Source organism: Megalops cyprinoides, chromosome 11 (assembly GCF_013368585.1).
Source record: "Megalops cyprinoides isolate fMegCyp1 chromosome 11, fMegCyp1.pri, whole genome shotgun sequence".
Taxonomy (NCBI): Eukaryota; Metazoa; Chordata; class Actinopteri; order Elopiformes; family Megalopidae; genus Megalops; species Megalops cyprinoides.
In genome coordinates this window covers 22,311,714-22,377,791 of record NC_050593.1, presented here as the reverse complement: position 1 = coordinate 22,377,791, position 66,078 = coordinate 22,311,714, and the positions used below count along the sequence as shown (strand labels likewise).

The window sequence follows — 66,078 nt, the reverse complement described above, 5'->3', positions numbered from 1 at the left end:
AGTACACTTCTAATGGGGTAATTGCATCAGCAGGTTTTCTGCACGCAAATGTGTGCATATGTGGTATGCATGGTGTGCGTGCATGCAAACGAGCGTGTTGCTTTATCGCTGTTGCGGTCAGGGCTCTGTTGAATCTCCCCTCCCCTGGAGCTGCCTCTATTTTCAGCTCGTTCGCTAGCTCTGAGTGCCAGGGGGGGTTTCGCAGGAGGGCCCACACTCCGCTGCACCCTCTCCGCTGGGAATGCGTCCATTCAGAGGCGAGAAAAACGCGAAAGAGAAAAACGGAGAGGGATTTGCACTGTGTTGCGCAGGTTGCGTGAGTCCCAGTGTAATCACACAAGCACTCTCCATGGTTCGGGCCTGGTTCGCATTTTGCATGTATTACAAAGAGTTTGGACAAAGTCTCAGAAAAAAAGAAATGTCTGAAGATTGCCTAAAGAGCTTCAATTGTCACCAGGCACTGGCCCTCTTTACAATTCATTCCATTACATTATTGTCATTTAGCAGACGTTCTTATCCAGAGCAACTTATATTAGTTATAATTGTTACATGTTAGCTGTTTATACCACTGGATATTTACGCAGGCAATTTTGGGTTAAGTACCTTGCCCAAGGGTACAGCAGCAGTGCCCCAGCAGGGAATCAAACGAGAAACCTTTTGGTTATGATGCCTACTCCTTACCACTATACTACACTTAAGAAAAGTGCTTAAGAGAAGTGTTTCCCAGCTTTGGCGTAGGTCAGTCCCAGGTCGCCTGCTGAGGGTGTGTTGTATTTGGGTCAGTGAGGTGTGTGAGGAGGACACCCAGAAGGGTGTAAACGTGGGAACAGCCGGACTCCTCCTCATCAGGCTGCGATCCATGCAGCCAAACGGGGCTTTGAAGCGAGTCTAAGGCTCACCCAGGCCCAGCGGCTGCCCTCAGACAGTCTGTTCCTCATCATCTCCGCACCGTGAGCAATGGCACACGGCCGTCCTGGCGATGGTCACCACATGTCTCCCCAGAGCCAGCCTCTTTGAAATCCTCGCTCGTTGGCCATTTTTTTGTGCAGCAAACTCGTAATATAATGCATACCTTATGGAGGAATAACAACCCGCTTGATTTAATGTATCCTGACTGCCAGTGACTGGGGAAAGAATGCATAGTTGAATAGCGTGATTCGGAATGGAATGGGAAACAGGAAGAGTCCTGTTGGAAGCCACGGAGTCGTGGCACAGAGAGGACAGTTACACACAGCACACTCTTTAGTGTTGGTTCGTGTAGCTGTTTTGCAAAAGAGGCAAATGTTTTCAATATCTGAGGGGCTGCCTAATGTCACTCCCGTGTGGAAAATGAATATTTTATGTGATGTCTGGGTTAGCTTGCTGTATGGTCATCAGATGATGAGTCTGAGAGCTTCATAATGGTCGCAGTCTGTGAGTGATTACATAGTTGGTGTCATTTTGTGGCATTGTTTAAAAAACATGTATGCAATGTATATTCTTGATATGCACCTTTCTTCCCCAGTAAGAGCTAAACAATTGAAATATTTTGTTTGTGTTGTACACACATTTAGTACCAGTATCACAGGCATAGTGCAGCAATTCTCTATCATAAGGTGTATAAATGTGTTTCAGAGGATGTGACCTCACTTAGCTACTGGTGTGAAATGACAGCTTGTGGGTAAGAGGCTGAACTTTAACAGTAGAACACTACACACCCCTCAACGCACATGTCTGACGTGAAGTAAATTGAATGTGTATTTTTTTTATGATGAAAAAATCTGAAATTTTATTGTGTATGTGAAGATATTTTTCTTTGTTTACAGTGTTGACAACAAAAGCAAGAAGAGAGCTGATTTCAGAACAGGGGTCACTAGAGACTTGTTGCTTAGCAACAGTTATGTACAGTTGTTTTTTAAAGTAATGCAATGTTAAAATTCACTTTGACTCCGAGTGTGCTTCAGTCAATGGCTGGCTGGTACAACCTGTCAAGTATACGTCAAAGACCTTATCTATAAAATTGCTGTCTAGTACTACTACATTACTGGAGTATATCATACTATATTGTGGTAATTCATGTATTGGTGCAGAGCACAAACAATAAATGCAACCACCTAAAAGGTAACTTAGCCATTGTAATCAATCAGAGCACAATGAAAAAAATCCCTAATCCTTACTAGATAATACTAGCAATAAACATAGGCATTTTAGCTCAGGAAACAGATGTCTTTCATTAAACTTTATTTAAGTAAACGGTTATGAGCATTTTCTCTGCTTGTTTTATTCAGTCTGTCAAGCCATGCTTTGATAGCTCTATCGCTTAGTTCACATATTACACTGCAGCAGAACTGCCAAAGAAGTTACAGGATCGCCCTTTTTAAGGTGTCACTCTAAACTTGTGCTGCGAGGATGTTTTGACAGGTATCTTTGTTTTTGGAAAAGGAGCCACATCAGTGAGGTGGGTGGATGTGAGGTACCCGTGGGAAGTGGGACGTGTAAATGGGTGAGCATTTTGTGTCTCCTTGAGCCTCTGCCCACAGAAACAGTGCAACCGTTAGGTCAAAGGTCAAACGTGCCTTTCTACGACACTAGGAAAAACCACTGGCGTCACTCTTGTCTGCTTTCAGGTTCAAAGTGGGAAATAAAAATAATCTTGCCGCGTGAAGTCGTCCTTGAACAGCCCCAGCCAAAATACCAGTAATCCATTGTTAAAAATCTCTCTGAAAAAAATCACTTTGGATGTATCATCTACTCAACTGGTGCAACAGCATTTGTAAAAATATTTTAAGAATTTGTTATTTTAAAAATATGCAAATGCTAAGGAAAGTGAGAATGGTAAGAAAATGGTAAAATAGAGAGCTTAATACATTGTTGATAATGATAATAGTAACAGCATTATAATGTACACAATTATAGAAGCCATGGCCCGTACAATAGAGTTGCAAGGTGGCAGGGAAAAAAAAAAAACAATCATTCTCCTCTGAAAATATCTGACATTGGAGTGGCTGCGAAATATAGAACTGAGTTCCTCATCCCAATAAACAAAGCTCACAAAGGCTAATTAACTGCTGTCAAGTTGCTTCATTAGGAGAATGTGCAGAGCTAATGCTTCTCTATTCCCACTCCTACTCGTTTTATTTATAGAGGCAATTTCAGTAGCCCTCATTTGCAGACTGCAGACCGGAGTCCCTTACACTCCGGATTTGCACCAGATGCACGTCTTCAATGTTGTCGGCCAGAAAAAGTATGTCACAATTGACGAGCACCGTTCTGTCTGTTCACACGCGCTCCGACGGGATCAAACTGCGCAGGCTCCTGTTGTTCGATTATAATGAAGACAAAATAGCTGTCAGAACCTGTGCCAGAGTATCTTGTTCTGTATGTGAACTAGCTGTATATGAGCCGCTGAGGATCATGCGAATGAATAATGATGTTGGGAGCCCATACTGTGAAACAGCTATAGCTCTAGCTCGGTGCTTGAGTGTTAAGAAGAAGCAGCCCTAAAAACAGAATTGCTTCTCTCTCACTTTTTTCCCTGACTTAATGACTGAGTGGCTACTGCATTAGCTATGTTTTACCACTAGAGGGCAAAACGGTCTACAGTGGAGTCGCAACCGATATGAGCAGTGATTGTTCAGTTGTTTTTTTCCATCTGTGTTTCCCCTGACCAATCATTAAGAGGCTGCCTCAGTCACTTTACACAGATCCCCTCCATGCTGCAGTAATGGGCAAGTGCTAATCACCTGTCGGACAATATCCACCTTTCTCTCTACACGGGCACAATGTCCCGGCAGGCAGAGAAAAATAGGGGGAGAATTGGCAAACCAGGCAGGGAGCGATCCAAAATTAGGACAATTAGAAGGACTCTCAATTCGCCTGTGTAAACAGCCCATTGTGTCTTTAACAATAGCAACTGCTCCTGTCATTTTAACCCAGATGGTAAAGAAAGAACTGAACCAGCAGTGTTCATGTTGGCTTTGACTCTACTATGAACTTGTCTACCCTCTAGTGTCTCTAGTGGTAAAAAAGCATTACTGTGGTGTCAGTCAGTTAGATTGTGTGAGAGATACTACGCTTTCTAGGGCTGCATCTTCTGTTTCTGGAAAAAATAACAGAAGATAATGAACTGTGCTGAGGTTCACCTGCTGTTAAGAATAAATTACACAGTGCACAGTGTTCATGGACACAGAATGAATTATTCAAGACTGCATTCAGATCAATATGCAGTAATGCTGAATCGGTATAAATCGGAAACCATAAACGCAACAAATTAGATGAAGTCATACTGTGGGATATGTACTGTTGTAGGAGCAGCACTGTATGGATGGTAGTATTGCATTTACAGTGGAGCTACAACTATGGATCACCAGCGGACCTAACAAGAATTTCAAATTGAAAAATCTGGGTGAAAATCTGCATTTCAAAACATTTATGCCACGGTAGGCCACTATCAGAGTTTGAATTAAAGAAGTTAACATTTGTACCAGGAAGGGATTTATAGTTAAAGTTCTATGTTTTATTTTTCATTCTGGAAAGTGGTATCAGGGCTCTAACAACAAGGCCCTCATTAGCAAGAACGAGCCTCTGTCTACACTGCAGATGTGTGCTTCTGTTGACTGATTTCTCAGTGGCAGAGGTACAGTGGAGTGCAATAAACAGGGCAAAATTTCTTACAATATAATTAGGGAATGTACTCATGTAACTGTCACACATCGGAAGAGGTGTAATTATTCAAAACTGAAATGGGCTTTGTACCATCTTGTTAATCAGTCCTTGTTTGATATCTGTATCCTTATGGAGAGACAGTGTGAAAGAGTTCATCCAAAATAAAATTTATTGATTTACTCTGCAGAATACTAAAACAATTTTCCAGTTGCCGTTCTAAATAGCTGAATGAACCCAGTGAAGCGTGAGATCTTGGAATTAAGCTTTTGACTCTGGGGCCTAGAGACATGAACACCATGGAATTAAGAAGGTAAGTAACTATAGCAACTGAGGAATGAATCGAGATGGAAGAGTACAAAAACACAACAAAGCTCCTCACCCCTAGACCCGTGAACTACACTGAGTGTCCAAACCTGAAGGACATCTCACGCCACACATGCTAAATCTTTTGGATCTAATCCCAACCATATGCTAAACACATGCCTGTCACAGAGCTACAAGTGCTACTCCCATAAACCATTTCTCCATAAAGGACACACAAGAACTCGTCTGTTGTCCGTACAGTAGAACCAGACATAGGAGACAGACTACCTGTCTTGGAGTGCTGGCATGGCAAGGATGAGCTGAATGGCTGTTCTCATTATTAAGTTGACTTGAAAAAGCCACATCACTGCTCTTCTTACTACTTACTTACTTCTTATTCTTCTTCTTCGTTTTACACAGGAAAACTAACATGGATAGTGTGTTCAGAATCTGAACATTTTAACATATGCAGCTGATGTCACAAACGGCCTGCTACAGTAACCACAGATAAAGACCATCTCTTGAGCAAAGCTACGCATAGCTACTTCCATGCTTAACTTTTTTTAAGCTAATTTAAAGTTTGCTCTCAAACTTTCCTCCCTAGTTGAACTTATGTCAGCAGTAAATTTGAAACATTTATGCTAAGAACTGGCAGTGCTGGTTTTATTCATCAATAAAATAGAATGTCTGATTAAACTTACCATCTAAATATACTGAAATAATTAAACATGGTAGTGATTCAATAGGTTCTCTATATCTATTAGCAAAACTACACCAACTATAGTACACTGCACTTTACGACAGAAGAAAAAATTATTACACTAATTATGTTATTTTGGTACGTTTCTTTGTTTTTTGACATTGCAAACCAGAATATACTCTGAGAATCAGGTTTGAGGCCAATGTTGTCCGTTCTCACACAATATCTTATTTCCATTTATTTGTTTTACTAATTTTACACTATTTTATGAAAGAAAGTAAATTCAGCACTAAAAGGTTACCTATGCTTTCCATTGAGTTGGGACTCCTGCTGCCATTTTCCCAACCCTTGCATGGGAGCTCATTCATTTATTGGTGCTTGGTACATTCTACCAAACACTTCACATTATTTTCTTTATAAAAACCACCTTACCATAGATGCCATTTAAGCAGTTCATACATGTGTCACTGCAGCACACGGAGTCACACCTCCTGCAGCTTCATTTTATCATCATTCCCCTGATAGTTGAGATCAGGATGTTGAGTCTCAAGCTGTGGATGGACCTACAAGAAAAAAATCCTGCTCTCTCGCTCTCTCTCTCTCTCTCTCGCTCTCTCTCTCTCTCTCTCTCTCTCTCTCTCTCTCTCTCTCTCTCTCTCTCTCTCTCGCTCTCTCTCTCTCTAACCATGTGTGCACAGATCAGACCCACTGCCGCTGCAGGAGCCACAATCGGGATGCAGCAGGCATGCTTAAACCACAGGCGGAACATCCCTCTCCTCCCTCCTCCCAATCCACAATTAGCAACGTCTAACATTCTTGGCAGTGTCCTTGAGAAACTCATAACATCCGCCACAAGCAGTGCCCAGTAATTAATTCTGCATCAGACGTATCCACAAGTCACCGCGAGGCTGTGAAGTATTGTCAGATGAGAGATTCAGAAGAGCGGTTCTCAGGGGCTTTGATCACAAGGAGCGACGTCATGGCTTCAGTGGAATGAGTTTGGATAAAAACTTTTATTTGAGAAAAAAATAATTTACACAAGTAGATGATGCTTAACAATGATGTGTGTGGACCACAAACAGAATGTACGATATACATTTGGTACACAACACTAGGATGGCAAGAACAAAAAAAGTCATTATATTCATATTCATCCTCACTGAAAAGGAGAAGCAAATCATCTGATATGAACATATGTATTCTCAGCGTGTTCTCACTAGCTGCAGTAGTTTGATAATTGAAGCACATCTTGGAAAAGCATGGTTCTTTGAAGAGTGGCTTCTCCTTCCATGAACATCCTTTTAAGAGCACAGATTTTATGTCTTGATCAGGAGTGCAAACATGTCCTGAAATCTGTGTAGCCTTACCCCTGTCTATAGTCATATTCGAGCAGCACTGTGCTCTTGTAAATCTCCTTCCAGCCTTGGCTGACTCTCCTGTAGACAGTAAGAGGAAATCAGCCAGAAGTCTGTTGAAAACTCTTACACATCGAATACATCGATCCTGGCTTCATGCGATGCTTTCCGTTCAGTATTCCTGCAGACAGCAGTCAGTGTCTGTAAAGAGGTCAGCGCGGCCTTTCTTACGGTCCCCGTGAGCATTCCGCTCCTACCGGGGACACAGTGAGTGGGCCCCGCCCCTCCCCGGAGTCCGCACGGACGCACCGCCCTGCTCAGGTCACACAGACTGGATGCCCTCGAAGCCGCAGAACTTCCAGCGCTTCTCCAGGGTGGCTCCCACGCCGCTGAACTCCTGCTTGAACATGCGCGGCAGCCTCACCATGAGCCGCTCCAGCTCGCCCGCCGACACCTGAGGAGAGGATCATGGGATTGGGTCGCGAGGATACGCAGCACTGCAGCTGGTGTTCTTCTTTTGTCCCATTCACCCTCCCCTATGGGTTACATGTGAGGCAGCCCACCCAGTTTTAGGAAAGTACCCATTTGAAAATTAGCCATCATTCATATTGTTTGCTTTAGTCCTTTCCAATATTTAAAAAAATCCATGATAATATCTTTACCGCTTGCTCACTCTTATCACTTATCACTATACCTCAGGCATCAGGTTACATCACTGCTTTTATGACCCTCTTGCTTAGAGAGAGAAAATTGTGATTAAACCATGAACTCATACAGGAAAATATAACACCTAGAGTAAAGGCCAAGAAATAACATTTGATTTGTAGCGATGGCAGTTTGCTATATTTCTTTGAACTCACAAACAAATAAACTCCACTCATTGTGTTTCTCTGAGACTCGCTGGTAATTAAACTGAGCTCAGGATGGCCCATAGCCATCCTTCATACTCTCTGACTGAGGTTAAAGATCAGGTCCCTCTGGATTGCAGACTAACTGATGCCACCTGCGCTCTCTCTGAAGTCATGGATATGAAAGCAGCATGGAGACAGCTGGGAAAGTCGAACAATGAAATGAAAGCACACACATCTTGAGCCCACACACTGATATGCACAGAAAATACCATTTTATTATTGCAGCCATTCTAAATAACTTTTGCTAACAAATCAGTTTTTTTTCTCATTAAATTGCATTGTTGAGATATGGAAGAGATTGAATATTTGAAGAGATTACTGTAACTATAGAATAATATTCATAACAAGCATAATGAGATTTTTTTTAACTTGGTATTTAGAGGGCATTCAAGCTGTGTAGGTTTACCTTCGTATCCAGCCTCTGGATATAGGACCACAGATACTCAATGTTGGCTCCGAAGGGGTGGACATGAAGAAAAGTGGATATGATCCCTGCGGGACAACACACAGGGCTTGAGTGAGCACATCTCAGACCACATTTACATGTCAGCTGCAGACCACACCATAAGGGGCCGTGCAACTGTGAAACTGCTGGGTAGGCAGAAACCACTACTTAAGTTGATTACTCTGGAGAAGTCGTGCAAAGGTAACGCACTGGTGCAGAGGAGGAGAATATAGCAACGGTCTCTGGAGAGCCAGGAGCCAATATCTATTTCCTTGATTTATATGGCGTAACACTGCCAATTACAGGGGAACCTAATTCAATTCCCTTTGAAAGGCCTGCTGTCACAGAGTAGGAGATGGGGGGAGGGGTGAGGGGAGGTGCCTAAAGATGCCAGTGTCTGATTTTTAAACAAAATGCACAACAGCTGTGGTGTAGTAGAAAACCTGCCCTGAAACCAACTTTCTGTTTTGCCTTGTGATGTGTGCTGCCATTATTGCTCTTGTACAAACCATCAATGGGGGATGTAATTCTATTAATTCAAGTAATTCAGTGCTAGTTTTGCATGCTTGCTTGCTTTGTTCGACCACTGGTGCCTGAAATTAAATATATTTTCATGCACCATTGAGAGGCCTGTTCTGATACAATCACATTTATCTTTTTATGGTGTACAACCCCCTTTAGAATGTAATGTTGTTTTTTTTTCACAAGCCAGTCAGGGAATAAATATTTAATACAAATAAACAAACACAACACAAAACCACATTGGAAAAAATAATCCGAATGAATGGATTTGTATGGAGGATGTTTCTCTTGATTTATAATGCCAGTCCTGGGAACTGGGGCAGCGGCTTGAGGATTGAACAATTTGTGCTTTACTATGTCTGTCCCCGCTCGCCTTCTTCTGGCAACAAGTTCAGCCTTTTCTGCTGTTCTGGCTGAAGGCACCCTGGTCTGTCTCTCCCTCCCCAGGTCCCACAAATGGAGTGTGTCTCTGTCTGTGAACAGGGCGATATCAGCGGAGTGCGCAGCCATGGGAACTGATCACGTGCACGTGCGTGAGAGTGTGGTGGGATTAGGCAGGGGAGGACGCAGCCTTTCATGGACCGGGGCCAGTGGAGCTGCCTGGCAGAGGGACCAATGAGTCTCTCATGCCCACTGTGTTCCACGGGATTGTCATCCAAAAACATGACAGGCCGAGGCCCAGGAGGGCAGGCTAACTGCCATGTATTTCTCTACCATACAGTGCCATGTTTTTATATCCTTGGACACCAACAAGCCGTTCAGGTGTTCTTCAAATCATAGCACTGAAATTAGGAGGGCTTATTTTAAAAGACAACACAACACAACACAAGATCCTCTGTCCGCCTATTGAACAACAGCTGTAGGTCTGGGACTTGTGATTTATCAGAGCGTACATGTTGCCCATCCAGTCCTCCGCCCGGGATTGTCAACACTAGAGGTTTTCACAGATCAAGCGGTGTGGTGCTGAGAAGGCGCACAATTACCAAGTAACAAAGCCTCTTTCTCTGACTTCAGAGGGCCACGGACGACTGCCTCTCTGCTCTTTTCTTGATTGTGATGGAGGATAGCCGCATATCCATTCACTCCCTGTTGACACACAAAGAGGCATCACACATGACATGGCTGCAGCGGATACTGCAGTGGAAGCTGCAGTAGATGGGTATGAAAGAGAAGCAACAGAAAAGCTTTATACATCCCCCTAAACCAAACCAAGCCAAACCTTAACCAGAGCCTCTTAAAGACATGCTCAGACCATGGACATTGAACAATGCTAGACTGTTGGTATATTTGTTGACATTCTTACATAAAATTCTGTTTGTACCTATTTAACTATATACACCAAACAGTGCCTTTTCTATGTTTTAATCACATGTTTAGGTTGATATGTGTGGTTTCAGTCATTACTTTTTGCATTGACTCTTTTTTTTTCTTTCTTGGCTGGCTGCTTCATGCCCTGTATCCTCTTATCCTCTGAACAAAGGCACAATTCTTCTACCTTCCTTCTCTTTTCCTTTCCTCATTTCTTTGCACTACAGAATTACACAGTTCCTCAACTAAACATTGCAGTAACTGTTCTGCACCTCATTATCTCAACACAATAATCTCACACACCCGTGCATCCCCTGGGATCATGATCTAATCATAGACTTTAACCTCTTGCTTCTTCTGTTTCACCTATATGGAAGCACATTTATAAAACACACATTAAGGCTGTAGGCTGCATTATTGTACAAAACCACAATATATGCACTATTTGGCCAGTACTACAGTATGTTTGTTTTGCTACAGATGTCTAGCTAATTTGTAAATCAAATGGAAAATGAATGTCAGGTAACCTGGACACTGTGTTGTTTTCTCCTGAAGGTAGCTGTTTCACTAAATAAATCAAAATCCCAGTCCATTGCTAATAAATGCTAATGTTACCAACAATGTTTCATTCAAATTGATACATCAATGGATTGATATTCAGGTTATAGTCCAACTAAAAAATTGATTAAAATGTCCCTGTATTGTCATTTTAATCAATATTTTGCATTTTTAGTCACAGGAAATGCACAGGATAAAGGCATCTGTGCATTTCCACCACAGTAGCACACATCCCTTCCCTGTTTCCACCAGTCAGCTCAACCCCTCACTGAAAATTATAAAGGAAACTATACATTTAGAGTGAAATGTAGATTGCACGCTTGCTCTGAAATTGCTTGCTCTGAAATTGCGACGGTTATTTCCACCACATATAAAACATAAAACAGCTATTCCACACTCTTTATAGCGCACACCACTCTTAAATGAAAATCCACTCTCCACAGCCATGAATATTACACATGGAAAATTGAGAAGTACGCAGCATCATCATGTGCCTGCATTTATGTTTCACGTTCAGGTGTTTCATTTAACAGCTGTGTAAAATGGGAAACTGGATTTGTGATCATGCAGAGGGAATTATCAGGTCGTTTTAACGTTGAACATTGGATGGAAACCTCAGGCAGACACAGTGTGCTGTGATACAGTGTGAGATGGAGGGAAAGGAGGGGACATGCTGACTGATATCAGTGGTCCCCAGACCCTCAGACCCCCAGGGCACAGCTGAGACTTCAGCCTCCAATCTCATCTCCACAGATGTAGCCTCCTTCAGGGCCACCTCCCTCCCTCCCGACGGACTGATGACGTGTGACAGCGTGGCTGTGCCCTACCTTCTCGGGTGCCTCCGTGCTGTTCATCTCTGCACTGTCCACACAGTTCAGCAGCTACCAGCAGGGACACAAACGACAGAAACCCCACTAAGCAAGCCACAAGATGGATCTGATTCTAAATTTTACAGACTGATACCAAAAGATCACAAAGTGATTATTCTGAATCATAGTTAAAGACTAAAACATCCCATACTGCCCTCAGCACTAATGGTTAAAAGACCTTGAGGTTACACAAGATCCAGTCCAAGATGTCTTGCTCACCCTGCTGTTTGCACTTCAGCCGAGAAATAAAAACACTGTGATCTCCACAGGACTTATGTTTCAGTGGGTGTTATCTTCATTCAATTACAAAATCGTGAATAATTGTTGTTTGTGTAATGGGTGGACTAGAGACATGGGGATTACTTAATAGTCAAGTGCAAAAAGCTCATTTGCCTCATCAAAATACACGCTCTGTCCAAAATATCCAATCAGCCAGGCAGTCTGCTCACACGATAGTGTTGGTGAGATTCCTACTCCGTGAGAGCTTTTTCAACATTTGTGAATTTTCATATGAAATATTGGAGCAGGGAAAGGGTGGCATGTTCAGACTGAGGGTCCAGTGAGAGGCTCAGTGGATGTAGAGAAAAATGGAGCACGAGCCTACATCTCCAAGTGCAGGAGTCCCTCCCCTCGAGCACTTCCATTTCTGACTAATCACGTCAGGAAGGATTGCTGGACTGACTCTCCGCAGGCCCCTTTGAGCCACATGTGGGTTTGAATCCCGCTGCTCTGACAGCCATATTTGCCTGTTATTTCTCACAGTTCGCTGACAGAACATGTGAAGATGGAGACTGGCCACCCACAGTGACACACCACTGCACCACAGAGGCTTGCCTTGGCCTAGAAAACTAGTTTGAAAATCCAAGTACTAAGAGACTGCAGTAATAACCAATCAGTCGTGGTACATTGTGTAACTGCCACTTATACAAATAATATCAATACATTTACATTACATTTATTAATTTGGAAGATGCTTCTATCCAAAGTGACTTAGAATAATTTAGGAATTAGCATGTGAGATAATGATGGAAAAGGAAGAGTAAGAAAACAAAGAATTACAATATGGTTCCAGCACCTTCAGCTCTTAGCCCCCAGTAAGAATATATCTTTTTTATTTCTGCATATTGAATGCACTGAACAATTCAAAAATGCTGTATGGACATAACTAGGACAGTCCCGTGGAGGTGCATTTTACTCCACCATGTTGTGGTGATTAATGAGCACTCACTGGATCCTCTTTGTCTCGTATTCTGCCGGCTTGGCTCACCTTCTCCTTCAGGGCAGTGAGCTCCCCCTCCAGGCTCCTATGTTCATCCCTGGCCCGCTCCAGCTCCAGCTCTTTGCTCTTTAGCTCTGCCTGGAGGCCCTGCAGTTGCTGTTGAGACAAGGCCCAGCGTAGCCGCGGGTGAGAGAGAGACCAGCCGTGAACAAAGGCACAAAATCTCCACAGTGCCAACCCACCCTCAGAATCTGTGACACAACACTGGGGCCTGCCAGGGGACAGCTCATGAAATTGAGAACACAGAGTACTAACAGTCCATATAGCTGAAGCACCAGCGGCTGAAACAAACAAAAAAAATGGACTGAGAAATTTTATGGACTGAGGAATGGAGAAAAAACCCACAAGAGAGCAATGAATCTGCTCAGACTGTGAGGGGAGAGCAGCAAATGCTGGCAGTGCTCAGCAGCATTAGTAACGTCTGCCAGACAAGTTGGTCTTGAAGCGTACGGCAGGTGGTCAGTACCTGCTGCATGTTTTGCAGGGCCTGCTGCAGGAAGTGCTGCTGTTGCTCTTGGGTGTGCTCCTCCTCGCTCCGGCAGGCCTTGCCCTGCTCCTGCTTCAGCAGCTCCACTTCGTTCCTGTAGGCATCCAGCTGCCATCGCAGGCTGTCGTTCTCCTCCCGCAGGGCATAGGTCTGCACAGCCAGGGCTGCACAGCAAGGAAGGGGAGGAGTCACTGTCAGTCACACAAATGCAGCCCCACCCCTCACACACATGCACATGCAGATACATATAAAGTACTCTCTAACAAAACATACAGTACACATAGAACACATACACACACACACACACGTTCACATTCACACACAGATGGTGTTGCTATCACAAGAGCAACACACACTGAAGTGCGACAGAATTTAATCAAACCTAGCCCTCCTAAAATGGAGGTATTAAGCATTAATAATGTTACAGCCCCATTTTCATTTGGATCTGTAAAATGTGACTGCAGCAGTGACTGTTGGAAATATGGACATGTAATAACCTTTAAAAATGGCTATTATATACCTCCAATATATTTTCCTGCAATTTCACTAAAAGAAGAGATAGCTGTTGTCACCTCCATTCCTAAAACCCAAGAGCACTGTGAGAAAAACTGTCAAAATGAGGGCGAAGAGCTGTCATTTTAACAGGCACTAAAATAAATTGCAGTTTTTGGTTTGGAGCCATAATTGATTTGGACGTTTGCTGTGTTGCTCTATTGGCTGTAGCAGTGGTGACTAGACTCACAACTCAATTCATGGAAAAATTCTTTCTTTCCTTCTCCAATTCTTTCTTAAGTAGTCCACACTTGTACGCTATCATGGGTCAGGAAATACTAAGAAGTCTCTGTACAACAGTGCTCAGCAGCAAAATCAAAAGTTACATTTACTGGTGAAATAATGTACTAATTTTACATCATGGATTTAGATGTTTTGAATTGCCATCTGGAGAACAAATGTTATTCACCTATGTTAATCTAAACAAGGGTTAATTCTTATTTTAAATCATATAGTATACTGTACAAAATATTCTAAGGCAGCCACAAAGTGAAAAAATATGCATGTATACAGTAGTACCTTCTTATTTTATTTAACAATTTGACAATTGTCTCTTTCCCCACCATATTCCGCCTTCTGGGTTGTTGGCCCAGTCAAGTTCAAAGTGAGGCCAAAGGCATCAGTCCATTGAGTACATCATGAAAGGAAATGTATTCCGGCTCAAGGTCAGTGAATACCTGACTCATCCAGACGCATTTTCTTACAGGGGTTTTCATCCGAGTCATCGTCAGACATCTCCATCTCCTCCTCCCTGCGTATCCCCATGATTTCCTCACTGTGCGCATTTCGCAGCTCCTGCAACACCACAAACACAGCCAGCACCCCTTTCAGTTACACAGCGGTAAGAGACTGAAACACTTCTAAGTATAGAAACTGTCTTCAACTGTAACCGCTTTATTGACAAAAACTAAAGAATAAAGGACAGACAGAAGGAGTGTGGTACTGTACACAGGTAAGCACATTGTATGTTGTCAGTAGCCCCAGAAGCAGGTACAACTTCATGGAAGACAGAGGGACAGAGTCACTCTGTACTCTCATCACCACAAAATGACAGAAAGTTCCATAGCACCATTTGTCAGGGGTGTAGGAAAAAATCACATTACAGTAACTTCAAACCCCAGTGATACTTTGATAGCACTTATAGGATCAGCTCAGGAGAAATTTAAAGCGACTGCTGTGAAATCTCTCAGCTCTAATAATATAAATAGGCCTAGGAATGCCACAGCCAAGGCAGGAAGCGAAAGCACACAGTGGCTTTGCTATCTGTGGAAGAAAAAATGTTCTTTTCCTCTCCATTTGGCATTGATTTATCATCCATAGCTCTTTATTGAAAGTAAGCATAACAATTCAGCTTCTGGAGTGCTCTTCTGGATCTTACGGTCACCTCAGCCTCCATTTTTTGTTCAGATTTTAAATGCCATTTCAGTCTATTTCTCTGGTGGCAGCCATGTCATATAATACAGTTTATTTGACTTTCATTTTTCATCAGTAAGTGACAGCAGATTTGAATGGTCTTGGATCATTGGTCACTCACCCTGAGGGCACACTCGTTCTGTAATAACCTTGTTTCCCTTTTTTCAATATTTTGCCATGAGGGCAGAACAAAAAATATGATTGAAGTAGCATGTATCTCTGCACGAGTCTTCCTGACAGCAACGAGGCCTTACCTGGTTGAACTGAGATTTTGAAATGGAAACTTTCTGTTTACAGACTTGACTTGGACAAGGTTCTTTAAGTTCAACAGATCTCTTTGTCTCCAAGTTGTGTCCCTCACAGATTAGGATTGTGCCCAGTGCCATACATACCTCATTGCTAATGTATCAAAACCACTGTGAAAAGCTGGCATTCTATTGTTTCCATGATTTGCTGTCATTGATAAGGAAATAGACAGTATCTGTACGAGCTAGTAATAAATATATTGCTGTCTGTTTCAGAGCTGCAAACTAGATACTTGATGCATACAAATAGTGCCTTAAAAATAACAGCAACAGGCAAAAGTTGCTCCATTTTCAAGAACTGCTTGTTAAAAACTGTAATCAAAACAACCAGGCCAGCTTCAGACAATGGGGAGAGTTAGAGAGCTGTGCATGATCCATTCTAGACATAAAGGGAGAGTCGACAAATTCAGGCACATGCAATGTGAGAAGCAACGCTCAGCCACTTTAAAGTGACATAAATGCGCTTCCCAATTTTAGCATACATCCTTTCCAAATAAATTGTTTCCAAATAAAACTGTTTATGACCATCCATCTGTCAATCACAGTATGGGCCCAATCCCTCATCTTCTGGCGAAGTGCAGTGTGGATGCCCACATGTGTGTGTACACACACACACAGACACACACATACACACAAATATTGTATAACAGAATAGAATACTTGACTTTACAGGATAGATGACACAAATACTGCAAGTGGAAGAGTGGACTGATTTTTCACTTGAGCATTCAACACTCATTTGTAAACAAGATCATACTCTCAAGTGCACTGTACAGGGTAATTCTGCCTTTAATATCTCTTGTACACGAGTACATGGACCAGCGAGCTGGGAATAGCATGAAGCTGGATGCGCAGATGCATGTTGCGTTCCAATCCATCAAATTAAAATTTGCCTTTCAGAAGATGAAGCACTGCTTTAAGTCTACTATCAAAGAGACAAATTGTAACATTGAGCCCTTTTTTTAGAATCTTGACAAATTTCCAGTGATGAATAATTAATTAATAATTAAGCTCATCATGGAAGACTCTGATCTTCATTCTGCAAGCCGCTGTTGCTATGGCAGCTGCTGATACTTTCCAGGACAGAGTAGCGTGAGGGAACATCTGGCTTTGACACAAGTGCCTTCAGGAGGGGTTTGAATGTGACACCAGAAACTAGATTATGAGCCACTCCAGTGTAATTTCTGTCCATGACAACGACGTCAAGATCATCTTTCCAGCCCCCAGTGCTAACCCTTTCAAATTAGTGTCAAGTTTTTAATATAACCAGGGAGCAGCTGCTCAGCGCAAAAAAAAGCTCATACATTGTTTGTGCCACTGATCTCCATTTACCCCCTAGATTAAGGGTCATGGGTGATGCCACAGGTCGCCATCTTTGAGGCTCAAAAACACTGACAACCCACACTGTCCTAAGCATGCTGACTCATGTATTCTACAAGCCTGCCCAAATATTGCAGCAAATTACAAAGGATTAGCAGCTAGCGGCTATATGGATGTGCAACGAGACTTCCACACAGTTTATTGGCTGAAGTCCTTCTGGCCAGTACGGTGATGTTGATCACTGGTGACCCTCAATCCAGAAGAGCAAAGTACTGTAGATTAGTGGCACTGGCACTGATGCCTTGTAACTATTTATCTGTGATGGTAATAACACACCCCTGTGCCGACATAAAAAGGTAAAACCTTTCTGTGTCAACATCTACCGTGTGTGCCTGGCCTGTAGAGTCACATGAGAGGAAGTGAAGAGGAAATGACAGGAAGTACCAACCTCGCATTGCTTTCGCCACATGTCTATGTTCTTGCGCTGCGCTTTTGAGAAATGGTCCCATGCCTTTTGCCTGGTGGCGGCGGTGAAAACGGCCGTAATCTGCTCAACTTTGGTGAATAGGGAAGTCAGACAAGACAAGCCATTTATGTAGCGCTCGGAACCACCGGCAACTGAAAAGCCAAAGACGGCAGAAACCTCAGCGCAAGCTGGTGTCGCTAAAGTTTCCTGCGGAGTCTTGACTGTACAGTACTTACATTTCATCATCTGCAGATTCAGTTCCTTCAGGACTGAGAGAGGCAACATTTTACTTTGAGTGTAACATTCAGATATACAAGCAGTGCTGGGCATTTCAGCATAATGGGCCAATGGAGGTGACTAAAATATTTGCTGAAGTTAGCCTGTGTAAAAACATATCATTTGCTTAGCAGGTGACATTAAGCAGAGTAACAGAGTTACAATTTCCCCTTATGTACATGCGATAACCCACTTATAAGTTTGAATATTGACAGAATCAATTGAAAAAGTCAGAGGTATGGCAATGTTGGCCTCAGGATTCACATACATAACTCTGAGGTCATAGATCTAGCATCCTCAAAATTACCCCACATTCTGCTTTAAAAGAACCTCCTTTAGTAAAATGTTGCCTTAGAAAAACATTACTGTCTTGCCTGTCTTCAAAAATTGGTATGAGCTGAGAGACACAAGTCATCTCTGCTATACTAGTACACTGTATCCAATTTAAATTCAAACCTGTGCTTCCCCATTAGACAACCTTTACCTATCCTGGGTATTTTGCCTGTGGATCAGTACATTTTTGCCCATATAGTTTCTAAAAGAATTCAAATAGGTTTTTAAAAACGTGTCAAGTGTACATCAAACTGATCTCACTGCTACTTTTACACTGCTCATGATCATGTGAGTCAGTTTTAAATTGGCGACTAATTTCATACCCACTTGCAGCCAAATTCAAATGCTGCTTTCTTCTCATTTCCAGCTCAGTCAGATAAAGCTAAAGTGTATACTTTTACATGTTAGCCTCACTCTCACTTCAGTATGGTAATTACTGAGAAAATGTCAGTGACATGCTCTCACTTCCACTATAATTATATTTGTTGTACAAAGTAGCTTGGCTCAGAATAGTGCGGAACATAATGTGTATTTATAAACTAGGTAATTCTACAGAGTAAAACATGTTGATATTGAAATGTTATGGTTTAGAGAGGAGGGGAATTAGAATGTCATCCTACCTGTATGAACTGAAGTTACGAGGGCATATCCTTCCATGTTATACAGATCCCAGTCTTACTTTACTTACCCCATCAGTGCCTCTCAGGACTATTGCCACAGGTATGTCTACACAGTGTTGAAGTCCAAACCTCATGGCAGAGTATTATATTATACCCCATCACCATTTCAACTCTTAAAGCAATGACTTCTTTCAGATCATCACCAATACACATGCATTGTATGAACTGTATGTCTCCAAAATGCAAAAGTTGCTTTGTAGTGGGCCAAGCATTAAGCTTGAAAAATGATGGTATGCTGTGAAGTGGAACAACCCTACATGATTTACATCTTATCATGGAAACTTTTTAAGCAAATGCATGTGCGTGCAATGAAATGGGATATGGTTTACCTTTTGTGACGTTCGTAGCTGAAATAGGTTGCAGACATTTTCTTGGCATTACTACTTTTAAAAGTATTTGAACATTATACAAATGCTGACTGGACTGTAGAGCAAAGTAAGTGGAATGTTCTGGAATGCTGGGATGGAAATGACATCATGGCCACTAACGCGGATACTGTCAGCGCTCGGCCACAGTGAGATTGCAGGGGGGCTTACATTGTGTGAGGATGGACAGCAGGGCATTCTTGAAGTGCTCTTTGGCCAGCTCCATCTCCTCCTCGTGCAGGGCCTTCTCATTCATCAGGCGACGTACGTGGCTGTTGGCCGACTGGATCATGGAGTAGAAGTGATTGGCCGAGCGGCGGTTGACCTCGCCGCGGTCAATCCAGGTCAGAAGCACTGCCGTGGCTTCACTGAACTTGTTGTCATCTGTGGGGGCAGGATGTGTCAGCATCACAGAGTGAGGCGTCACACGTACAACATGCAACGCTCTGACAGTGGGGCCCACTTCTAGAACAAAGACACTGTGTTTTTATCTGCTCTGTTCCTCACAGATCGTCAGCATATACAGTAACAAACAACTTTGTAGGGTGACTCTAGCCTTGTCTAATGTTATAAAAATGTAACTCAGTTGAACTCAGTTTGCTTTCAAAGTTTTTATTGGCCCTCAGTTAGTTATGCCTATATATCACCCAGACCATAACCTACAGTATCTGGATGACAAAACTAGAAATGAAGTTTAAGGAGAGAGCAACAGAAATGTGAGTTCTTCTGTTTAGCTTCTATAATGATCCAGTCCCCATGAGCTGTGGACAGTGTATTCTACAATCTGCTGCAATGTGAGAGCTAACATTCTCCCCTGCAGTAATTTAACACCCACACACTTTGAATTCCCACAACACCGACTACAAGACATATTTGTCAGCTCTGCTGAGACACCTATGCCTTGCTCCAAAGATATTTTCAGGTAACTTTGTCTCCTGCTGGTAAGGGGAGAGTCTTTCAACTCCAGGTGACTTTGCCCTATAGAAATCAGTCCCAGGGCTTCCAGATAGCAGAGCACAGAGCTCTGAGCAGGCCTTTATGGATTACCACCAGTCTACTCTGAAAATACTCTGCTGACATAACAAAGTCTAAAAAACATGTCTTACCAGCACCGATGCATCATCTATATTAAAGTGACTGAAGCATTATTGATTTAAATATTGCAGTGCACATGACATATGTCAGAAAGAGAAAAAAGTTCAAAGGTTTCCATGGTCACTTACATGGGTCTGTGTGAAGGACACCATGGCTGTCCTTGAGCTACTGCTGAGACTTCAATGATTATTAGGGGAAAAACCATTTTACTAACCCTGGAGCAAGAATGCCATTTGACATGTGTAAGAGGACTTTCAGCAGCCAAATGAGCTACCCCCGCACCCACAGTGTCATGAAGAGAATGTAAATGTGCACATCTTAATCCCAACCCCCACCCTGCTGTGCTACTGTCTCTATAGCATCTGCTATGTCCTCGCCCCAATTATACAATTAGTCTGTGTGTGTGCGCATGTCTTTATGTGTGTGTGTGTTGTGTGTGTTGTGTTGTGTGTATGTGTGTGTGTGTGTGTGTTTGGTTGTGGGTAAGGGGCTCTGGGAGTGGGAATGATTAACTTACAAGAAAAATTACCGCATTTATTTTCCTAATGCATTAACATAGACGATTAATGTATTTACTTGCCCAAACTGAAAAAGTGTTAACCAGAGGCTGTTTGAATGAATATGATTAACAAAAGGAAGATTATTACAAATATTCCAAGAGGTGCAGTGAATGGAGAGTACAAGGATGAGGATGTGGAAGGAAACACATGTAGTGAGTGAGAGGGATCCAGGGACAACAGCGACAGAGCGAGACAGATCTCTACGTATAAATCTGGCCTGTATTTCTGACCAGACTGAAATAATGGGACTCATGATTAGTGATTAGTGATCAGTCAGTACTCATCTGGACTCATCACACAGGTATTGTACTGAACCTATGAGTAATCAGCTGGACCTATAGATTCTCAACTCAACCTACAGAGTTTTCTACTGAGCTAAACCTATGCGTGCTTTGTGGAAATTTATAAAGAACTCCATTTCAGTGCTTTGTGGTGGGTCACAGCGCAGAGCATTGTACCATTATACAGTCAAACTGCCATATCCAACGCCATGCACATTTTCTTGCACATTATAAATGCGGTCTATTCTGATTGAGGCAGTTCTGTATCTGCAGGCTAAGGTAGCAGTGCACAATGACGGCTTGGATCTTGTATGTGGAGAATGAGAGGTAAAGGGCTGCCTGTTTAACATCACAGTTCTCCCTTTCCGCTGATTGAGTTCTATCAGTCTGCCACTCTCCAATGCCCTTTGGGCTCAATTAACCCACAGGAGCACATAGCAGCCAGGACGCATCACACGGTGAGAGAGAGAGAGAGAGAGAGAGAGAGAGAGAGAGAGAATCACTTAACGAATGTGGTTTGATTGCTGATGAGGAAAGGGAGGGTGAATCTATTCATTCATAATCCATTAAAAAGGGCTTGTAGTTAAGTTGTAGTTAGGATAATTCATTTTCCAAATATGAATCACAATGCTGAATATGCACTCATAGGTGACTGCGTGTAAAAATGCCGTCTAAACATCCATAATCTTCTTCAGTGAACTAAACTGTTTAAAGGGGTATTAAAGAATTCAGGTTCTTTCATTTTGTTTTGTTTCGTAAATTATGCCAAAGCTTTTAAGGACACTGATTGTTTTCGTGACTCAGAGAAAATGCATATGCAATACAAATTGGATCTACATGGACATTTTTCAATAGGAAGGTACAGATCAATAACAAATTACAGGAGAGCATTACAGTACATCTTTAGTGCTGTGCTATCTTTTGATATGACATCAGCGTGTTGGGAAAAAATGAGCCATAAAGTCCACACTGTAGCATTGGACATTTTAATGTCTGATTATTTACAATCATTTAAAACTGAGAAACTGCATGACATAAAATGAGAATCTGTTGGAAAACAAGAGCGTGCCAAGAAAGTTGAAACACATTTGTAAGGCCACTATTGATTAAATCCAACAGCTCGTGTCTTTCAACTGACTGCTTTCAGGCAGCGTTATGTCATTAGAAAAGATCTTGTGCAGCCACACATACACATTGGTTTAAGCTTTGTGTTTGCAGTTGTGTTGTGTGTATATCACAATGATGCTGCCGTGGATAGGAAGGGAACGCTCACCCTCTTCACATAATGAGACCACTGCACATTGCCACAAAAGCCTCCCATATTTTCTGGGTGATTCCCTCATGAATTCATGCTGGCTGTAATCCTTGAAGCATCTGTCCCTAAAGTGTACGGAATCTGTGCCACTTCTAAATTAGCAACAGCTGACCGGGTCTACAGGGCCCCTCCAGATCTACTGATATGAAACTGCTACTCTCTGGGAGACACAGTGAGCCATGACCTGGGGATATAATGCTTAGCATGCCCTGGTTGGGTTAGATAGCAGGGGGCAGATAGAAGGCTCAAGGTCTTGACTTTGCTAGCAGCCTATCAGCCTCACACGGGCAGGATTTGCTGATTGAATAAACACAGCAGCTCTGCAAAATAAACAACAGCTGGAGATGTCTCTCTGACAGCTGCAGGGTGGGGAGAGGGCTGGGCCACGGGGCCGGGGAGCCGCAGCTGGGACGGGCGTGTTGAGTGTGCCATATAATCACACTGTCGCTGACAGAGGCCTCACGGAAACATCTGGACAGCACCAGCAAACAAACTGGACAGGTCCATAAGCCTCCCTCTTTACTACCTGCCGGAAAACTAGCATAAACATGCTCTAGCTCTGGCCAATTCAATATTCCACGCATCTGCTGGTTCCCAATTAATTGTGTCATTCTTAAATAATAAGCTGTTTTCTCACCTGAATTTTTTATGTCAAAAAGCGCAGTTAAGTGATTGCAGTTTGTGTGGTGTGAGTTCCAAGAGGCCTACCTTTCAGTCTCTCAGCCAGCAGTCCTGCCTCGTGTTCGGAGTAGTGCATTATGGGAGGGGGTGAGGGAGGCCGCAGGCGATCCTCGTGGATTTTGCGTCGATGGCGCTCCTCACGGGCCAGCAGCCTCTGCTTGCACTCCCACTCGTACAGATCATCCCGTGCCTGGGCAAAGTCCACATGTATGCGCCCCGAGTCCTTCTTGTCAGTGCTTGAACCAATGCGCATCCGGTACCCTGGAGATATAACATACAGTATAGCATACAGTCACTCAATGACCTCACACACACACATATGCACACACATGGAATTGCACACATGCAGACACAGATTCAGTGCCAAACATTTCTACATGCATTTCTATTGCAAAATTCTATTTTTTTTTACATTCTTACAGCTCAATTTTGCATTGTTGTGGCTGTGATTTTTACTGAATTTTGTGCCGCCTAGAGAGTTGTTTTCCACGACTCTTCCTCAGACAGGAGTGGAAAGATGGTGTACATGTGTAGCAGATGCCCACCAGACAGGTAGATGGCCTTGTCTACCATGAACTCCTCGCTGAAACGGATGTGGCAGAAGTTCTTCTTGCTCTTGCGTATGGCGACGATGTCACCACACTGGTCGAACACCTCCCGGATGATCTCCTCACTGGCGTTTTCGGGCAGCCCCCCCACAAACACGGTCTTGCACCCTGGGGGTCTCTCCCTGGTAGAGGGAGGGGGCAGATCTGGGGGGGAGGAGGGGGGTAGTAAGTGCCCTTTTCAGCAGATGCTTGCATAACAATAAGCTGAGATCTCTAATTAGAAGAGAAGATAACACTTCCACTCTAACAACGCAAAGCGAAATGGTATAAATACAGACTGTGTCAGACTTAAATACCCATCTCATTTTTCATCTGCTCACGCTGTGGGAATCAAATGCTGTAATCATCTCTGTTTGGATACTGCATGTGATTCAGAGATGACCTGAAATGATGGGGCCAGTAAAAAGCAGATGGTTTGGGGTTTCACCTCTGCCAATGACAGGAGGTAGGACAACTCCACAGTTGACCACACTGCAATGACAGTGTGCGCTGCAGCAAAAATAAAAGTAACAGCGGACCCACCAAACAGGACCGTTCATCCCTCTGTGTGGTTCCCTCCACTCTGTACTCCAGCACAGCTCACCACTCCTCAGTCACCTCACAGCCAGCTTGGCCAAACAATCTCTGAAATTTATGCAAGTGCTTCAGCCAGCAACTACAATCCAATTGTATTGTCTCTGAACTTAATTCAACTCTAAATCAAAAAGAGGCCAACTGCCTGGAAAAAAAAGCTCCTGCTCTTTTTTTTTTGCCTGGAAAAAAAGATCCTCCTCCGTTTTGCTCTTTGTTGATAGCATGCAAAATTTAAACAATGGCAGAGGAAGCCCACGCTCATTTGTGGCTTATAAGCCTCCAATTAACCTGTACAGTATGTGTTGCCTCTGCTTTTCTCACTCTTTCACACTGGCACATCACTGGCTCCCAGAGGTCTGGGTGACAGGCTGAACTGAGAACACCCCTGGTGCACCAAAGGAAAGAGGAACACCAAGGAGCTCAGGAAATAGAAGCGCATATCCCCAGGCTGTTATGACCTTTGGAACGCCTTTCTGAATTTTGATGACATAGTTATTTTGTGCTGCTCTCTGTTGTCATATCCCCTTTACCAGCAGCTGCAGAAAAATACTGTGTCTCAGTAAACAGGGTCACAAAATGAAACCACTCCTGAAAAACAGTGGAAGGACTTTCAGAACAAACAAAATTTGGGCCTATTGCAACAGATCATGACTTCAATCATTGCTTGTGATGAGCCTGTATGATGATGAACCAGCTCTGCAACACTGAAGCTGAGTAAAATCTGAACCTGAAAATTTAACACCTGAAAAGATGTTACTGTACCACATTTTCACCCCTCAGCACAGTTCTCACGTCAACATACTGTGACAGCAGGGTCCTAGGGAGGGGGGAAACCTGTGGTTTCAGGCTCATCTATATGACCTTCCTGCTCATATGGAGCTCTCGGCTGTCTCTCAGTGAAGGACCCTTACTGGGGTTCTGTGGAAACAGCGTGCAGCTCTTGCAGTGGATAATCTCCTTGATGACGGGGATTTCCGGAGCCACTGGAGGGGGGGGCACCAGGCTGATTCCTGCCATCATGGGGTTGATGGGGGTGATGATGCCCAGACTGGGGTCGAATCCTGGGATACAGATGGGATCTGGGGAAGACAAACACGAGGAAAATGTAATTTTTCAAGCAGCTGTTGAAATGCCAACAATACCCTTTCAAATCAGGAAACAGAGCAACCCTTGTGTCAATCTGCAAGGAGATGTGTCAGTGTTGGAGAAAGGCAGGAGCACAGAACAGCTGTTTTAACAGTTTAACAAAATCACCATGGATTTCCAATGAAGATCAAAAAACTGGAATAATAAGACCTTCAGCTTTATTCTGCTAACCTGCATGGGCCGCCTAACACCATTAATGGTTTATAGTCTGAACTCTGAAATCTCAGTGGTATATTAGACAAATGTACTGACAATGTCCCACCGAAAGAAAACAATCGATCCATTAGGAAATCTACCAATACAGCCATGAATTAGTCTGTGCAAGGAGCCATTATCCCTGCCTGCTCTGACAGAGGGCTACTGTACTTTATGCAGGGTGCAGTGCACCACTCTGAAAGAGGCAAGATAAGCACACCAGCTGCTAATTTGAGCGACTGCAGAGTTCAAGGTAAGGATTTTGCTGCAGTCTGATGGCTAAGTTACATTCTGTCTACACAATTTATCTCGCACCTCATGAAATTAAAAATAAATCTGGAGATATTCAGCGAGATATGTAACTGGTTATTTTCGAAGAACACTTCATGAGCCACTGCAGCTCCAACATTCTGCTCTTTCTGTGACAAAAAAATGGGGATTACCCTTAATGAACCCCACCTGTCGGAGCCATCAGAAATCTGAGACACTGTGGGTCCTTGCAAAACTCATTATAATTGAAGAATAATGGTAATAACAGGTAATTTACACTCTCGGGCTCTTCGCATTCATCATTTCCTAATGTTTTTTTTATTTTTTTCACTGAAAATGGACAGGGGCCCTGTTCATTTCTCTGGCTGCAGGCAGTGCTGCCTATGCCAGCAATGTTTAAGTCCTTCTTTTGCTTTTAGTCATTATGTATTTCTCTCTCTCTCTCCCTCTCCCTCTCTCTCTCTCTCTCTTGCAGAAATGAAATCTGCCGTGAAACCTTGCGGACTATAAGAGCCGGAGTTCTCCACCAGGAAACAGCTGGCCATAATTACCACAGATGCGAGATGTCATCAATCAGGATTCCGCAACCCCCATCATCGCTGGTATGCCACTGTCGGTCCTCTCCAGAGCCCTCCCCCAAAACGCGTAATCCACGAGGAAACGTTACGTTTCCCCGGCTTTTTCGGAACGTGGACGAGATCCAGCCCTCCATTCCACACATTATACTCGGAAGGTATAATTACACACGGCAGCTGTGATGATGTGTGACCCAGACACAGAACACACAGAACTGATCTGACCCCAGCTGCCTCAGCAATGAAGAACTACTGTGTAGAACCCCCTGCTTTCCCTCCATAGTTCGCCTGCAATCAGAGAGGGCCTCTGGTGCTTATTAGAGCACTCTATCTGCGCCATGGATGGGTGATTCTAGGCCTCTAGGGCCCACAGTGGATTCTGGCTTTCATTCACTCGCCATCTCTTAATTATTTGATGAGGGGCATTGTGTGCACAATCAAATCACCAGTTATTCAAGACCTGAATCAGTGGCTGATTGTATGTTAATGATAGGTTTTCCAGCTAAGACCAGGCAAAATCAAAATGTTGACCCTTCCATTAAAAAAATGCCAATTGCTAGAAAAATGTCAGACAATAATGTTAATCACTGTGTATCATCTACAAGGTTTTGTTTCTTACTTTGATTTTTGAGTTCATTGTGATTCTTATTGACTGACAACATTAGACTCCTTTGACCTCTCAGACACAATACAGAAGCACAAAATACGAAAGATGAATGAAAGTAGTCTTAGCAGTACCTCATTAAAATCAAGAATGGGAAATTGCTGTGTCATCATCCTTCAACAACATAAATAGATGCACACAATGACATACAGCATGCAGGGACGATAAATGCTGTGGCTACTGTACAGAGGTGCACGGATGTCATGTGTCACCAGTAACAAATGAGGCAATATTTTTGTTAAAAACCTTAGTGCTGATGCTAGAAATGAACACCTAAATGTTGCAGTTGTACAACATCAAAAAGACAGGTATGCACAGGTACAGGTATGTCCCCTGACTATTAGGCATAATTTATACATGTCTAATGGTGAGTTCTGACCATATTCACGAATAATTCTGGCTTCACATTCCATACTGGACCATAAAAATTACTCAACTGTCTCCTGAATAATTCAATTTTTTGTTTTTTCTCTTGTTCTACTTACAGCTTTCCTGAATATTCTGCTAAATCCATGCTCACAGTAATTCAAGGCTTACACAATTTCTTACACTAAATCTCCTTCAGTGTTCACTTATTAAATCTCACAATGCAGCTTTGACAATGGAAACTCCAATAGCAGGAAAATCCACGGTATTTAGAGAAAAAATCATTCTGACGCTCTATAAATCCTTAAGGATAAATACAGGCTTAAAAAAAATAAATTACACAGTTGAAACCTTCAGAAATGTAAAAAAGAACATGAACAGAGGCTGGGTGCTTTCAACATCAAGTAGATTCGTGCTTCTAAATAAAATGAATACATCAATTACATAAATAATACATGCTATGAATACAGAACCAGTCCTGTGAAGAATGATATTTCTCTCATTCGAGGATAAATCTTTAATTTTTTCATTTATTTATTTATAAATATGTTATTGAAAAACCAAAGAAATTAATCTGATTTGATCTTTAAATTGCAGCACAGAAGACTAAAGGACAGAGAAGGAAACAATGGTGAGGCTTCTGTAAATGGTGGGTCACGGACCACACCAAGCAACCAGTGGACCTTTTAATGGCTACTACTTGGATTATTTGTGTGAAGATATCTCGCAAATGGAGGTCCAGCTGTAATTACCATTAACCACTCACAAAACATCTGTGTTTTTGAGGTAAAACCTTTAAAAAGGTGGACCTTTAACAGACCATGCATTCAGATTGTTATTCACATTCTATGGCATGATTTGAGTGTCAAACAGTAGATCAATTAGAATTCTAGGTGTTTGTTGGCAACATTATGTTAAAAAAGTAATGTTTCCATCATTATTTAATGTCATCTGATTTGAATAACACCAAGGGGAGACCAGAACAAAGACTTTGTGGTCGTCATTTCATTCCACTAAATATTTGATGGAAACAGATGTTCATGAAATGTTCAAGTGGAGTCATTTTCCTGCTTTGTCATACTTTAAATGCTGTGATAGTCTTACGGGCCTGTGAGAATCCCCTCTGTTTGTTCTCATCCCCTTTTCCCTGCTTAAGGGCTGGAGACTCTTTTGTTAGGTGTCTGCATGTATAATCAGCCTAAAAACCCTGTCAGGTCCATGGCGGGTCTGTGGCGGGTCTGTGCGAAATGGCAAAAGGCGTTTCTTGGGAACAAAGCAAAATCTATGCATAATCACTTCATCACCAAAAAAAGGCTAATCATTCTACAAACTCATCCACAGCGAAAATGTAAAGCAAAGGCAGCCTTCCTAATGCCACGTGAATATTACAATGGCATAAATATGCATGATCTGACAATCTGCTCATGCATTTTAATCTGAGCCTAATTTTACCCAAAGCACCGCCCCTTCCTTGTCTTGCACAATGGTAATTACAATAGAGTGCATCTCTAGTTAAGACTCCATCTGCATGAGCACGGAGACAGAATGCAATCACAGTGGTCAGACCAAACGCGCACTGCTCTGTACCAGGCCTCTCTTGTTGTTTGTATCTGCATTTCAATCTTCACCACAGCACTCGTCTCCTATTTTATGGTCAGAAACGTAACAGAATGGCAAATGGTGTCATTTGGTGGATTGAATGAATCTGGCATTATAGTGGCAGCAGTCTTGAAACTGCTGTTTGCCATTGGTGGATGTGTTGCCATGGCATGCCCTTGGATCACTCTAGTGTGTCATTGAGACACAGAAATAGAAAGCTGTAGAAAATGTGCGATACTTTTGCTTGATGTCAAGTTTATTACATTTCAAACTATTGGGGCAGTAGGTCAGCCTTGTTCTTAGATGGTGTAGAGCTTAATGCAGCACAAGCCAGCTTCCTGGCTCATGATGAATTAATACATGTACCTTTGTTCCATTTACCTGGCACTTTACAGAATATAAAAAAGACAGCATATTCAAAATGTTATCAGGTGTGATGTCACAGAGCAGACTGTGTATGAAATGTGTGAGATATGGAGGAGGACCTCAAAAGACAGCCACATTTCCCTGAATAGCGAAGTCAAAATACTAAGGCCCTGTTCTGTGGGAAGCACTGAAAAAAACATTTCACAGAAGCTATTATTGGAAGTGAATTCTAGATCTTGAAGCTGCACACTTTGTTTAACAAGCTCTGAACTCCCGTAAGATCCCATGGTGCTGTGATTATTGAACACTGCACTACTTAATACCCAACAAAAAGTATCAGGAAACACTATTAGAAAACACTTAGGATTCAATGCAACATCCAGAGAAGGCCTTTTAAAAAATCTTACACTGCACAAAACTTGCACACAATTTGGAACAGAATGGCATTGCTAGGATTATCAAAACTTTGTAATGAAAGGTGAAAAAAAATCAATGTGGCCCTGATCATGGGTACTTCCTTTATTCCCAAGAGGTATACATAGGGCTATACACCTTAATGTGTGTACACCTGGATGTGTGACATGTAGGGAGGTCCAGTGAGGGTAACTGTGGTACTGGGGACAGGGGCATACCTGATACTAGCTGCTGGCCACTGAGGTTCATGGGTACGATGCCCAGGTTGTTCATGGCAGTGGCCCAGGCACCAGGGTCTGCCACAGGCACGCTGAGGTGGGCCTGCTCCGTTCCCAGACTCCCTAAACCGTCCGCTGCTGAGAGAAAAGAACCAGAGCACTAACATCAAACACTAGCACCAGAGGCACTGAAAAATCTGGGAGGCACTACTGAATACTCAGATCTGTCTCTGAGGCCGTGATGGCTGTGGCATTCTGGGATATGATTTCTCCTTGACAGCTGCTGAAAGCTACGTTGAGAACAGCCGGGCCAGGATTTTGCCAACTCTCTCTTCTCTTCATGTTGTGTTTGTAATCAAGCCCACAGTTGAATGCTGCGGAAAACAGACCCTAAAAGTGTACCCCATTTCCTACGTCAGCATCCTGCTACACTACACTCAGTGGAGTTGCACGATGAAAGAGTGGGTTGAATTTCCAGGGCATAGACAGAATACTGTACATAATGTGATAGTACTCAACATGTCAACTTCTCTACACTGGGCCTGCAGTTAGCGGTGTGCTACTTTAACAAGCCTTACACCCCACAGGGTTGTACTGAAGAGAAAACAGACACATCATTCCTCTATATACATATATATATATATATATAGTGTATGGTTATATATTTTATTTTCAGATTGATATACCATGTGTAACATACATAGTTGTAAAATTAGCAGGCTTAACGCTTAACTCTTGATTGATGCTTGCTCAGCTCCTTTTCCATTGACATATTGTCAGGTTGCTCCCCAATCTGTGCAAATAAATGTGCTTTGCTAGTAACCTTGAGCAATAAATGTAAGTGATAGTAAGTGTTTGGTGCTTATGAAATGAACACGATAAGTACAAAAAAGGAAAAAACATGCAGTGCTGGTTTCATTTGAGATCTCAGATTTACATACAAGCAGTTTTCTGTCGCATTGAATGAAAGCCTTAGTGTCTATCCACGCATTCAAAGCTCACTTCTCACCGAACACCAATGATGCTATTCACAATGCTTAATCAATGGCAATATGGACTCAGTTGGAGAAAACCATTTTATCATGCGTGGAATGCATGAATTTTGCAGCCAGCACTGCGTATGGGGCCGTCATGCAATGACTGCACTCTACACAATAGCGCTCTTTTGACATTAGGAACTACTTGGCTGCACCGTGCTCCATCATATCATTTTCATTTTTACTAAGTGGTGAATTTCTCTGCCTCGTTTTCTGCATTATCATTTAAATAGATGTTGCTTTTTGAGTGCTGATTATAAGAGCACAGCACACAATCACATTGTGATTGACCTCCTGTAGCTCTGTGAGTCATGGCAAGAGTACTTTTATTCACTCATCTATTTGCTGCTATCCTTCACAACAGAGTAGGAATATTTTTTTAAATCAATATGAAGACACAGAGAAATCATATCATAATGATTTCTCTTCTACTTGACCTTTCTTTTTCAAGAAAGCTCCCTCCACTTCAAAACAGAAATTACAAAATCATTCCAAAAAAAAAAAGAAAAGATGTGGTTAAATATAACTATTTTAGTAAAATGACGTCAATCATAAATAACATCTTCTAATTGCACCTGTTTTGTCTGTGGTCTATTATTCAAAATATTTAAAGAAATATTTGTATCTCATGCAAATAAAAACATAGCAAAAATGCCATTTTGGCTCCTCTAATACATTACAAAAAAATTTAGATTGGAGGTACAGTTGCGCTAATTCACATGCAAATCAGAAGTAACACAAATGTGGCACAACAAAATCTGCAACTAATACTGGCCTGAGCAGACATATGAAAGGCTGATGCCTTTCCCCTGCTTGAAGGAAAAGCAGCGTTCAGGCACACTGCGAAATGAGCATCCATCAGGCGTAAGGGCTACACTTTGAGGTGATAATGGCGGAGATACATTACCGCTGGCCATGGCAGGTCTAGTGCGTTCCTCACTGCTGTCATCAGAGCCCCGGCTCTCTCAGGGCCACAGGCGAGGGTGGGGGTGGGGGTGGGAGGCAGAGGATACTCGCTGTTAGAGGCAGGATCCCACCATGGCACACCCAGCCCTAAGAATTCCACAACAGAAACAGATCAGGGCCTCTCTCCGTTCAGCTGGCAGAGGGCAGAAAGTCATGCTAACACTGCTCGGCTCTGCAGGTTAAAATAAAACGCGACAGGGCCTGGAACAGCAGTGGAAATAATGACACTAATGATAATCAGGGAGGCTCAGTGGAATGACAGCAACGGGCATCCGAGGACACCCGAGCCTTCAAAGACAGTTTATGGCGACCTGTCATCGCGTGTCAGCCAATGAACTGCAGCTGACTCGCAACTCTGCCGCCTTGGTGACAAATGTCATCCTGCAACCCGTCAGATGTTCCGCAGGTCCTGAGTGCAGTGACCCAAACTCTACCCTCTGGTCACCAGACATCCCCTTGCAATAGCCACCCCTCCTCCAATCCCAATAATTGCAGCTTCATCTGCAAGCATAATATCATCCAAAATCAATAGCACTTAAAAATGAATCCACACTGCTGCAGTAAGTGAATATGATGGATGTCTAATTATTCTAAGATGTTATGCATAATGCATATATTTCTGTACTCAGCAGGAAGAACAGAGAGAGGGAGCCATCCGTATCCCCAGCATGATCTTTACTGACTTTAAAACATACACTGCAGTAATGATCATTTCTCAACATCTGATATGCAGAAATGAATTTACAGTTATGTTTTTCTTCAGATTGAGACATAATCCCATGAAAAGTTTCCTATTAAGGGCGCATACACTACCAGCACGACCGGGAAGCATTTTTTGAAAATGAGTTTCAAGGGTTGATTTCACATCCAGGCTCTATCCCAATCCACATTTCTGCTCTGTTGCCCTATGCATTTCCCCTCAAAATGTCACTGCGTCCTATGATTAAGGGTGTCCTAATACAGAAAAAAAGAACTTTCACTTGTTTTCGGTTGCTCCATTCCACCAAATTAATGCACATTGCATGCACCGTTCCCGTTGTTTAGATATCCCAAGATTCATTTCATCCGATATCCCACCGTGTGCATTTGCACAGACCTCTCTTTTTTCCTTGTTTATTTTACAAGAATTCCATTAAACCACGGCAGCCACAACAACAAAACAGCACCCCTTATTTAACCACTTAACCACCACCTTATTTAGCACTGATGACCTTTAATTTTTGAATGAGCTTTTCTCATACACAATCACTTAAATTGGGGTCAGAGTTTCCTGTGTATTTTTATGTTATGAATGACTTCGTGATTGGATTTCAGAATAATCTGCATTGATATAATATTTATCTGGATATTTATCAGGCACCATTTGTGGGAAAAAAAATGAAAAATGTCTTATGTCATTAGTTTTTTTTTTACAACAAAGCCAGAATGACAGCTGATAGCTTATTGCTAAAATGTATAGCTAGCCAGCTGACTTCAATAATATACAATATAACATTTAAATTGTCTCATTGTGGGGGCTCTCAAGTCAGTCAAAATGCAAGATGATTGTCTTGAGCGCAGGCCCTATGGACTGAGCTCAATCTCAGCTGTGTCATTAGCTGACAATGACCTAGAGCCCACAGTTGCAGAACCAATTGGTTACGTTCCACCAGGGATAAGGGTGGGCATGTTCAAAAAAGGGGTTGTGTTAGGGGGGACGCTGTTGCCAAGGGGGAAAGCATTAAAATTTGTTACATTATGAAAAATTGAGGATTAGTGGAGCAGCGCTCTTGAAATAAAGAAATATTTTGATCCTTCAAAAGTATTTCAGTTTTTTTTTTATTTAAAGTTATATTTGTGCAGTCCCCCCATTTCAAACTGTGCCTGTCAATAATCAGCAATGATTACTTCCAAATGAGTAGTGCAGTATGTACTTTTTTATGGTGTGGTCCAGTCCAGATCCAGTCAAATCTGAAGGATTTCTACTCCATGTACTCGGTACATAGAGCAGAAATCCTTCAGAACACAGTTTACAATAAACACCTGGAGCATGTCCAACACCCATTCATCCCTACCAGGCCAATAAGATTCAGCCCAAAGCCATAGACATCTGCAAATCACATCCTCTGATCCAAAGATAATCATCCACTTCAACAGATCAATACAGACAGATATAGACAGAGAGTGGGAGAGACGGTGTCCAGTAGCATATCTGCATTCTCTCACCCCATGCCTGCATGGAGTTAATGTAGCATCACAAACATGGCGGCGTAAACTGATCTCCCGCTACATCGGCATGATGGGACAATGTCGCTTAGTGACACATGGCAGGGAGGCTGTCTGATCAGTCCTCACAGCTCTCTCTCTTCCCTTGCCCCCACTCAAGTGGTTTGGGGGGGGGGGGGGGGGGGGGGCACTGAGGCCCTGCAGGGCATTTAGACTCACTTTCACACACCATGAAATATTCACTCTCTAATCTGTGTAGTCTCAATCATTTATGAGTGGGCCTGACATCTTTAAATCATTAAAATGGCATCCTGCACTGATGCAAACGGAGGCAATGCGAAAAAAGTATTCACCTTTATAAAGGAAAAACACAACTCACTGTAATGCAAAAACACAGGATGCCCCAGACTATTCCCAAATGTTCCTGAGGATATCAGTGGCAAAATACAATAAATCAAAATGATCTGCATGGCTACATTTTATTAGATTCTGAGGAAAGGATTTGATTTTCACAGTGATTTCCGAGCTGCATTATTGTTCAGCTTCCCATTTTGTGCTGGAATGCAATAAAGCATTCCTTAGAGCAATACTGGGATATTACTGGGCCTCTAGACTCTGAGCTGAGTGCTCTAGTCTAGAGACAATGATTCAATATTGGTATCAATGCACCTGCCATCCAGCACCTCCCTTGGCACTAACAGAAAATGCGCCATGTGGCAGGCAAGATATTACACAGGGGAAATAAGATAATTACAGTTGCATGATAGTACAAATATATTTCTTTATCTAGTATAGTAAAAGCTTACTCATTTTAATTTATTTTATTGTAAAAGCAAGCTGAGCCAGACTATATTTTGTTCTCATAGTATAGAGTTAACTTTGCCGCCACCTCTCTCCAGTGCTAACAATATCACTGCTGCTGTGACATTGATTGATCCAGTATTAATGGTGCAGTTGCACACTGCTGGGGTCTACTGCAGCGGTTGTGTTACCGTCTCCATTTTTATTAATATCCCTGGGATTGGATGATACTACTGTAATATCATGGCAGAATAAAGCGGACATCTCCCTGTCCTGTTTTACTTGTATGAGCGCATGCGCAGTGGGGTAACAGCAGAGTCTGCTTGTTTGCTCAGTGCTGTAGGTTTGCTCAGCTGTGCAGGTTTTGTTCTGTAGGGAAACTCCAATGACTTATCAGGCTTTGCTTACAACTAAACCCACATCTTCATCTGCACTGCTCTGCCAATCCTGAGGTAATACAGTCCTAGCCTTACAGAGTTGACATTAGTATTTATACAGTACATACAATGAGGCCTTCATTGAGTATATGATAGTCTTATTCATCTTGGAAAATCCATGGTGTACATTGGAAGCACTTTGAAAAACCCACTTTTGTTTGAGTACGATCAACAGTTTGTTCCTGTCTGCACCTAAAAATACATTTCCGCAGACGGCAGCCGTCACCGAATTGCATTCATTGAATTAAATTTCCACTTTGCTGTTTATTTCTTTAAAAACCATTTCCACTTGTGAACGCCTGATACAAAGGGTACTGTTAAGATTGTCAGCACAGTCCCTTAAGGACTGAAATAACTGCCCTTGGGAAAAATGACGGCTACTTGGCAGATATTGTAAAGAAAGATAAGTTGTGTTAAAATTCCAGCGCTCACATTGCTGATTTGTTTATCTTCATAAAGAGAGGCCGGGGTTAACAGAGCCCTGTTGTGCACTGTTTCGGCACAGGGAGACGATTTGTCTCCCTTATCAGCTGGCTCTGGGATATGCGAGAGGAAACGAGAGTGTGGGAGCGCGGTTTTAGGCTGAGAAAGGAACTCCCCCTACAGCGAAAAAAAAAGGGGGGGTCATGACCACAATATCAGTCACTGTTTAAAGCAAATGCTTGCTAATGGTGTGTTCAGAAAGGGATCATTAAACACATGTTCGCTCTTGAAAGGGACCGCACAGAGTGATGGAAGTTGAAGGGCCGCGCTCACTCCAGAGCCAGGACTCAGTCGAGCACTTCGCTTTTAAATCACCGTCACATGGGTGTCTTCACCGTGGCTTTGTACAAAGCCTGAATACCACGTTGTTCCTAAAACACATTAAAAAGTCCTATGGGATATTTGTATTTTAATTTGATTTCATACATTATTATAATCAAGTCAAGGGAACATAAATCTGAAATAGTAGGCATGATTATGCACCAGGGCTAATTCCAAACAATTAAGACCTATGTATCAGGACAGCTAAAATGCAGTTATGCAGAGTGGCTTTAGCAAAGCAGTAATTTCCTTGTTTGGCATATGGTGTAACTAAAGCATTTGTAGGATGTATTCTGTGCATAGCTGCAGATGGAAGAACTGTGAGATACTGTGAGGCAGTAGGGTAAAGACAATGGGGGACCTCACATTCATGAGCCTGCTAAGTCACAAAGGCTGTGACTGCAGTCACATAGTCGCAAACAGTCAGCAGGTGCATTTCCCATCTGAATTTGGGACTGAAGTATTCTATGGCATCTAAGATTGAGCTTTTTTCCCTCCAAGCGTTGTATTAAACTCGATTCCCTTACGTGCAAATAATGGTAGAGTGCAAGGAGATCCGCATTGACTCATACTTTCAAGGAAAGGAAGGAAAAAAAATTCTATCAACAGATTATTTTATGCAGAGTTCTAAGACTTTCCTTCATGAATACTGAAGATGAAGAATACAGCTCCGGAATGTCTTTGTTTTTGTGTGTGTAAGTGAGTGTGTGTGTGTGTGTGTGTGTTTGTGTGTGTGTGTGTGTGTGTGTGTGTGCGTGTGTGTGTGTGTGTGTGTGTGTGCGTGTTTGCATATGTGTGAGCTTGTGTGTGTGTGTGTGTGTGTGTGTGAGCTTGTGTGTGTGTGTGTGTGTGTGTGTGTGTGTGTGTGTGTGTGTGTGTGTGTGTGAGTGAGTGAGTGAGCTTGTGGGTGTGTGTATGTGTTATTCATATATTTACAAATATCTGAATACTGACCCAGTTGATGATTTAGTGATTGCAGATGAACATTCCAATACCAGATAGTTGGATTCAGCCATAGAGCACATCCGATCAGATCATTTCCTGCCCTTCCGCCTTGTCAGATGGTACAGATGTGGCTGTGGCTATTTAAACTGCATCAGACGTCAGGCCGTGGCCACTGATCTCCCTTATCTTCACTTCCTCATTCACTCCAGGGATGACATATCTTTGCCATGGACTGTGCAGTTTTCTCCACAGTCTTTACATATCTACTTTGTGTTTTTTATTTTATTAATTTATGCAGCATCCACTTACATAGCATCCACTTTCACAGCTGGACGTTAACTAGAGCAATTCAGATTAATTGCCTTGCCAAAGAGTACAACCTCTGTACAACTTGTGTAATTACTGCTCATGTATGTCACTTCTACAGCTCTACACAAGCACAGAGCTGGGCAAAGTAGCGCCGAAGATCCTATTTCAAACCTGTTTTTCACTATTGGAAATTAAAACTGATGTCATTAATGTCGTTAAGATGTGACAGAGGTTGAAAAGGACTTTAGTTCATGGGGTCATGCGATAAAGTGCACTTGAGTAAATGGGAAGGATAGGAGGGAAGCCTGGTGTGTGTATGTGTGTGTGTGTGTGTGTGTGTGTGTGTGTGTGTGTGTATGTGTGTGTGTGTGTGTGGGGGGGCACTATTGCCAATTTTGTGCAACAGCTGCATGTGCATCATCGCAACCCACATATGACTGGCTCACAAACACCACAAACCTTAGCACCAGATGTTCTGGCAAGCAAGCATGCTTGTTAATGAGGGGTTTTATTTGTTTGTTTACAACACCAAGTCATAGTCAACAAGCATACTGCCGCTGTGATATCTGCAGAGTAGCATGTAAATACCAATACCCTTATGGGTCTCAGTGAAGTCCGCACACAAGCCATGTTGCAAATTTAATGTGACGTTGTGACTTTGATGGAGCATCAAGCACTCTGCGTGGGTTTTGCAGTTTGTCAGGTAGCAAGAATCGATGGGTATCATGAAACAATGCTAAGTCTGTGGAGTACACAGTTTAACCTGCCTTTCTCTCTGTGTCTTTCTCTCTCTCTCTCTCTCTCCCTCTATCTCTCTCTAAATTTTTTTCTCCTGTAATGGTTAGCAGAGATATTTGAATGCCAGGAAAAGATAAATGGGATTCTGCCAGGGGGAACAGTGACTGAACTCTCCTGGAGCTCACTGCAAGTAAATGAATAACAGGATCTCAGACTGAGGTTTAAGAAAACAATCTGCCTTGATTGAACCAAGTCAAACAGCTACTCCCAGCTATGCCAGTAAATACCAGCAAGCTAAACCTGATCCAGTGTCCATCGGCTTTGTGGTTTGGTGTTGTCGCTGGGTGTTTGATTCTGCCATTGTATTTTTACATTCTGATCATTAGACCATGCAGCATTCCTTTTTGTTCACTAATGAAATCCCTTCTTAACAGTTGATTACTTCTGTGCTCATTTATTCAAATGAGCTCATTAATTTGGTATTGTACAGTGGCAGAGAGTGTGCAGAAAGGTCAATGGGGTTATTTAACAGCTAAGAAACAGAGTCATGCAAAGACTACAATTTAAACACTACAGTACAAGACACAATGTGGGCCTGTCCTTAAAAATTATCATTTCAATGTGATTTGAAAGTCTTTGTTCTCTTCTCTTGTGCTGTTTTTGGAAAGGACTAGGGTCATGACCCATGACCCAAGTGAGCAACCATTGTCAGGTTGTAAAGACTCTGCACTGTTGAACTGAGGTACATGTGTTCTTTTTTTTTCAGGAAATCGACAGTCTTAGAATCGCGTGGTTGTAAGAGTTCAGAGCTGTACAATGCTACTAGGCTGTCCAGTGTGCGGTCCCACCCTCACATCTGTTGTTCTACAATGATGTCACTGACCTTGCATTTAGGGTTTCCTGGGCCCCTTCGTACAGCTACACCAAAAAGTGCTCCGTTGCTGCCCAAAGCAGTCAGCTTTTGCTGGGTCTAGTCTCTGCCACACCCAGCTCCTCCCCATCTCAGAGGACTGGGCTTGCATTTACAGATACAAACACCAGTGCATTCTGGGAGAGTAGAGGTTCTACATCAGTTATTGGAAAGCTGTTTCCAACTGTCCCTGACTGAATTACCTTGCCCAACTTCAAGTACAATTCCTCCAAAAAATAAATTTTACACAGCAGAGGGAGTTTTGATCAACAACTACAGGATTTAAAGATTAATTCCAGCATCCATGCATTATTCAAGTATGATCATGTGTAGTTACAATGTACATTAGTACAGTGTTGTCCAAATTATGTTTATTCAGGTGGTTTATTTTCCATTTGGAAGGAAGTTATAGTCAACCACAGTTATCCTCATCTCACAGACTAGGCAGAAAGATATCTGCGACGCGTTCAACACCATGGGTATGCGTCTTTGTTACATAATCAAATGCAGGGTGACAAGATCATTAGGCAGGCGATATCACAGGATGTGTAACTAATTACTCTGTGTATTCCTGCCTCCAATACAGAGCTGGTGGAAAAGGAGTGCCCGCGGACTGCAGCCCCGACGCTGTCGGAACAAAACCCCTCTCGTTCGTTAATGAAGACGAATTGGACCGATTGTGCATGGAGACACGGGAGACAAAGCGCTGTATAGCAGACTCTGTCTCACCATTCTCTCCCTCTGAGTCGCATCCTTCAGTAACCCCCCCCATCCCCCCCCCGGCCATCATTCTGCATCCTGGGCTCACTCAACACCATTGGAAAAAGAAAGCCCGACAAATGGTCTGTTTCTCTCTTCTGCCATCTCCAATCTCGTCAATTGCACCCACCCACCAACCGACCCTCCTTCCATCTGCTACCACTTTCAACTACCACCTGCACTGCAAGAAAAGGGGGAGATTGAGAGGAAGACAGCAAGAGAAAGAGAGAGAGAGAGAGAGAGAGAGAGCCCAGGCTACACACAGACAGAATCATATGACTCTTCTCCATTTCCTCCTGGAGTCATCTACTCATCAACACCAGATGGAGAGAAAACCTGCACTGATACCTAGTTTTGGTTAGCAACATCAATATAATGCAACACATTTAAAATGTATGAAAACATATAGAAATAGATCTGTATCTCAATGGCATGTGATTTGAGTGATCATGATATCTCCTTGTGAATAGGATGCTGGTTTTGCTTGTTATTAAAATGCATTATCTCACATCCTTATTAAAACAGACAATTGTGCTTTTATAGATTATCAATAATATAATATAATTATTTATTAATTATTTATGGACTATCTGTATCATGTCAAAGAAGACTCCATCTACATTGCTGAGTCACCAAAACAATTTAGTGTAAGATAGGCTAATCCAGCTAATCCTGTGCAGATAATTCAGTGACGTATTTACTTTCACATGTGCATTTCACTGATGTATTGGGTCCTCTATGATGATGTTACCTGATTATTACATCGTTGTGGATGTGAAGGAGACAGCATTCTGCCAGAATTTTCTCTGTCAGCAGGACTGAATAGGAGGACTCGGGAGGACTTCAGGAGCACCGCACTGCTTCACAGAGAATAGGAATGGCACCATCATGGCTGCGCTGCTGGCCTCATCTCATGTGTTTCTGCATGAATTCACATTTCCACATCAATGCTCATTATCACAAATGCTTATACATCCTCCCATTCAGTGCTTAAGGGAGTTTCATGCCAGTGTATGCACAACCTGGATATGTAATTCTTAATTCTGCAAGATGTTTGAGCCATGAAACGTGGCACCAAACCTTCCATTTTTAGCCCCATATGACACCAGGCACCACAGAATGCTTTCAGAACACCGTGCTTGTGTTAACACCCAGACCTCATCGGCATGCCATGACTCCTGCTGACGAGACAGGAGCTGCACAGCACTGACAGGGGAGAGAGAGCTGTAGATGGCGGCGAGAGTGACCAGATGGCGAGCCAGTTCCAGCATTTCTGGTCGCCCCCCAACCCACCCCCCCTCAGCCTCAGAAGCAGGCAGGAGCCATTAGCATCTTACTGCATTTCATACGCGGCATTCCTGCCATGAGAAACGCGGCCAAGGATCCGTGGAGGGAAAGTGAGAAGGGCCAGGAAGTCAGCACTCCTCAAATGGCTCCACTTCATTAGGACCACATTGTTTTCTTATTCCGCCTATTGCTTCCCCCGGAAAAAAAAAAGTCTCAGTGTTTTTGAAAATTAACTCCAGCCAGAGTGCGAAGTTCACACGCTTCGAAGCACGCACCAAGTCAGCGGTCCAAACAATCACTTCCCCTGTTTCCCTTCACCTCAATGCCCTTTTTAAAGATTTGTGCAGATTACAGATCTTACTTTAGGCCAAACCAGCACGGTTGTTCACATGAGACAAGAAGCTACATTATGTATAAAAGTGTCAGAACACAACAACACGGTCCTGTGAATGGTGTCTGAATGGTGTCTACCATGTCAAGCATCATAAGGGAAACACTAGAGAATGGCCCTATGTAGTAATCCACGTGAAACGCTGAGAGAACCTGAGTGGTTTCACGTTTGTGTGGACCAGGCTTCTGACCCCTTAATGGCTCTCCCGGCTGCTCTGACTCATCGCCTCGTGGAGGGAGAGTGATGACAGAGCCGCTCTCTCCTCGCCACGCAGCTGAGCGGCGCACACACTCCCTGACGCTCCATAAACCCCCCGCTTTACACTGGAGGGAGTCCAACGGGGAGGAGAGAGATAGTGTTTACAGAGCGCTGCCAGCACCGTTTCCCTCGCGTCTCAAATCTCCCTGGGGGAAATAGGCTGGATTGCTGCCGCTGGCAGTACCTACCCCCCCCCACGGCTAAACTGCGAGGGTGCCACCAGATTGAGTCCTCCATCACCCACTGGTTCCACGCTCTCCAGCTGACCCCCTGCAGCACCAGCTGCGCCTGTGGATCCCACACAGGGCAAAAATACCTACGCACTGGAATCGGAAAAAAAGGAGGCATACAGGGATATATTCTACAAAGAAAACAGCCTTCAGTCAAAACGCTGCTTTTGGCCTGGGTTATGCCGAGGATCCTGAGCTGCTGATGAGACCTTTGCACTGGCATTGGACGAACGTTTCATACCGATGCTGTAGATTTCCACTGTGATGTTGAACCTCAAACCCCTTCTGTTTAAGTGTCTCCAGCTCTCATGCCAGCAGTCAGCTGCAAGGCCTGGCACACAGCCAACAACAAACACCCCCCCTCCCCCACCACTGGTGCACTAGGAAATGGGAGCAATACAATGGAGATATCAGACAACTTTAATTGCTTGAGAAGTGAGTCAAACAATCTATGCTTTTACTATGGCATCTATGACAGACATCTAAGACAATCAAACACACTCAGTAATAGATGAAAGTGGAACTGAGACAGAACAGCGCTCTGGCACAATATACATAACCCCCCCCCCCCCAACACAGACACACACAGACACACACACACACACACACTCACACCGACACGCACACACACATTCTTGAGTTGTTACATAGCAGGGACGTCTATGAAGGTGCGTTATTTATATATTTGCATATAGTGCTACACTGCTTCTACCACAACCTTATCTGTGATGAAAACACAGAAAAATGACTGGAATTAAGATTGAACACAAAGCCCTACTCTGCAGGATATTGACTGGGCTCTGAGCTACAGCAATGTTCCCTGTAGGAATCCTATACTGTCACTCCCAGGTTTACAATTGTGTGTATTAATCTAGTTCCAGGCACAATCTGTTGCATGAAAACAGCAACATCTGGACTCGACAGGGTATTCTTAAATAGCATACAAGCATGCAAGATTAACGCAAAGCATTATAAAAAATACTATTTCTAACGTTTAAGACTATTTCAGTCACAGTTTCACCTCTACTGACACAATGTTGACAAGCTTGCTTTAACTGAATACCTTTCATGAATACATGTATTTAACTGAAGCATGTTATTTATGAAACTCTTCTGGAAACATATGGATAGATGAAAAGAAACAGAAGACGACATTACTGAGCAAGACAAACTATTAGCAACAGACCGCCTGATTTTCATCTTTTTGTCATAGGGAATAATAAAATATTGGCAGCGAATTAGCCGTATCAGGTCCACAGCAAGGATGTTACGCACATGGCAGCCTCATGGAGAACTCTTCAGCTGACAAAATATCAGACCTGAACAGCAGCAACTGAGACAAAGGAGTCATAATTGCTGTCTACATTTTCAATGCTGTGCAACAGATAAGTGCGTTGCCCCTGTGCAAGCTTAATTTCTCCAGAGCCAGCAACAATAACACAAAAATCGCTCGGCTGTATTTGATGGAGTCTGCCGGCTGAATGCTCCCACATCAGCGAGAGCTGCTATCTTTAGAGCCTGGCGTATCTGCACTAAAAGGCTAGACTGACAGAAATCAGCGAGCTTCGGAACTGCCGTATGTCCCCTCTCATCCAATTAGACTCAGGTTTAAATATAAACCGGTGGGCCACAGATATGTGCCTCTAATCCTTGGACGTGCGGCAGTGACTCCGACTGACACGCAGTTTAATGCATTAGGGGCCAAATGAAATCCAGATTTCGACCCGGTTGCTTAATCATATTTTGCGAACGCATGCGAATGCAACAGGAGTTTCAAATCAAACACTCAAACCAAATCAAGCTAGAGTAATCAAGCAGCTGTGGGTTTTATCATTTTGTGATTTTTTTTTATAAACACTAGAGCTTATGCCAGTAGGCAACACATCTCCAGCTCTACTGCAATCACAGACACTGTCCCCCCGTGTGTGATCAGTTAGCCAGTGAGCTCCAACAGCTCGCTGAGTAGTAAAGCAGATGTTCTGGCATGCTCTGCAGCACGTCAATGGCTCATTTGCCAGCCCTGCCTGCCGAGGTCCACATGATCAGTAAGCAAGACTAACTGAATTGATGTGTCTCGCAGTTTCCCACGATACATCAGGGAATAGGCTCCTTAGCTCCAGGTAGAGGTTATGGTGATGGGTGATGTCTGGCCAATCCACTGGTGGCTGATTGGTATGGCCTGATTTGGGACAGAAGCCTGCAAAAGCATCTCTCCTGGGGTGTTTGTATCTATGGAGACTAAGGAACTGAATTTGTTTCCCTCTATCACATGATCTGTCTTTTTGGCCAAACAGGGCTTCCATAGACTCAACTATAAACATAACCATGTATTAAAAGCCTGTTCCTGAAGATCTTTACCTTCTGTTTTTAACTCAAAATTGAGAGAATAAACTCAAAAATAGCATTACCCACACACCACTGGTCTTTCAAACACTATAATATAAAGCCAGCTATGTCTGTCAGGAAAGCAATCTATGAGAAAGAAATCTGAATGTCAATGTGGAAAACACCTTATTTCCTCAGAGTTGTTAAATCTTCTCAAAACCAGAAAGATGTCAGTCTATTTATCTATTCTATTCTTCATCTTTGACAACTACAGCCGCAACAAACTGATTCAGTGGTTTTAAAAGAACCACTGTTGCATGGAAGCATTTATTCAAGGAAGGGACTGTCAATCTGACTCTGACACACAAGCAATTAAAATGAGAATCACAGGGGGGAAGGAAAGAAGTGCAGATAAGGGACTTTCTCACAGAGATACTTGCAGGACAACAAGGTTGTACTTCTGTACAAAGAAACATCAGATGTCTGTACAAATGTAAGCCTGCTGAATGAACTACAATCACAATTCTTTGGAAATACAATGGCATCACAATTCTTTGGAAATACATTCTCATTGCACAAAAATGAAAAAAAGCAGGCAAGCATGCTTTACAAAGAAATTCAGTGAAGCCACTGGGATTTTTTGGTCCACACCTAAAATGGTTATATTTCATGATCGATCTGATCAGTGCTGATGGCTGCATGTAAAACCAATCATAAAAGCAGGATGTTTAAAATATAGTACGCATCTGTGCCTCTAAACAGTCAAATGACTGTTAATAATAATAATAATAATAATAATAATAATAATAGTAATGTATCACAATTAAAATAAGCAGTGTCAGTACCAATTAGTGCATGAAGAACACATGCCCTTCTTTCCTTTATAGTGATTATTATGTATTAACAGACAAGAGCCCATGTTTACATGTCAAACTAACCAACCACAGAACTGTGAGGGGACCAGCCTTCAGATGAAATTCATCTGAAATCTCCAAGTATACTGGGTGCCAAATCAGACAGGAAGGTCAAGAGGAAGGGCCGTACATTTCAAAATAATTAAACAGAATGAAACAGATGTCAAATACAGTTGCGTGGTCGTGTGCAAAGCTAGAGACCTTTCAAAGGCCCTGCCTCCACTCTCACTCATCTTCTCCTCTTCTGCATTAATCAGCCTTAAGGAAAACAAGCCTGCAAGCCTGCAGAACAAAGAGGAAGCACATTATAGAACTTTCAAAGAGCGCATTGATCTTTCCAGGTCATCCTTTCAGAGTGGCATTGCAGACTTGAACCAGGGAGAACTGTGACTCTTAAGCAAGCCAACTGTCTGATGACCCTTACCTCAGTTAGGAATGCAAATATAGAAACTGGGCCTGCTGTTGTTAGGGCTTTTTCTAGAGGAGAGGACCTGTCAGAAAAGCTCAATCTGAAATAAAAACCAGGGCTCTCAGGCCACCAGGTTCATTCTGACACAGTGTTTGACTCTGGCAGAACAAAATGTTCTTTAACATGTTTTAGAAGCCAACGGAATGGCTGGAAGAGGGGGGTTTTTTTATATGTGACACTTCAATTTAATTAGAGAAAAAAAATATTTCCTTCCAGTTGGAAAGAACTTGCCCCATGTAATATTAAACAAATGTCAGCTCATGTGTGCTAAGCCTCAGGTGGATAGCAGCAGAGGAAACTTCACCACCACAAAACTGTTGCATTTGCATTGCTAATTTATTCCTTATTACAGTTCTCCTGTGTGAGTTAGTCATTAGTTTTGATTTAATTACACACAAGCTCCTGGATTGGCATAAGCAGTGTGTAAGTAGTCACATAAATCGTGTAAACTTTCTCCAGTGGTGAATCACAACCTCAGATCATTGTGGTAACAGCAGTGGTAGACACAGGTGTGAGGGAATGTTGGGACTTTTAGCCAATCAGCTTTGTGCTGAGACTTTCAGGAGTGACATCGTGGGCCCCTGACTTGGTCTGAGCCCTTTTATGAGTTTTATGTCTTCTTGATCAGGGGTCCAGCATCCTCACAGCCATTGCCCCTGGGCTTCCCAGTGTCAGGAGAACCTAACATCAGGGAAACTCTTCAAAATCAAATGAGGGAAAGTCTAAGATTTTCCCCTGACTAAGCCCTTGGTTGGATGACAGCATGCAAATGACAGCTCCAGGCCTGGGCAGCTGACAGCTGGTCTAGACATGAGGTCATCCACCACAAACCCCTGAAAGGGGAAGGAATCTGCTTCTTTAATGCAGGGTGCTAAATGACTTACTGGGCATCATCAGTACCAGGCTCCATCCCAGTCACGTGGCCGTAGCTGTGGAGCAAGGTGGAAATAACCATGGGACGGATGGAAACACCAGGGCTGCTGGGTGTATGGTAACTCTCTCATATGCATTCTCAAGCAAGAATGCATGCTGAAGGTGTTGAGGATTGGGTACAAAAGGGGATCCAATGTGAGATGGCTACAGCCTATGAAGTTTGGTACAGTATTCAAATCCTATCATGTGCGTCACACACACACACACACACACACACACACCTCTCTCTCTCTCTCTCTCTTTCACGCACACAAAGCAGCAGTTGCATGTTTATGGATGCCTGAGAGCGATCAATACAAGGCAAGAGGGCTAGATTTAAAGCGACTCTGTTCCCTGCTTTGTAGCGGCGCTCTGACCAGCTGCTGCTGCCGCAGTGGAAGCTCAGCCGGGGCCCTCCTCAGCCTCACGCAGCTCCGGTGCTGAGGGCTCCCGGGACGACTGAATCATGCAAATCATATTCACGCCCCGGCAACCGCCGCAAATCACATGCAGCGCGCTGGCAGAGATTAACGAGCCTACGGCTGGCGCCGGGCCCTTGGCCCCTCTCTCTGTCTCTCTCTCTCTCTCTCTCTCTCTCCATCCCGCGCTCTATCGCCTGCGTCCCCGCAGTTGATGCCGCTTTAAAGCGCGGGAGCAGCGCCCGTAAAACAAGCCATCAGCCCTGGGTCTTCTTCACCACATCTTCTCTCTCGCCGTCTGCAGCGTTTCTACAATGCCTGCTTTACGTTTAGTCTGCTTTTTTCCCCACTCTTTTTTTTTATTTGCTTCTTATCTTTCTCTCTCCTCCAATATATCAACGAGATTAAGTGGCCTTAGAGTGACCATCTCTGAGTTTAATAGCCTCCGTAAATCAAAGCAGGTTTGGCGCAGCCCAACAGGAAGAGAGGCCTATTCATCACGTGGATGTTACGGGGAGTATCCTGATATATCAAGATGTAAATTCAGAGCCTATTACTGCCGCAACTTTTTCTTGTCCTCTGTGATTTTTTAAGGCAGACTTGAAGTGTAATGAGGCACGGAGGTGGAGAAAAAATGTGAACAAAATGACAGCGAGCTAATCCACAGCTAATCCACTTTTACTGTTTTCTCACCGGCGGCCATGATCTGACTGAGCTGTCATATGTGGCACGCACACATTCTCAAGTACTTTCACAAAGCCTCAGTGCTTATGCGTTCCCATTGTCAGCAATTAGGTTACAGTGTTTACCCCGATGAAGCTGAAAAAATGGACTTTCCATATACAGACACCTCTGCTGCAGATCGCATTTGTGAAATAATTTTCTAAGTAATGGAACTTGCTTCTTTATTTAAAACATGATGAATAGCCAAAGGCAATGACAAGAGATAGGGGCACCAAAAATGGCAGAGGGCCTCTGTGGATAGCAGTGTCATTTTTGTGCTGCAGTATTCACTGATAAAGTAGATGGTCAAGACTAGTCAATCTCATTTTATTTTTTAGGATTTAGTTCATCTTTATGAGGTATCAGAGAAAACTAGGGAGACACATTGCAATAAATAGATAAATCAGTAAATAAAAAGAGGTAAAGAGCTATTTGAAAACAGACCCAGAGAAAGTGTTAAAGTGGACATATCAAGCATATACAAAACATGTTCCAACATGGCAGATATAGAAATGGTTCATAAGGAAAACAAATATTTGTCCACTGAACCATTCTCGGCACATATAAATAGCATCACTTCTTACTGGAACAGGAGATTTTTTTGTTTTTGTTTTCCACTTTTGATTCAGCTGTAAATACTTATTAGGGTAAGATCATCTAACCAACAGCATTCATGAACAAATTCAGAAACTGAATATGTGTGTAAATTGAACAGTAACATGCTGTTGCTCCAAAAATAAATATGAAAGGAAGCAATTCAGATCATGCAGATGCTGATCAATACTCCTGCTGCTCAGTAAGATTGACTCTGTTGGTGGAAGGTTGGCCAGGGTGAGCAGGCAAGTCTGAGTCAGTCAGGGGCAGATGGAAACAGCTTTCCAGTCATTCATGTAGAAGCTCTACTCTCCCAGAATGGTCTTTGCTTGTAGCAGTAAATGCAAGCACAGTCCCCTGAGATGGGGAGGAGCTGGGCATGACAGAGACAAGGCCCAGGCTGACTGCCTTGGACAGAGATGCTGCAGTTTTGGGTGTAGCTTTAGGATGGGGCCCAGGACACCCTCAGTGTGGGGTGAGTCACATCACTGCAGAGCAGCAGATGTGAGGGTGGGACCAAACAAGATACTAAGCAGTCCAGTAGCATTCTACAGCGCTGAATTGTTATACCCTTGTGACTCTAAGGAGTACAAATGAGACAGAGGTCAACTGTAAGTCTGTTGAAAAACAAAGAAAGTATCTGTGCCTGACATGCTAGCATACTCCAAATGTTAAAAGATATTTATCCAGGTCCAAAACATCAATATGCAGGTGTTTACAGTTGAATTAATACTCGGAAAACAAAACAGCCAAATTTTTACACATACATATTATGTAGTATATTCAGGTTGCAAAATAAGATGATAATAAGTAATCATGCTTTTATAATGCTGCCCTTGATTTTAAACTATTGTCTTCATTCCAGGCCCACAGGCAGGAAGGTAATAGTCAATTTAATATTAAAAAATTTTACATGGAATATGGGGAGTGGAGTGTTCAACACAGTTGTTGAGTGAAAGTTCAGACAGAAATCCTGGTTTTCCAGAATATTGACATATAATGCATCTGTGAATGTCTACATGTTGATGTTTCAAGCAACAATATAGAAAGCCTAATCTAGACATTTGGGCTCTGATACCAGGCTTCTGTGCCTCACCACTATACAGCCTTTATATACATAAGTGCTGTTCAACCCGGGTCCTGTGGAGCTGTAGTGTATGAGAACGAAGAGAATAAGAACTGAATTTAGGTTAAGTGGTCTTCACCTTCAAAACAGTGACACAATGCTGAAAGAAAAAGAATGACTCCTTATAATGCCCATTACAATGGGTGTAGCCTTTTTATGCATATAAATGTAGCTTCATCATTCAGCAGTTGTCTGAGAGCATGCTGGATAAGATAAGATATATTTTACATGGATATAATTGAGCAATTGTAATATGGCACGATATGAACCTATAGTTACAACAGAACTCTGTGAAATATGAATAAAATGGACCCCATCTGAACATGGAGTCCACAGTGCTCCAATCCAACAGCCTTGCCGGAACCTGATGGCATTACTCCAGTCATTAGTCAGCCAAGTCATCTGATAAATGACCAAATTATAATGTCAATAAAACAATATATATTCATGAAATTAATTATTAATTGAGGTCTGTGTTGTATGAGGGGAAAAAAAGGAAGAACTGACCAATTCATGCATACCCTCAAGATAAAAAAAAAAATCATATCTGCCGACTGAATTCTTATTGTGTTGCTTTTTAATTCATGATCAGGTGCCAAGTAAGGTTGGCAGGAATAGCTGTAGGCACCAAATCATTTGAGCAACGCAAAATAACATGCGCAATGAAATCCTATTGAGAGTTAGTCAATACCAGAGCTACCCTGTGAACACTCTTGTAAGTGCTCTAATTCGATTGCATTCCATTGTGAACAGACAATTGGAAAGCACAGGTTCGTATGTGAAAGCAGTGATGTTTAATTAAAGATTAGAAGACCATATGAAATGTCACTAAAGGTATTAATTTAAGAAAAAGACAGAGAGTGAATGCTCTCTAAGCACTACCCCTCGGTGCCAGAAGTGCACATATGGACTAAAGAACCCGTGGTCAGGCAACCCATTGTCAGCACTGTGAAATCCTCTGTACCCTAGCTAAACATATGGTCTTGATCAGCAGGTATTCTTCCGTTCAGGAAATGCTCAAATTAAAGAGTTTGTGTGGTACTATGATGGGGGTTATTTTGAACGCAAGGACGCACAAAACATCCACAGCCACTAACACAACACAATCAGCTTTCCTTCAGTGAATTCCCATGGGGCAGAACAGGACTTCTGTGAGTAGAAATTCATGTCTGTGGGTGTAATGCATGTCTGCGTGAAGCCTATGCAGCCACATGTGCTAATGCACGTCTACACTAACACAGTGTGTGAAGCCACAGCTGAAAGAAAGAAAAGCAAAGAAAAGATGGAGGCAATAAAAGATATGAAATGGCTGTGCTGCCCTGAAGCAGCCGAGGTCACAGGGAAATGCACACAGATAAACAGCCACCACGGTTTTGCTTTGTGGTCTTTCATCACGCCGTGCTCGTTCAGCATAGAGCCCCCATCTTCTGCTCCCTCTGAAAACGATTTCTGTCACAACGCCAGCTCTGTTCAAGCTCTGCGTGTCCTGCTTCTTTGAGGTTGGGGCCGACTCATTCATTATCAATCAAGGTGCCGGCAGGGTAATCTGCACCTTGCCGCCGCGATACAGTTAACATTGTGTAACCGCGCTGCACCTATTGGCACAATCAATTTTTCACTGTGCAGGCATATAAATCACTCCCTAATGATGTGGCCCCCAGGAGGCACAAAGGCAGGCACTAGTGGCAGCCCGCAGCAAATGTCTGCAGTGCTCTGTGAAAGTGGACACAGGCAGACAATGGCATTTTTCATGAGATTTGACAAACCCCTGGATTCAATTAACAGTTGTCCTTAAATTTGACTCAATATTAAAAGGAAGCGCTACTGTTTTGCTTTGCAAACACAGTGTAGCTCACAGTTCAGTGATCACCAAAATTAATGAAAATGGAATGTGAATATAGGAAAAGTAACTTTTGAATTTTTTGTATGTAAAAGCTAATGACAAATACTGATTGGATTTTGGAGACAGAGTTGATTTCCTTAACATCTAGAGAAGTTATTTATTTATTCACTTTCTGTATTGCACTTTGCTGTCTGTGTTGATTAAACAAAGAGGGTGTAATCCATCAGCATCAGATCCAGTAGAATGTAAGATGATAAAGAAAGAAAGTAAGACGTAAGATCTTTAAAAATGGGCATTGTACAAAGTGTAGTACACTGAAAGGCCCTAGATACAAGCTGTTTAATATTATATTCTCAGATTCAAACCAAGTGGTGATTTTGAATAAAAATGATGGAAGTTATGAAACTGTGGTAACGTTTTTCCAGCCACTTTGACATACTTAGATGTCCATCCAGAATGCATTCTGTTCAAGAGAGTTACTGTGCCTCTTCTGAGGAAGGCATACATGATCAAGTTGTACTGTTTGACTTGTGTCAGAGGAGCTGCCAGGAACTTGGAAAAGGTCAAGGGTTATATCTATCAGCTTCAATGCTTATCCTGGCTACTAGAATCCACTTTCAGCAATGGATCAGTCTGCCTCAACAGCACCACCGATGCCAGTGGAAAAATCGCTTCAATCTCCCCTTACTGAATGAAAAAAAAGTGTGCAAACAAAAACAGTTCTAAAATACCACTTTTGTCTTTCAACATGAGATCACGGCAGTTGGCCCCCTCTTACACAAGTCATTACTCCTGTGAGCTGGTGTGAGTTAAAGTGCGCTGAGCACTCAGGCATGCGTCACAATTTCCAGACTTTCATAAACATCCAAACACAAGGTAGGCTTTAAGAGAATGGACTGCATTAGCTCCTCTTTATTCCTTTTCCATCCAACAGTAGTGCCAGAAACCAGCTGGGTTATTTGCAGGCTTGCTGAAATCCCTGCTATAAAAAAATATCAAGGGGGGGGGAGGGAACAACTACACGCCATGTGTCAGTAACACTGCTTATAATTGGAAATACAAGGCCCTTTTTGAATGGAATGATTATTAATGCCTTGCTACGATTTACATCCCAAATCAGTCCAGGAAATAAATGCTGAAGAGAATATGAGTAACTACACCCAATGTCCTGTTTCCGTTCCAGGGTGCTATTGATTTCTGCATCCCTAAATTTACACCACACAGCTACGTACAAGAGAACACATGAAAAGCCTTCAGAGTTACACTGCACAGCATTAAAATCACCTTCAAGATATTCTCCCAGCAGCTCCTTTTTTATCTTGACGTGCACTGAAATCCCTTCCTGAACTACGCTGATTATTCATGCAGCTGAAATGGACCTTATTAGAGAATTCAGAATCACTGTGAGGTTATGCATTTTAAATATTTCATATCACAGATCATGGCAGCTCTTGCTGGTGTCAACCCTTGTCTGATGGACCTCTCTTCATATTTAATGTCTCTATCTAGTTCTTCATTCCAGTAACTAAAACGTTACACTACACTATGATCATCTGTTAAAACTGACCATTTCTAGTGATGTTTTTGTATGCTATGAAGAGAATACAGCACAGTTTATCAAAATATGAGTATAGATATCAGTACGTAGGTCTCACAGTTATTGCTGATAATGCCAATACTATAATCAAGTGTTTAACGTGAAAACCTAGTTCAATACGTGCATGAATTCATTCAAAGACAACATTAAGGTCTGAGTGAAAAGTGTATACGCAGATAAAAGTAATATGCAAGATGAGAAGCAAAGACACTCTCTGCATAATACCCACAAACACACACAATCCCCCAAACTTCAAGTGGACCTGTCCAAGAAGCAACTGCGGCAGGATACTAAACGCTGAAGATCACTGAAAAAGATGACCTTTATGGGAATACATTACCTCTCCCTTCAGCAAAGAGGATTATATATTTTGCCCTGCTCTCTCAACTGTTTCCAATGAAATGACAACCTCCTGCAAAAGTCATTAAAATTTAAACCTGGCTATCACTGCACTGCTCTGCAATCATTACACCCTGAATGAATGAAAATCTGTTCTTGTCTTGATGTTCTGCAGCACGCTGTCACTTTGAGGACAACACGTCCCCAATGCCTGCAGCGTGTGTATGTGTGTGTGGGGCCTGGGGGGGGGAGATGTGCATGCCGATGTAGCAGTATGGTGTAGCTCTTAGGAAACTGCCGTTCTAGCCACAAGGTTGGAGGTTTGAGTCCCATGTGGGGTGCTGTTGTTGCTCTTTGAAGCTAAGAAAACCACTTGAATTGCTTCAGGTAACATCTGATGGCAATGAACAGAGGAGATTCCTTGAGCACTGAATCTTCTCAATGGTTCTTGCTATTTGCTGTATCAGCCAATCCAAACATCATGAAGATCAGTGAATCTGAATGCTCTAGTGTATAGGGTATAATGGGAAGTTATACAAGCCACAAAACAGATTTTCCCCATTGCCACATCAAACAATAACAGAAGCTAAACCCTCAATAGTCATTCATTTACATTGCAAAAGTGGACTGTGACAGCATTTCACAGCCACTGTTACCATTCCTAAATGACTGAATTGTTTCAGTAGAAGCTGTTGGGAAGAACAGAATTTGTTTTTGTAATCTTCTCCACTTCAGCGATGCACATTGTTTTAAATGTCTCTGGAATTGCAGATGCTGTGATGTTCATACCCTCAGAGCTCCCTGTGGGTCTCCTCCATCTCAGAGGGAAGTCCATTATAGCAGGGAAGCAGACTCAGTCAAGGGGTGGGTTTCCTTCATGCTTCAGGAGGAACCAAAAGTGTGTGTAAATAATTTGATTATTACAATTTGGGTGGGGATATGAACAATGCCTCATCTTATTATTCACTGAGCTTAGGACATTTCCATTGTGTTGTACACTTAATAAGTAATTAAGCTGGAATTCTAGGCCATTTAAATGTGCTTTTATATGTGTTTTATTTATCCTATAATGCTGACCAATTACCAGTTACAATCTGCTTTTGTCTTCCACTGTAGTTGCTTAGCAACTTGTTATTTCTCATTTGACGAAGGTGTCTAAATTGTGACTGGCAGACATGCAGACTGGGCCCATCCCTCACTTGCATCCACTCGTTTCATTATTAATGCGCACAGCAGTTTCCAAGACGACTTTGCGCCACCATGACAGATGTTATGAATGTTGCCACTGCATTCCCCATCCACTTCAGACAGCAACTCACTGATGGTTTGTAAATCTTTCTCCCACATGGAGGTCCAAGTGAAATCAATCACTCACCTCTAAATCCAATATCCAACAATGGGAATGATATGTGATGATATGTGCAAACAATAAAGTCAGTTTAGGAATTTGTTACCATGATTTTAGTGAACTAATTGAAATGCAAAATGAGCTTCAATCTCTCATTACAAACTGTTTTTAAATTACAATTTGAGATTACCTTTCTAGTTTTAAGATATTTTTCCAGGGAGCAGACTTAGGTGCCCTGTGAACAGCTGTCTGCAAAGCCACAGACTGATGCCCAGTGATGGTGGTGTGAAGGCGCAGGTCTTGGATCAGGCAAATCTGGACCTCACATACAGTCATGGGGGAATAAACAGCTCTACCTCTGTTCTCCACATCTGCGCTATATTATAAAGCTTTTTCATTTTGGAAGAATTGAGAGGGCCTTTGTTCACTACATCTACAGAAAGGGATACAATAATTACTTTCTTCTCTGAAATCAAAGTTTTTATTACTGCCCACAGTTCAGACTCCTGCATCTGGGGTAATCTGGAAGAAACCGCCATAGAAGAAATGTCACATCAATCCAAGGATTGAGCTGCTAACCTTGACTAAAGGTACTCATGGTTGCCTAACTACAAACTAATATTTTCAGATCCCGCGTCTTTGTCCCCTTGCAAGGTTGTGTTCCTGATAATGTCTAACATAAATAAATGAAACAAAAAAGAGAGGAACAGCATTCTTCTTCTGTAGCGATGTCTCAGTTCGACGGCAGTTCGACAGGCCGCTCTGGTTGTATCAATCGCCGGTGCCAGCCGACCAGAAGAGAGGACCAGCTGTGCGGATTCTCTCCGCTTGCTGGCCATTACTGTCTGCATGGATCCCATCACAGCGGGACACCCTGTGAACGTCCTCAAACCCGCAGTGCTTCCAGTAGGTGTGCAAGGGGGCGTGTTACGAGCCCTCTGAGCGCATGGGTGGCAGGGGTGCTGTGCATTCATTCCCATTTGTGCCGGCACGGCCCAGCACTCAATTGTGTATCCTTAAGGAGAAGCTTGCAAGGCTGCCCTTGAGAAAATGCATGTGGCATATGAGTGCCGTATATGACTACCACACTCCAAGCGAACAATTCTGCACGCAGCCTCTAAGAGGATAATGTCCATCACCAGGCAAAGTAATCACCATGAGCCTCCACACTGCAGGGGTCTGAACTCTATCACTGCCTCTACCAAGCTCCACAGCAACTGCTGCCTGAAACATAACGCTTTTATGTATGTGTGTCTCCAATGATGTAAAACCCTTACTGTCCTTTTTTTCGGGCAATCAAAAAAGCTTGCTCACGGTTCCCTATTGGCCCAGTGAAAAAAGAGACCAGCATAACCTGTTTCTCTCCACTGGAGAGAAACTCCTTTTAATCACAGACCATTTCTCACTGCCATGCTGGAGCCTGGCTGCGGGGCCTGCCAGGCAGAGGTCCAGTGAGGGGAATGTCTGAACGGTGATCTGTGACCTCTGGTCTCTCCTGGATGGCTCTCCTTTGCCTGGGCCAAGAACCGCCACTCCTGTCACAGTGTAAACCACAAACTCCATCAGCCTCAGGGACCAGAAGCATTAATCTCTCATCCACCGTGACGTGAGTGTGGCAGGAATTATTCAGCCAATTCCCTGTATTTACACTATTTCATTATGCAAGAAAAGGCTCACAAGGCCAGCTGACAGAATGTGGTGTGAAGCACGTTGAACTTGTAAACAGAAAGCCAAGATAAATATTTCAGCCTTTCTCAATAATTAACAGCAGTGGGCACAGCAATGTGGAATGGAGAGAATACAGAGTACAGAAGATGCCGACACAAAGGCATGCATTGCAATGCATTAGGCCAACTTCAAACTAACATTTTGACATTGGCAAATAATTAGAGCTCTGCTCTCTTGATTATTCTTAAAAGCAAGTGATGTGGTTTTGTCTCACACTGTAGCCTTGGAGGCTTACAGTCATCTGGGCAATATAGATTACAAAAATAAAACTGCCTATAGAGAGTATTTATATCATGTCAACATTATAACTACATCATATTTGTCCAGCATGAGTGCAAAAAAGGTTAATTTTGTTGTAGCTTAATTTTAATTATACGAACGGGTATGGCTGTAAAACATGACAGCAAAGAAAAAATAATGTCATCCATATATATGTATTACAAAGCATGACATCATCACACTACTGAGATTAAGACCAGTGGCAATACACCATATTCAATGTCAGGCCCATGAAAACATTTCCTAATAGGAAATGCATCCATCAATGATATTCAATGAACCTCAACACTAGATCCAAAACAGTACAGGTAGCATTTTCCAATCACGATATGCACAGAAAACTCAGCACAAAAGGAAATTGTGCTGGATAAAAATAGCAACAATGTTGTAATAGAGGTAGCTTTATTTTTTCCTGCCGGATGGAAACAAATCTGGATATATTTGGTAAACTGGTTTCTCAGAGGCACTGAGATGAACAACTTCAAAGGGAAATAAAACGGGGTGGGGAGGTGGGGGGGGGGGGGGGGGGGAGGAAGAGAAAGAAAGAAAAGCAAACATAGCAAAAACATTTCCAGAGGGAGAGAAATCCTGACTGTTCCTAGTGTCTGGGATCAGTGGGAGTGAGAGAGCTGCAATCTCTCCCCAGCCACAGCCTCCTAATGTGCAGAATGAAGTTGCGCTCCTTATCGGCGATGCCCTGACATCTCCCCTCACTCACGGAGATCCTCCTAGAACGGACTCCTCCACACAAAATGAAAAACTAATTGAGGTCATGAGGCGGTTATTCTGGTAGAATTCCACTCTGGCCGTCAGGCCAGTGACTTCTTAGTTAACTTATGGATCCAAACAGAGAAGCGGAAAATTATTGTTAGAACGGCAAAATGCAGCCCTAATATCATAGTCACAATATGAATATGATTTAAGCAAAAAATCAAGGATAAGATATAAAGATAACAGATTGATAAGCAATTAGCCGAAGTACACTGGAGAGATAAATGTTTTATTTTTAAGCCATGAAAAAAACAACAGCTTTATGTGAAGGGAAACGTGACCCACTTCAACACACTCACACTAACAAATGGCAATCTCACACTAACAAATGTATGATAGAATATGTAATGTATAGGCATTTTCACATTTTTAGGGAATGCACATTCTATGCAAATACACTAGCATGGCATACACGCAACATCATAAATTTAGAGGACTGACATAAACCACAGCCTGAGACTCAGGCATCCTGAGTCGTGCCCCTTTCTGCCTACTATCCTCTTATCCCTTTAAAACCACACCATCAGATGGGTCTCATATCACCACTAGTTCTACAGACCCTTTATCCAAACAACAAAATGGTAAAGTGCATTCCCTACTTGACTTTCCATGCCCCTCAATATACATTAAATAAACCTGATTTGATGTCATGGGTAACTCCATCTCAGAGTTCAGCAAGCTCAGAATAATGCCACTTTAGAAATCCAAGCAAGCCATTACATCAGTGCCCACATCAAAACGAGATGTCACATTGCTGTTGCTGCATCAAAGCTGGACATCACATCACTGTCTCCAGATTATCACAGGGATATAACATCACTGTCCCCACATCAAAGGGGGACATCACATCAATGGCTACATGCTTAAAGGAGAAACATTTTTTGGCTGGAAGTCAAAAATCCGATTTCCATAATGGGCAGCTGTGCCCTAATCTCTGTTGACCAAGAGGAGAAATCCAGATGTCCTTGTGTTTCTGTCTAATGAAGCTGTAGTGACAACTCCTGCAGCCCACTTAAGAGAATGAAAGGTCATGTGGAAAGCCAGCTGAGACTGGACAGGCATGCCATGGCTGACACCGTCAACTCATTAGCCTTTCCACCAAGCTAACGTCCCACAGCAACTGTTCCAACAAAAGAAAAAAAGGAGACAAACAAGTCCACTGAATTCCCCCCTGTGCATGGCCTTAGAGGAATGATTGTTCCAGAGTGGTTTGAACAGTCCCAAATGATTGCATGATGCAACCCTGTGTAGAAAAGACACACAGTAAAACAGCAAGATTGTATTATCTCCAAGTTGCATTGACAACAATGCTTTGTTTTGTTGTGCATGTAGCACCAGCTATGAATATTTATGAGAAACATACTGCAGGAAAAAAAAAACTCCTATGCAACTGAAAATAAGCTTAATTTAATATATTTTGGATCAATGCCATATACTCTTTTTAAAATGAAAAACGAGGAAAGATCTACTGTATACTTTCAAACTATGTATTTAGGTAACAGGTAACATGCAATTTCTGCAGAGCAACAGCATCATCTAGCCCATGAATGTGCCTAGTGAGAGGTAATAGGCAATGGATTTAGTTTTGCAACAGCAACAGCATAAGCATATCAGTGCAGCTACACAGACTTGTGTTTAATGTGCCCTGCTGAATCCACCACTACAAATTCCACACCAAAGCACATGGACTGCTGTGATACACCCGCCCCTGTTGTCAACAGCTGTTTTTCACACTCCAAGTCATACAGTGTAACACAGGAAAGTCCATCACTCACTGATGACGTTCAGAAACTTGTAGGGACCTTAGGAATCACTGGGAGGCGCTAATACAGTGGTTATTTAAGCAACGCTGACCAACATATGCCTACTCAACCACAGTGGGACAAAGCCAATTATGTCCTGCTGCTGCAGGCTCCCGGTCATGGTTGGCTAATGACAGGGCGCAGACTCAAAATAGCAATGTCTGGGCTGTGACACTCAGCCTGCACTTTATATACCATTACATATACAATATCAACTTGGGCACTTTAGGGGGCCTGACATGAGATTCTCCAATTTAAAAAAAAAAAAAAACTTTCAGCAGACAATAAGGAATTGACAAAACACAGGGCTTTAGTCAACGTTTTCCCAAGACCTAGAAATGTATGTCTAAGTATTGAAGAGAAATATTTAATTCCTTCAATTTCAGCCCATTCAGAAGAATCAAGTCATTACCCGGGTTTATCATTTTTAATGTACTGTTATGTAACAAAGTTATTATCCAAGTACAATCACAGCACAGTAATTCTTAGAAGAAAAAAGCTGCCACCATGAAGGCTCTGGCATACATCTCAATCTGCTTCTCTCTCTTACCCGTTTAATCTCATATCCTGCTACTTTTCAAATAAAGGGCACCTAGGGCAGTTCACTGAATCATTCTTAACATGTTCCTTTATGATTGTCATTTAAGATGTACACCTAATCTGTCTCATTGATTTTCAAATTTATGGAGAAAGTCAGTAAGAGTTGAAAATGGACTACCGAGAAAGTGCATAGCTGGACATATCATATGACAGACCACGTCAATGGCCCTTATAAGGTCGATTTATGAATGCTTAGTGCATCCAACCAATTTTAGGTTTAATTTTCTCAAAACAATTCTACCTGATCTCTAAGACTCCGTTATTAAAATAATATGTTCTGTCAATTTTAATAAAGCATTATTTGGCTCACAAAAAATACTGTTCTGTATCACAGAAGGTTTGAACCCAAGATCATGTTGTTTCAATTCACTTTTTGCCTTCAATGAACTCATATGCTTTGCTTTCTAACAGCCCAAGGGGAATACAGCTATTGGTGTCATCTTAACATACAAATTTCATTGGCCCCATCCAGCTAAAAATGATACACATACATTGCACTCTCCCATATCCGAACTATTATCCCATAATATATATTTTTTGTATTTGCCAGGATGATGACATGTCACTGTGGAAAATTAGTACAATGAAAGCAATAAGCTATTTCTCGGTCATTAATATACTTGCCTTACTTGCAGATTGCTATATGCAGATTTTCCACTCTATGATAATTGTTTTATAATAAGATTCAGGCAGAAACTGACAACCAATTTAACTGAGACCTTTCTATTTTTATCCGTCCACTGCCAGCTGTCTCATGGTGAGTGACTAGGTCAGCAACATTTTTAATTATTTCACTCGGAATCCAATTTAGAGTTCCTTGTAACGCGTCAATATCAGCCCTCGCTGCAAAGATACGAAAGGTTTTTCTCCGACTGCCATGACCGACACATAATTCAGACAATGTTTAGTCATAGATGACAGATGATGGTGACTTCAAGTAGAATCCATTTTGGGTCATAAAACTGCACGGCAACTTACCTTGTTATTCTTTATTTTCAATAGGGCTTTTATATTAAATTAGGTTTTAAATGCAGCAGCTACTGTATGTATAAAATAATGTTTACGTCAATACTGAGGAAGATTATCTTTGACAGACTATGTTGTGCTAATTTATGGTAAAAACAAATACATAGATAAAAACAATAAGAGCATAAAATAAACGTGTTTATTTCGTCCTCTCTATTTTTCCACAGTTTGTTATAAGATGAACTGGACAGACGTCAGAGACACTGCCTGCTTGAGGACTGAGCCCAACAAACCCCAATCTATACCACTCTGCCGCAACCAGTCCCCTCTCCATGGTGCTGAAGCGGTTGCCCAGGTGACGTGTTATTAAGGGCACCCACCGTGGAGTTGTGTTTGTTGGCTGGCTCGTCTAACTGCAGTAATGTCCCTCACTAATGTTTTCCGCTTCCCGTTTCTCAAGGACACTTATAAATAAATTCTTCACGCAAAAGTACCATCGCTGACAGAAATAAGTGAAAACTGTGACTCTAACTTAACACCGACTTCTAATTTTTAAATGCAACCCAGAGGCTATACCATGTATGGAAAATGCTATTTTAGGCCCAGAATTACATGTTAATATTTGTAGCTAACATAAGAGGACTCTGCATCATCAGCTATGTTTCGTTGATAGAGTAAATATCTGGTTTGTGACGTGGCTTTTGCTAGTTTTACAAAGTTTCATGTTATGTTTGTTCAATCCCCAGTAGAAACACTACCAATGGCCATTTTCATGAGAAAGAACCGTGGAAATTTGTTATTGGTAAATTTAAAATGTAAAAAAAAAAACATGTAAAACGCTTATTCACTGGACTTCGTAACAATTTTATCATGGTAGCTATGTCGATCAAGACAAAGCACAACTCAGTTTGAACACAGTATAATTTCCCCACAGTACGATTTCGTTAGCTGTTAGCCCGTTGGATGTTATCTATTAAAAATCTGAATCATTTGTGGTTTTAGGGTGTTAAATACTTTCGCGGCGACGTGAGAGAAGAACAAGTTGAATGAAGCAGTGATCCAAGGTTGACGTACAAATATTATGGACACATTTTCTCCAGATCCATTTGATCTGTATTGGTATCCTTGATGATGCACTGAATAACACCCCAGGAAAAATCATCTGTCTGCCGAATATGCCGTATTTAAAGTATTCCTTGTTAACAAAACTACTCGTCTGGCAACTGAAAGGAATGTTTCCAGATTGATTAAAAATTCAATCATTTTTACAATAACATATACACTCCGATAGTACTATGCTAATCTAATCACCAAGATGCACGCATTTAACATGTTCACTTACACTTTGCGGTAATCACAGCATTACATCTTAGTTCTCTTTGTTATTCACTTTCACGTTGTTTACACCGTATACGAAAATGAATAGTTTCGTACCAATGTACCATGTCCGGAAAACATATTTTCTTTGATGTCGTCTTGATCAGAAATTACGAAGAATTACCCCTCGGTATGTAGGGGTAGGGGTACCCCGTTAGTCTTTCCTCTTCGGCTCAGCATACATTGAGTGTCACTGGCGGAACCTCCGACAGAATAAGGATTCGGACATACGTACAGGGAGCGCGCAAAGACAACGAGAAAAATATATTACACTAGCCACCTTCTTACCGTAAAAGAGAAGTTTTCAGGATTTCCGAAATGCGGCACGCTTATTCTGCTGTCGGAAAAAATATATATTCCTTGATGTGAACGGAGAAAGGCTAGAGAGCGCCGCAGCTGTCTAATTTACCTCCGCTCTTTAGCTCGGGTGCTTCTTATTTCATTTGTCTATGACCGACTGAGGCGCGCGACACAGATCACCGTGCACGACTACGATGACGGCCTCCTGAAACGTGCAAGGGCATTCCAGGTGCAAAACATTTTGTGCAAGCTGGAATTCAACTTCCTTGTACGGTAACAGTCCAAATTATCACAGAAAAATGTTTTGGCACCATTGTGAATTTATTTTATGGCAGCGGCCTCCACCACTGTGCGAAATTGGGATATGTAATGATTTTGGTTGACCGTAAAGTCTTTCACTGGAAATAACGCATTTCATTGTGAAATTCCTTGAATGAGGAACAATGGTCGGACTGCTACGCATCGAAAATAAATCTATAGTGTTTATCTTTATTTTTGGTTTCCCCTCCTTCGCATCTTTATTGAGATCAAACAACATAAGCACTCGTGCAACAATGAAATTAGTTGTGTCCCATTTTTATTATATTTGAGGATAAATCATAATTCTACAAGTCTCTGCGCTTTCTAAGAAGGCATTGCTCAGTTGGATGGAACAGCTGAAATGCTACATGGGTGTGCTGCCTTTGTCTTGATCATTGCAGTGACGTCTGCCTATAATCTGAGATTCTATACGGAAAGGCAACGCACGAATGCAGTTGGCGACGCCTATCCAACAGAGACTGAATCTATTCACTTTAACAGCCGCTCACATCACCTAATCTTCACACTGGGGTGTAATTGCCGTTTTGAGTAATGTATCTAATACCAGGACTGATGGATTCCTCAGCACTTCCCAACGGTGACCTTTTCAGTAAATTTTCTATAAATGCTTACAACTCCAAAGCACGTTTTACTCTCGAAAAAATGAGGGGGAAACAGATCTTCAGGGATAATATGAAAAAACTAAATGGCTCCAGTACTAATACGTCAAGCTGATATCGACGTGGCCATCAGCTGTATTTTGGAATTCATCAGTGATGCCATATCATATCATCTAGTGTTGTATCTGTAAGATAAATAACACATATTCGGGAAATTATAAAATACTCATACGTATACGGTAAATTCTTAAAGCTAAATTCTAAATGTGAACTATTGCTTAAATTGGTCAGTTGCTTTGCTATTACATTTTGCCCTTCTTGGCCGGCTGCATCCACTCCTTCCCCGTCCTTGCTGTCTAAAAGATGCACACTGGATTTTGGTGGGATTGAGTGAATATTAATTTTGAATATGATGCAAAAGCTGTTTTTTGCTGTGTTTAGCTATTAGAATATGTTCATTTAAAATGAAAATAGCATGCCTTATGTGAGGCCTACTCGATGCAAAGCAGTCCCAAAACTCAGCTTAGACTGTATCTCCAGTCAATCAATTGAATAGATGACTGAGCATATCCCTTAAAAAATCACAATTCCATTTAGTTACAAGCCAAATAAATTTAATGAACTTCACTATGCCAGAACGTCTGAAATCTAGATTTGAACCCCCACCCCCGCGTCTGAGTCCCTCCAATCAGGATGAATGCAGGAATCTGATGATTGGTCTGAACGTACAATGTACACAGTAATTCATGCTCTATGAAACTTTTTCGAAACAAAATCGTTTCTATGTATTCAGTAACCTGAGACTTGCTGTCAGGGAAAAGGAGAATATTAAATCTTGTTGAAAATAATAGTGTGGATTTTTAAAGTACTAAAACAGATTTTAAACCATTTTAAGACATTTGGATGGGATGTTAAAGATCATTATGACTGATACATATCCAGGTGACTCAAGGAATGCATGAATCATTACTACTTACTACAGTACGCAAACAGCAAAAAATTACGTGATAACACTACCCCCTCTGTTGGTGAAAGAGGGAAATGTTTATTTTAAAACACAACAGCACTGGGGAATTTTGTGTGCTTGAAATATTTTCTTTCCAGTAAAATGTGACCATAGAATGTCAATGCATTAGGCTGTACTAGCGTTAATAATGTCAACAATCTTTTTTTTTTTTGAGGTTCAAAAATTTAAGATACTGTGCAACATATAACCAAATTACTCAACGTGCAATTAGTCTGATGTTGTACTAAATCTATGTTGATCTTGTCCAAATCTAAAGCTTGGGTGGGTTTTATGTTGTTTAGTAACTTGTAGCCTTATTTTCAGCAATATGTTTTTACCTCCATGTTTGATGATGCCTTTCCTCCTTAAATCTCTTCAATTAAATCAACTTTAACATAAGACACTGCCATCAAAAAAAGAACAGTCTAAAACCTCCAAACCATGATGGTCCTCAATTTCATGCTAGAGTAGTAATCTCTCAGATGTGCCTGCAGAAGAACACTCCTGACTCTGCCCGGCAATGACAGACTGCGCGAGTGTGCAATTCATGAGTCAGAGATTTGTTCCAGTAAGAAATGGTGCTGCCTGCTAAACACAGCCATCTCAGACGTAGACCCAGATTCATGTTGACTATTTGCAAGCAAGTGCTGGCTTTTTTTTAACTACTTACAGTATTAATTTGGCAATTACTCAGCCTAAAGGAAAAATATTGTTGAACTGGCAAAAAATCCTTTCTTGATTTTGTTATCCAAAGCACAGAACACCTAACAGTTAGCCTGAATCTGAGTCTTACTCTGAATATGTAGAGGCTATCACATCCTGAGATCTCACTAGCTGTTAGCTGTTTTTATTAATGTTATTTTAAAATCAATGTCAACAAAATCAACAACAAAAATGCATCCTTGCATTAAGTAAATACGCTGCTATAAATGTGGGTGAAATGCCAGATACCATGGAAACTGAAGTATGAAAGGAAAAGTTGATGGCCGTATGTTTGTGAACTTGGATTGTTGTTAACCCTTGTCTTAAAATAGCCTATATATCTAAAATTTGAAAGGATTCTGCTCTAAAATGTGGCGCTTTAAAACTGGTAAGCAAGGAGGGTTGATCTCTAATAGCCTTATAATTATATCTAACATACTAACCTAGGAAAGATTAAAAAGACCTATAATATATCAGAGGACATAAAGTGTTATGATAGGTCTGGACCTGCAGATGATGTAGATAAACATCTTAAATGACGCCTTTGGTTAGAACAAATAGCAAACGTCTACTACTGTGCTTCAAGTACTATGCTTCAGTTTCAGTCACGTCACTTACTCCAAGAAGCAAAAAAAACTGAGGGCTGTGTCACAAGTTGTGCTTTGACTTTGTTACCTTGACGCTGCAGATTTTCATGGAAAATCCCAATCCTTACTTCTGCTCTGTACTTTACCGTGCCTCCTTTGAACACTTCAAAAAAATACGTGACATACCTGTCCAACCCCACATTTTAATGCAGGCATGCAACAAGAGTGTCAATGTTGAACTAGCAGGTAGTTAGTTTGCTACATGACATACGTGACAAACACTGCATTCTTATTGTTATAAGAAGTAAACATTGATCAGAGCTTATTCCAGTAATTA

At 42.2% G+C, this 66,078-nt stretch overlaps 1 protein-coding gene across 3 annotated transcripts; it reads right to left on the bottom strand.

Annotated features, from left to right (window-relative positions):
* Positions 1-6,855: 6,855 nt before the first annotated feature.
* Positions 6,856-62,669, bottom strand: enox1 (ecto-NOX disulfide-thiol exchanger 1). Of its 3 annotated transcripts, none has more exons than XM_036540914.1 (15): positions 62,515-62,669; positions 31,962-32,107; positions 30,018-30,155; positions 25,116-25,283; positions 23,569-23,775; positions 23,051-23,284; positions 19,263-19,475; positions 17,420-17,526; positions 14,611-14,728; positions 13,361-13,545; positions 12,883-12,990; positions 11,574-11,627; positions 9,864-9,966; positions 8,320-8,405; positions 6,856-7,456 (listed from the first exon to the last, which is right to left on the bottom strand). In XM_036540914.1, exons 2-15 carry the CDS (start codon positions 31,969-31,971, stop codon positions 7,325-7,327), a joined length of 1,863 nt encoding a protein of 620 aa, XP_036396807.1. In that variant the 5' UTR covers positions 31,972-32,107; positions 62,515-62,669; the 3' UTR covers positions 6,856-7,324. The 3 variants fall into 3 exon arrangements, with proteins under 3 accessions (XP_036396807.1, XP_036396809.1, XP_036396808.1); XM_036540916.1 differs by having other exon boundaries at positions 30,018-30,152; XM_036540915.1 differs by lacking the exon at positions 62,515-62,669 and adding an exon at positions 62,284-62,317.
* Between the last annotated feature and the right edge of the window lie 3,409 nt (positions 62,670-66,078).

Excerpts from the sequence above, each read along its gene's own strand:
- enox1 (XM_036540914.1), bottom strand. Across the intron at positions 13,546-14,610 it reads AATGCGTCTGGATGAGTCAG|CCCTGGCTGTGCAGACCTAT; the intron begins GTATTCACTGAC and ends CTTGCTGTGCAG. Across the intron at positions 8,406-9,863 it reads GAAAGAGGCTTTGTTACTTG|GGATCATATCCACTTTTCTT; the intron begins GTAATTGTGCGC and ends GTTGTCCCGCAG.